General features: G+C 50.6%; 1 protein-coding gene across 1 annotated transcript; it reads right to left on the bottom strand.

The window, feature by feature from the left end:
- Nucleotides 1–18,349: 18,349 nt before the first annotated feature.
- BTBD16 (BTB domain containing 16) lies at nucleotides 18,350–62,410 on the bottom strand. The gene is made up of 17 exons (XM_034987310.1): nucleotides 62,387–62,410; nucleotides 60,240–60,298; nucleotides 59,968–60,084; nucleotides 58,340–58,519; nucleotides 54,347–54,420; nucleotides 52,051–52,194; nucleotides 48,716–48,805; nucleotides 47,610–47,724; nucleotides 43,577–43,646; nucleotides 42,169–42,299; nucleotides 34,939–35,058; nucleotides 25,902–25,993; nucleotides 24,972–25,054; nucleotides 23,358–23,435; nucleotides 21,930–22,028; nucleotides 20,372–20,560; nucleotides 18,350–19,342 (listed from the first exon to the last, which is right to left on the bottom strand). Exons 1-17 carry the CDS (start codon nucleotides 62,408–62,410, stop codon nucleotides 19,274–19,276), a joined length of 1,734 nt encoding a protein of 577 aa, XP_034843201.1. The 3' UTR covers nucleotides 18,350–19,273.
- Between the last annotated feature and the right edge of the window lie 2,197 nt (nucleotides 62,411–64,607).

Here is a 64,607-nt window from a genome sequence, read left to right as displayed (position 1 = left end):
ACTTGGCCTGTTCTCACAACCCCGGGAGTGAGGGGTTAGAGCATCTCATTACAGTCAGGTGGTGGAGAAAGTCGAGCTCTCCACTTAGCCTTTTCGGGCTCGAGCAGAGATGGGGCTGCAATTTTCTCTGTGATGTTTGGCTAAAGTGGGTGGTCATTGTTCTGTTTTGCTAGGCTGGCCCCCTCGCCTGGCTCTTTGGGTGGACAGCACAGGCTTCTCTTGGGCCTTTTTTGGTCTGTACCCATTGGGGTTTCTGAGTTGCCAGCATCTCTGGTACACAGACTACTATGTGAGGCAAAAAAACCCCAAAAAACAAAAAAACAGGAGCACCTGGCTGCCTCAGTTGGTAGAGCATGCAACTCTCAACCTCGGGGTTCCAAGTTTGAGCCCCATGGTGGGTGTAGAGATCACTTAAAAATAAAATCTTCAAAAAAATAAATAAGGGGCACCTGGATGGCTCAGTCAGTTAAGCGTCTGCCTTCAGCTTGGGTCTTGGTCCCAGGGTCCAGGGAGAGTCCAGCATTGGGCTCCTTGCCCAGCAGGGAGCCCGCTTCTTTCTCCCTCTACCTGACACTTCCTCTGCTTGTGCTCTTGCTCTCTCTCTGTTAAATAAATAAATAAAATCTTAAAAAAATTTCTCATCTTGCTATGACTTCCAGTGTGTCAGCATTCTCTGCTGATCAGCAACAGAAGGAAGCGTATTCCTGCCTCTAACTCAGAGACCTCTTACTGGCCTTTAAACGCCATGAAGCCTGCTGGGTCCTGAGTAGAAATGGAAGACAGTTGATTCTCAAAACTAACACCTTTCACGTGCTAAAACCATCTGGTATTGACAAGCATTTGCCCAGGTTGGCCCCCTTCCCCAGATTGAAAATCCCTTACCCCTTTAACTTTGACTCACAGGTTTGAGTGCCTAATCCCCTTTGCAGGGCTCCTCAGAACCCTTGAGCGGTGGAACCCCAGGGCAGAACACAAAGCTCTGTTCTGTAATCCTTGAGGGATGTGGGGAAAATGATGCCGGCGTCTTGTCTGAGAGGTGCACGTTGGAGCATCAAGGTCCCTCCTTGATCAAATGAGATGCTGTACATACTCTTGGACTTTTTTTTAAAGATTGTATTTATTTGAGAGAGATGGCAGGGGGGGCGGGGAGGTGCAAAGCAGGGGGAGTGGCAGGCTCCCCGCTGAGCAAGGAGCCCGATGTGGGACTTGATTCCAGGACCCTGAGATCATGACCTGAGCCGAAGGCAGACGTTTCACAGACTGAGCCACCCAGGCGCCTACTCTTGGACATTTTTATAGATCTTGGTAATAGAAATAGTCAAGCCAGGAGCATGCATAGAAAGGAAGAGGATGCAGCCCTCCCTGCCTTGTCCTGCGGGGGAGGTCCATCCATCCCTCACTCTCTGCAGGCCAAACCGGCCTCCACCAGCAACCCCCAACAGTCTCTGGGGATGGGAGAGCTCCTGCCACAGTCTGGGGTCACTGGTTCTGGCAGCCCCTGGGCACCTCATGATGGAGGAGGCAGATGGGTCAGTCCATAGCCATGGGATCTGACTGTCACTGTGGCAAATGAACTCGTAGAAGGAGTCCCGGAAGGTGTTCAATCTGCCCTTGACCTCGGGTTCTAAGACATGTTCCATCAAATCCGCAGGTGCCAGGTTTGTGAGGGATTTTCCAGCATATGCAACTCCTCCGGACCTCTGTGCTTGGGCACAGGGCCTCAGTTTGGGTCCAGATCGCCACCCCCGACTAGCAGAGGCTCCCTCCTCTCGCCTGTGTTCTCTTCTTGAATCCTCTCCCAAGTCTCTGACTTCTTCTCAACCTCCCTCCCTCTCCCCAGTCCTGCCTCCAGAGCTGGTTTGGGTCACTCTCCACTCCATTGGATTCCAGGGTGCAGGGCATGATGGGGAGGGGCCCTCACAAAGACCTACACTTGGGGTGATAAACCTAACATTCAGACCTTTCCAGCCCTGGAGGTGAAGCTGTGGCCAACACATCTCCTAGGCATTATTATGCAAAAGGAGGTCTTGTCCCCTGCCTGCCTTCAGGCCCTAAAACAAAAAGCCCCTACTTAGGATCTTGACCTCCAGCGACATCCCTTGCATACTTTTATTCCACAAGTATTTATTGTCAGTCACTCTTCTAGATGCTGGGGATCTATCAGTGAAAAGACAAAGATCCAGTTCTAGTTCTTTCGAAGTTATGTCCCACCTAGGTGGGGTAGGTAGGGGTGGGGTGGGAGGAACAGAAAATGAACAATGGACATAATAAATGAGTAAATTATATGGTACATGGAAAATGACAAAGTCACTCCAAGTGAAAGGAATTAGTGATGCCAAGGAGGGGAGGGTGTGGTCAGGGTTGGCCTCCTGGAGCAGGTGATGTGTGTGCACACAGCTGGAGCAGGTGAATGAATCAGTGAGCTGTGCAGATAATCGCAGGAGCGGCACCCAGGCCCGGTTGCTGGTGGGAAGAGCCTCCAAGAGCCCTTGAGGTGGCATATTTGAAACTTCAGGTGCTAAAAAGACAGCATCTGGACCTATGAGCCTTGGAAAACGATTAAAACCAAAAAATCTATTAGCTCTAAAATAAGAAAACGACAATATGGTTTAATCAAATATCCACATACAATGTAACGTGTTGTCAACTTACTTAGTCGTGAAATTGAGAGTTTGAATTTCATGACATTGAAAAATAACAGACTCTATTTCTTTCACTTCACGAAAAGTTTCCAGATACACATGATTTACTAAGAAATTATAGGCAAGTATTATACATTAAATAATAATATTACATAGCCAAATAATTTCAAAGGTAAAATTATAAGAGCCCTTTTGGAATCTATAGGAAAATTCTCTTTAACGTGGAATGGGCTGAGTTTTCATGTTTGATGGGACAGGGAGTGGAACCTCTGAAAGCGAGATTGAGCCCAAGATGATCCTATAATAGTCCTGCCCGTCCGCCTCGCATGTTAGTACCAGCCCACAAAAGCAGGTCACGTTTCAGGCTAGCCCGAGTTAGTTGTGGGACAAAACGCAGTGCCCACCCACTCCATGCAGAACTGACTGGTTCCAGTGCATTGATAGCCTCTCTGAGCTGAAGAGGTGTTGATGTCCCAATTTCCTGGCATAAAACTTTCATTTCCATTTGGAATCTCATTTTCTGATGGCCTTCCCTTGTCATTTCTGGGCTGAGTCAGTACATCTCCGATCCTGAAGATACTTAAGCAAGATGATGGGGGAGGAAGAAAAGTATCACGGGCTCTTCCTCCCACCCCGGCAACATACTGGAATTCACAGGATTGGTCAACTGGGAAGAATCTTCCTGGGCATTTAGCAAAAGAGACCTCCTGTGTGCCTGCCACTGTGCTAGGCACCATAGTCTAAGGAGATATAAGACCACCTGCTCTTGAGCCAGGATGCTTCCAAGTTCAGTTAGGACTGGGCTTGATTAGAATATCTGGTGCTTTGGAATAAACCACAAGTCCTCCAGAAGAAAGGGGTGGTGGGAAGCCCCTGGAGTGGACAACAGAGATGTCATTGGCCCCCACCTCCCCAGTCCACCTGACCCAGGGAGAAAATCCCCTATTCAGAGACTATTTCAGCGCTCAGCCCTCCCTGTCTCTCCAACAGGGAGCCTCACCATCACCTGCCGCTTGTTAGAAATGCAAATTCTCTGTTCTCACCTCGAATTCCTTGAGTCCCACTGTTGGGGTGGGAGCCCAGCAGTCTGGGTTACAAGCAGCGCTCGGGGTGAATCTGGCAGGGGCGCACCAGAGCTTGAGAACCACAGCTCCAAATGAGGTCATCTGTGTAACTTCGTCCTTGTTCTTTTTTTTTTTTTTTAAAGATTTTATTTATTTATCTGAGACAGAGAGAATGAGAGAGACAGAGAGCACATGAGAGGGGGGAGGGTCAGAGGGAGAAGCAGACTCCCTGCTGAGCAGGGAGCCCGATGAGGGACTCGATCCCGGGACTCCAGGATCATGACCTGAGCCGAAGGCAGTCGCTTAACCAACTGAGCCACCCAGGCGCCCACTTCGTCCTTGTTCTAACATCACAGTGTCATGCACAGGTTACCTTGGACTCTGGGGAGCCCTGCGCCGGGGAATCTTTTCCCAAAAAGTCATAATTAACCCCTTTAATGGATCTGGAAGGTGACACGATGCAGTGGGTAAAGGTGCCTGAAACCAGACGGTCAGCTCTGTCATTCACCAACTGTACCTCCTGGGCAGGGCACTCTGGCTCCTTCAAGCCAGATCCTTGATCTGTAAAATGACCATCATAACAATGGAAAGAACCTCGTAGGGTAATGGGGATAAGCCCTTGAGAGCTCTTAGCACTGTGCCTACCACAGAGTAAGCACTTGAGCCATCCTAACGACCACTAACCATTTTGCAAATTCAGGTTTATACCCACTGGGTCTTCTTATAAGAGTGGTCGTGACTTGAAGCATTCATCCCAACAGAATCGTAGAGCAAATGTGGCTTGAAGACTCCTTGATTTGAGCCAGTTCCCCTGTAGGACAGGGGAGTAGACAGGGCCCAGCCTCACAGTCTCTGAACCATACCCCCCTCCAGTTCCCCTCAAAGCATGAGTGGCTGCTTCCCCCCTTTCTCGTCAGTCCTGGACAAGCAAACCAAACGAAGCCACCTCTGTCTCCTGCCAGAGAGATGGTGGCTTTGGGGATCCTCCAGTTGATGGAGTAAGTCCTCTTTCCCCTATAACAGGCCTGAGTGAATAATAAACCATCAGGGCTGCTTTCCTATTGCCTTTGTCTACTGAGAAAATCTCTGGCTATAGATTCATATACTAAAGAATAAAGAAGGGATGCTTGGGTGGCTCAGTCAGTTAAGCATCTGCCTTTGGCTCGGGTCACGATCCCGGGGTCCTGGGATCGAGCCCCACATGGGGCTCCCTGCTTGGTGGGAAGCCTGCTTCTCCCTCTCCCTCTGCCCCTCCCCCCCCCGGCTTGTGCTCTCTCTGACAAATAAATAAATACGTAAATCTTAAAAAAAAGGAAAGAATAAAGAACACTTTCAGGATTCTTACCTCAACCAAGCTGATCATTCTTCTGTACTGTGTACTCTAAGCGGGTTCCGCGGCCTGGTACAGCACACACACATTTATTCTCCACCTTCACTGGGATATGTGCAGAAAGTGAGAGTCAGCATTTACAAGTGTGTATAGCATTTTGATGTTGTAACATACAAATGCATAGTGGTGGAGGTTGTATTTTGTAAGTCTTTGTTTTTCTAGTCATTCATTTTTTATCATATTTTATAGAAGCATCAGTCTGAGGTGGAGGGGGGACAAAAATGCAGCTGGTTCCACCACGGGTAACATTACCTCTGAAGGCCTTGGAGAGATGCAGGGATCAAGAACATTTGGGATTTTGAGGACTGGCTGTTGACTTCCAGAAGGAGATGACCCTGCTTAAACAAAGATTTTCTCTGGCCACCCCCGCCCCCCAACCCCCTCATGCACGGTATTACAAATTTTGAAATTCTAGAATGACTCAGGACATCCTGCTCTGAGAAAGGTGTCAGGGGTGGGGGGAGGGGTACGCTTACCACAAGGCTAAGACTCTTCTGGGAGATTTTCCTCAACACCGGGGGACCAGGAAGAACTTTCCAAAGGCTCCTTGACACTTGGCCAGAGGAGCCAGGCTTAAGAAGGGAGCACAGGCCGTGCAGAGGTGAGGGCAGAAAGATGCAATCTGTTAGTGATGCTATGAACCAGGGCCAGGAGGGAGAAGGTAGGAGGAGAAAGACTCCAGAGGAGCAGCACTTCTTGCTGCTTCTTCACTCTCCCACCCTTGTCTCTCCAGCACCCTCAGAGGAGAGTAAACAGAAAGGTGGCAGGAGAACCAGGTCCTCTTCCAGAGCTTTCCACTGACCCTCACTCAGGCCATCCTGATGGAAAATCACTTCATGGGCTTCCTGTGCCTTTTCACTTGGCTAGCTCCTGAGATTTTCCAGACCAGTGAGCAGTGAAGTTAGGTGTACAGCAGGAAGAAAACAGGCAGCAGAGAGCACCTGGATGGGTTCAGGGGAGCCCCCCCGAGGGGGTGACTGGGAGCTGAGACCCGAGTGATAAGCAGAGACCATCTATGTGGGGATCTGGGGAGCCCTGGTCCAGGCAGAGGAACAGAACGTACAAAGACTCAGAGTGGGGAAAGTGTTTAAGCAGCGGCAGAAAGCCTAACGTGATGGGGCATGTGGAGAGAGTGAGGGCATAATATGAGGTCCCCGAGTAGGCAAAAGTGGGAACCCCAGGATTCTGTCCATCAAGGGGAAGAGTCGAGATTGAATTCATTGTATTCAGTTGCTGCATAAAATACAGCATGCCCAGTTAAATGTGAATTTCAGATTCGTTTTGGGACATGCTTATATTTTTAAAAATTATGCATGGTTTATCAGGAATTCCGATTTAACCAGGCACCTTGCATATTTGTTGCTCAATCTATTTCCAAGTCCTATTTAGGATGCATTGAGGGCTTTAAAGCAATGGCGGGATGATCTGGTCTGATTTGTACTCTGTTTGGGGTTGTTGGGCCTGCCGTGTAGATTGTGGGCTATGGTGGGGCTGGAGGAGAGGTAGGATTGCAGATCAGGAGAGAGAAGAGGTGCGTGCCCAGGCTGGTCCGCCGAGGAGCACAGCCAAGCAGGTGAGTATTCTCTCACAATGGATGAGGCCCGAGGCCCATCCACTCAGGATCTGTTGACTGAATCCTCAGGCAGAAGGAATCCCACTGGTCGGTCCAGCCGCCAGCTCACAGAGCCCTTGCCTTGCACGGCAGTGACGCTGGGCTGACAAAACTCCGAGACACCCAGAGCATGGGAAGCCCCGGGACACCCAGCATCTGCCTGGTTGTCACACTGACGGCTCTCCAGGTGGACTCAGAATACATGTGACGGAGAGGAGGAGGAGTTCCCAGAGTCATACTTGAGTTCCAGTGAATTCGCCACGTTCCCAACTGTGAGGGGTGGTCACACCTGGGCAAGGAGTGGAGGGGGTGCTCTGAAATAGGTCAGCGGGTTATCTGGGGAACAGCTGTCCTGGAGGGGAGCTTCGGTGGGTGCCCACAGGCAGGCCTGCCAGGAGCCTGAGGGTCCCAGGGCCTCATCAGTGGGTGGGCACCTCACACATGAGTCCCAATGCCAGTGGTTCCCAACGCCCAATTCCCCACAACGGCTCACTGCATTATTTCTTTGGGGTAGTTTCAGGGGGAAAGTGAGGTCTTTGGCTTGAATCTCTTAGTGACACCAGCTGCCTACGAAGTTCCAAGAGTGGTGTTTCTCCACCGTCCAGGTCAAGGCTGAGGCGGGCCAGTAGTCCTGAGATGCAGCCTTGGGTGCCAGAACATTCCAGGCGGTGTCTTGGACTACAGCCATGCCATGCTGCCTGTAGAAATGGGCTCAATGCGGGGCACCTGGGTGGCTCAGATGGTTAAGCGTCTGCCTTCGGCTCAGGTCATGGTCCCAGGGTCCTGGGATCGAGCCCCACATCGGGCTCCCTGCTCGGCGGGAGGCTTGCTTCTCCCTCTCCCGCTCCCCCTGCTTGTGTTCCCTCTCTCGCTGTGTCTCTCTCTGTCAAATAAGTAAATAAAATCTTAAAAAAAAAAAAAAAAGAAATGGGCTCAGTGCTCCCTACTCCCTCCATGTCCTGCCTTGTCACCGGACCCCAAAGCAGCTCAGTTTCCCCCCATGACACTGTTAGAGTCCCTTGGAAAAGAGTTCCTTCGGCTCTGTCCAGAGTCTCTCCCCACGGGACTGGGGCTTAAATCTGGGTGACCTGGCAGGCTGAGCAGCAGACCTCACTCGGGCCGCACGGCTACTCACCCCGCCTCTGCAGGCACTTCCCCTCCCTGCAAGGAGACACCTGCGGGCGGCCACCTTGCTGGCTCATCAGGCACACCCTCCGTGCTTGGCCTCACCTGGTTCCGGCTACCTGACAGCCAATCTGTCTGCGTGCACAGGGTTTTAGATTTACAGGCCACCCCGTATTAGTGCTGCTCTAACACATGACGAACCAAATGGCCTAAAACACGCATCTCTTCTCTTAGAGTTCTGGAAGCCAGGAGGCTAGTCTCACTGGGCTCGAGTCAAGCTGTTGGCGGGGCCAATTCCTTCTGGCGGCCCTGGTCGACAATCTGTCCCTTGCCTCCTGGAGCTTCCAAAGACCGTTAGCATTCCGTGGCTCATGGTCACATGACTCCAGTCTCTGTATAGTCGCATCCCCTCTGCCTTTCTGACCTGCTGCCTCCCTCTTGTAAGGCCCCCTGTGATGATCCTGGGCCTGCTCAGAGAACCCAGGATGATTCTCCTCAACTCAAAATCCTTAATTTCATCACACCTGCCTTCACACCCTTTTGCCACATAAGGGAACATTCACAGCTTCCGGGGCATGGGACATGGGCGTGTTTGGGGATCATTATTCGGCCTCCCACCCATCCCCACTCCTCACTTCATCTCATGGTCACAGTGGCTTTGTGAGGGCGAGACACAGAGGCTCAGAGAGTTTAGGTGATTTGCTGAAAATCACACAGCTAGAAAACTGTAGGGAAGGGGAGGGAAATCCAGGTCTCCATGATTCTGACTGAATGTAACAGATTATATAATAAAGTCAGAGGAGAACAAGGTATCCACAGTGTGAAAAAGGTTCTGCTTTTCTCTCCCCGATTCCTATGCCCCAACATGCCCCAACAAAGCAAGCCTTTGTTCCAACTTCTTTCTTTCAAGGGCTAAGAGTTGGGTGTCTGTCTGAGCACAAAAGGGACACCTGCAGACTGTCCTAGTTCAAGGAGTGACCCACATTAGAAGAAAGAGCTAAGCAGGCCACAGCTGGGTCCCAGCCTGGATGGCAGTTCAAGGGTTGTTAGCACAGCATGCCCACGTATGGTTTGGTAAATGATTTTCTCAATTAACCCATGAGTCAATAAACTTCCTATTATTTAAGGAGATGCCCCACATCCTAGGGACCTTCAGCCTTGATTCAACAGCCAGGAAAAAAGAAAAGAAATGGAGCAGAAAAAAGACTCTAGAGTAATATCATTTTGTTTTAAATAAGGCATTGTTGATTCAGTATTGAGCTTGTGTCGGAGGGGACAGCAGGCATTATTCACTCCCTGGGTATCTCAAGGGCACATAAAGGAACAGTCACACCTGCCTGAAATGAAATGTGCGCGGGCCACAGTGGGACGTCCACAGTAAGACATCAGTGACTCATGCAGGGCTTGTTGGGGAAGCCAAGCAGCTGGCCATGCTGCTCAGTGATGCAGAGATTAAAGAGAAGTTAATCACTGTGTTCGAGACTCACTGAGCCTTTTCTGGCATGCTGGGTCAACACATGACTCCTCGGCTGCCAGCCGCCGTCCCATCCCCCTGGCATGACGCCTGGCTTCATGCTGGCTTTTCATGATGCACCTGAATGTTCCTTCTCTGTACGGGAGTCCAGGAGTAAATCAGGCCCCTTTGTTGGGGTGAGAAATGGGTCAAGGGAAGGTGTCTCTGGGTGGCCAAGAAACCAGGAAATCCTGTTCAGTGAAATCAAGGTTAAAGCTACCTTTGCTCTAACTCACATGGACTCTGAGAGTGGACTGACCGGCCTCTCAAATGCGTTAGCAGGTGGCTGGGGACGTGACTGGGACATAGAGAAGCAGAAAGGCTCATCACTGCTGGTGGGAAGTATATTGTGACATCCATCTTTAGAGAGCATTTTAACAATATCAGACTGAAGTTGCATATGCCTTTGGACCCATCAATTTCATCTCAAAATACAAATAAAATATGCATATTTTAATGGAATCATAGATACTTTTAGAAAATGTTTTGTTGGGGCGCCTGGGTGGCTCAGTCGTTAAGCGTCTGCCTTCGGCTCAGGTCATGATCCCCGGGTCCTGGGATGGAGCCCCACATCGGGCTCCCTGCTCCGCGGGGCGCCTGCTTCTCCCTCTCCCGCTCTCCCTGCTTATGTTTCCTCTCTCGCTGTGTCTCTCTCTGTCAAATAAATAAATAAAATCTTTAAAAAAAAAAAAAGAAAACATTTTGTTTTTCTATTTAATAGTGATTCTGGAAATCTTGCCACTAGCATACCTCAATAATAAATTTTTTTAAAGATTTATTTATTTATTTGAGAGAGAGAGCACGTGAGCAGTGGGGAGGGGCAGAGGAAGAGGGAGAGAGAATCCTCAAGCAGACTCCCTGCTGAGCACAGAGCCTGATGTAGGGCTCGATCCCACAACACCGAGATCATGACCAGAGCCAAAATCAAGACTTAGACGCTTAACCAACTGAGCCACCCATGCACCCCTCAATAATATCTTTTTGATGATTGTATAGTATACATATGTACCATATTCTATCTAATCCCTGCTGTTGGATAATCTAAGATCATGCCAATGTTTTTTGTTTTTTGTTTTTTAAAGATTTTATTTATTTATTTGACACAGCGAGAGAGGGAACACAAGTAGGGGGAGTGGGAGAGGGAGAAGCAGGCTTCCCGCAGAGCAGGGAGCCCGATGCGGGGCTCGATCCCAGGACCCTGGGATCATGACCTGAGCCGAAGGCAGTCGCTTAACCATCTGAGCCACCCAGGTGCCCCATGCCAATGTTTTATATCATAAACAATGCTTCAAGGAACACCTTTGTAACTAAATTGTTGGTTATTTTTTTTATTTTTGTTTTTATTGGTATAAATACCTAAAGTGGATTTGTTTCATCAAAAGGGCATGTAGTTCAGTATCTTTTGTGGGGTGATAAAGTGCCCCCAAAACTTAGTGGCTAAGACAACAATTATTTCTTGTGGTTCTGAGGATTGGCTGGAGAAATCCTTTGCAGTGTGATCCCCCCCTGGGGTCATTCACTGGAGGGCCCACTGGGCTGGAAGGTTCTAGATGGCCTCGTTCACATGTCTGGCAATTGGTGTTGCCAGTGGGCCACGGTCCTCGGTTCTCTTCCATTTGGTCTCTGAGCCTCCAGCAGGCTAGTCAGGGCTGCTACACGTCCTGGTCTCAGGGTTCCCACACGGAAAGAGTGGGAGTTGCAAGGCCCCTTGTGCCTAGACTTCCGAACACACACGATGTTCCTTCTGCCATATTCTGTTGGCCAAAGCCAGCCCCGGAGCCAGCCCAGATCCAAGAGGGTAGAGAAATAGACACCATCTCCCGATGGATAGAGCAGCAAGGCCAAGAGTCATGAACAGAGAGGTGGGATCTCCTAGGGCCACTATGATGATGACCTACCACAGCAGTTTACATCCTAGGCCTTTTCAAATACATTGCCATATTGTCCTCAGGAAGGCAGTTCCAATTTATACCGCCGCCCTCCGCGGTCCTTTGGGGATAGTTATTTTTAGACAAACTAGTGCACCTGCGCACCCACTTCTAGAAGCGCACATACAATACGCGATAGCAGAAGAGCTTTCTGTCCCCCGAGTGGCCACAGTCACACCCCTGGGTGGTGCCAGGGTCCTGACACATGGTCGACGTTCACACGGGGCAATGAAGGGATGGTCGTTCCCTTTGGACAGAGCAGCGGTGAGCTCCACTTTTCTGCCCGGCTGTCACCCCTGCCCACGCCCCCTCACCTCTCCTCGGGGTCACCGCCGAAGCCTCTTAAGTGTGCTCAGTCCTGCTCTGCCCCCACCCCCACTCCTTTTGCCATATATCATCCAGAATGACTTTTTTTTTCACAACGCCAAGTTCATCAGGTCAGGGCCAGGCTGAAGAACTCTTCAATGCTTCTGGCTGCTCTCTAGAAAAAGACCAAACTCCCTCCTGTGGCTTCCAGGTCCTTCTGGGGTCCGACTTACCCTCCGCTCCAGCCATTTCTGCTGTTTACTCCGCTGGCTCTGGCCACTTGGCCTTCTTCTGTGTCTTCTAGACATGGTTGCACATGTCATCGGGGCTGGAGGCTTTTCCCAAACCCCCAAATCCTCCTCTTTTCATTTTTCATGGCTTTATTGAGATAGATCGTGTATCACAAAATTCACCCACTTACGTGCAGTGTTCAGGGATTTTTAGCATATTCAGAGCTGTGCAACCAACACCATCAGTCCACAGTAGAACATTCTCATTGCCCCGAACAGAAATCCTGTGCCCCTTAGCCGTCGCTCCTATCTCCCCAGTCTCCTCCTCCCCCCCAGCCCTAAGCACCCACTCATCTACTTTCTGTCTCTCCTCCGATTTCTCTGCCCAAACTATTTTAACTCCACTCCTACTTCTGCTCTCAGCCTAAGTGTCACCTCCCTGGGGAGAGTCCTTCCTGGGCCTCACTCCCCCGCCTGGGGTCTTGGTCAGCTTTCTCTGCTTTATTCTTTCAAAGAACTGGGCTCCCTCTCCTCAGGGCTCTCAGGCATCCATCAACACCTGTCTCTCCTACTCTGTAGGCCCCATAAGGGTAGGGCCTGTGTTGTTCACCTTTGAAACCCTAACCCAAGGCAACAGCCACTAGAAGTCTGTGGAATGAAAGAATGAGTCAGAGAATGAAAGTACAAAGGGCACATGACTCATTCGGAGTCAGGAAGTAGGGCCATGGATGTCTTTTGTCCTCTATCCACTCAGCCCCATATGCTAGCTCCCAGCAACATGTGGCCACAGAGCGCTTGAAATTCGATGAAGAAATTCAGTTGTTAATTTTATTTCATTTTAACGTATTTAAATTTAAATAACCATCAGTGCTGGTAGAAGAAGCGGGGTAACAATGTATCCCACCACACAGAGCTGAGTTTGCTGTCCTGGCATTAGAAACTTCATTCTCCTAGCATGCCTTCTCTCTGCTCTCAGAGAGGTGGCCTTCACCCAGTAGTCTGCCAATGTTTGGGGTGGCCTCGGGCTGAGCCTCAGGCACAGCTGGCTATGGATGCCACACTTCGGGGGCCCTGGGGAGAGACTGAGAGCCTCCGTACCTGGAGGGGTTTCCAGAATCCGGAAGGACCCAGACCCAGCTCAGGGCCTGCTGTCACTCCACTCCTACTTGCACTTATGGCCATTTAAATTTAAATACATTAAAAGGAAATAAAATTAAAAATTCAATTTCTTAGTCCCACTGGCTACAATTCAAGTACTCAGAGGCCACACATGGTGAGTGGCTACCATATTGGACAGGGCGGATCCAGGACATTTCCATCATTGCAGAAAGTTCAGTGGGCAGCGCTGCCCCCGAGGATTCCCTCACAGAGGTTTCTCCCTTTCTGCCTCCTTCAGGGGAGGCTGCCTTCCCTGCCCCAGCTCTTCAGGCCTCAGGGTCTGCAGACCAACCTCTACTACATCCTACACCAAGAGCCTGTGGGCAGATGGAGCTTGGCACTTGCCCCACCCAGTCCCGGGGGAGCCTACCCCCCCCCAACCCCAGCAGCCCCCAGCACTTCCCCTTGCCAGCCTAGGCTTGCAAGAGCAAAAACTTCCTCTCTCCTCTCTGGTCCCACAGACACACCAGCCTCCAGGATGCAAAACCCTCTAAAGCGGAGAGAGGAAAAAAATACCTCTTACTCTTTCTAATCCCTTCTCATTCCGATGAGCCTATGGAAAAGTAAGACAGTTCATTTCTTCCCCAGACGCTCCTTCTGCTTCACAGGCTCAGCCATCCATTTCCGTTCTCCTCCACTCATGGAATCAGAGGACTCAAAGATTGCCGCTGGGAAGATCCACCAAGAGCACCTAGTTTAACCTTTTCATTTTGTATAAGGGAAATCGGGCCCGGAGAAGGAAAGAAACTTGCCCAAGATCACACAGTGTTCATCTTAACCTTCACCGAGTACTAAAGGACTCCAAGCCATGAGGGAAAAGGAGGAATAAATTGTATTAAGCTCCCGCTATGCGTTAGGTGCTTTATAAATCACACATCAATTCATTTAACACTTAACCACAGGGTTTCTTGGGACACCTGGGTGGCTCAGTCAGTTAAGGGTCTGCCTTCGGCTCAGGTCATGATCCCAGGGTCCTGGGATGGAGCCCCGCATTGGGCTCTCCACTCAGCGGGGAGCCTGCTTCTCCCTCTGCCTGCCGCTCCCCCTGCTTGTGCGCTCTCTGACAAATAAATAAAATCCTAAACAACGAAGCAAGCAAACAAACAAAACCACAAGATTTCTTGCCAAATTTAGATTAGGCTCTGAGGCTCAGAAAGGTTAGGTGACTTGCCTAAGGCTACGTAGCAAGTAAAGGGCAGAGCCAGTACCCAAACTCTCGTGTTCGACTTCAAGACCTCAAGGAGTTGCTGCGCACAGAGGGACTCCTGTCCACCCCTCCTGGAGGGAAGGTCTGGGGAGGTGAGCCAGTTGATGGGTGATAAGAGGAGCAAAGAGAGGTGGTCATGGGTGTGGCACACAGGTTATGCTGACCAGCACTCGTGGTCACTGCTTTGGCCATTGTGACTGTAGGCTTTAAAATTCTAGTCTAAGAAGTTCTCACAAAGAGAAGAGCTTGTAAGATCATCTTAAGAATTTTTTTGTCTCAAGACTCACGCTTCCCAAGTTCAGAGATGTTATGATGTGAGCACTGTAGACGTTCAAGGGACCTGTGCCTCACCCAGGATGTACGAAAGTTCACTTTCAACTACCAAGCGAGGAAGACTCTGCAAGATAAAGTTTTTGGTTGCAAATTTCTGCCCCGAAAAGTCTGGTTCCTGTTTTTTTTTTTTGAGGCAGACCTCGCCCCCTAGTGGAAAGGGGTGGGCTCTGGATTTCGGCAAACAGTTCCTGCATGCCAGGACGCCTCCCTAAGGTTCTGCTCCTTTCCTATTGCAGGAAAAGTGGCTGTAAAAACAAAATCAGCCAGTGTGGTGAAATAGATTCACAGGTTTGGTGGTGGTGTTGGACTTTTTTTCCGCCAGGTAAAGAAGGCAGTCGGGTGTGTGTGGTACAGAGGGGTACCCTGCGGTGGGATCGACATCTTCAGGTTGGAGTCTCTGGGGGCAGTGGCAGACGTCCTGCATCAGGGTCTTCCAGGACACCTGTTAAAGTGCAGGTCCCTGGGGAGGGGGGGCTAGACCGCACCGTCTGCCTCCAGCAGGTGGGGCCCCGGAACCTGCTCTTGCACCAGCTCCCAGGGGATCCGGGTGAGGATTCAATCCAAGAGCCCCGGACCTGGAGACCTGCCTGCTCCCAGCTGTTTCAGCTCGCCCTGAGGAACCGGGGACCCATAAATGCCTTAATCCCTGGGGCTCAGCTTCCACTCCACCAGATGTGGAAAATACACCTGATTCATGAAGGGCTACAAGAATTCATTGAGAAGGTGGGAGTCAAGTGCCTCATGGGTCAGAGGTGCTTAGTAAGCGTCTTCCAACAAGAACAGTCACTCCAGCTCACCGGGCCTCAGTTTCCCCCACTGTACAACGAGCAAGTAGAAATGACATCAAAGGGCCTCTCTCACTAACACCGCAAGAGCTCCTTCCTCTTGCCTTCTTGTCTTTCTGTTGCTGCTTCTGGAGGCAGGAGATGCAGCCCTGCCCTTCAGAGCCTTACCCGATCACTTTGCACGTTGCCTTCCTCCCACCTCCCTGGCTTTTGGACCCCTCACAGCTTTACTATTCAGGTAGTAAATGCCTCAGGGAGGCATTTTTTTGGCACTGACGTGTTGCAAGTTTCTCCCACTCCTGCCAACCCCAGGATCACGAGTTTGCCTGTTCTACAGGGCTAAGCTAGAACTGTTGCTTCGCTTGGAAGGTGGGCAATCATTCCTGTCTCAGAGCCTCCAAACAGCTTCTTCTCTCCTGGACAACTGTAGACTTGCTTTTCAGAGGTTTCTAGTTCTTATCTTCTCCGTTATCCCACAGGACTGTGGAAAAATGCCAGGAGGCTGCTCTTTGTTTAGAGCCAGTAACATCACGCCCACACCCGGCTGCACGGCGGCCAGCGGCCCGTAGAGGGGCTGTCCCATGCAGCAGTGGCCGGTGGCCCATAGAGGGACTGTCCCATGCAGCGGTGGCCGGTGCCTCACGGTCCCAAGAGGGAGGCGGAGGCACTGGTTTAGGCCCTTTTTATAGATAAGCAATGCTCACTGAGGGTAAGCGACAGGTGACTTTTCTAACTTAGCACAATTAGTTTGGAGGCGAGGCAAATAACATCATCTTCTTCCCCAAATACTATGCTCCTCTGTTAAAGAAACCATTCTTTTATTTTTATTTTTTTTAATTTTTTTTAAAAGATTTTATTTATTTATTTGAGAGAGAGAGAGCACATGAGGGGGGGAGGGTCAGAGGGAGAAGCAGACTCCCTGCTGAGCAGGGAGCCCAATGCAGGACTCGATCCTGGGACTCCAGGATCATGACCTGAGCCGAAGGCAGTCGCTTAACCAACTGAGCCACCCAGGCACCCTAAAGAAACCATCCTTGAGGGGAAAAAAAATCAGATTCTAAGAAAGATGTGCTGCATCATCCCATTTTGAGTGGCAAAAAAACTCTAAGTGCCCCAAAAAGAATTCCAAGAGGTTGTCTGCCAGACTTCTGAGTGATGGGAGTCCCAGTGGCATTTTTTTTTTCTTTGTGTTGTCTTATTTTTTTTCTTTGACAAGCCTACGTTATTAGAAACATTTCGTGTTTTAAAAAATGAAAAATGAAACTATCATGCGTATTTGGAAAAAAACCATAACTCCCTATGGAAACATAAATGAATCTCTTAAACAAGATATTGAACATAAGAATGCAGGCATGGAAGAGTATGAGCTGTAGGATGCTGTCTATTCAATATTCAAACTAAATGGCCAAACTAATTAATGGTGACAGTCGTGATAGTGTTTACTTTTGAGGGGTGGTGACTGGCAGGGGGGTGTCTGGGGTGTGAACCGTGCTCTTTCCGTTTTTGATCTGGGGGCTGGTCATATGTGCATGTTCACCTTATGGTAATCCATCAACCTGCATCATAGATTTTAAGTGGTTTTATTTTATTTATTAAAATATTATTTATCTCACGGGGCACCTGGGTGGCTCAGTCAGTTAAGTGGCTTCCTTCAGCTCAGATCATGATCCCAGGGTCCTGGGATGGAGCCCCACATTGGGCTCCCTGCTCAGCGAGGAGCCTGCTTCTCTCTCTCCCTCTGCTGCTCCCCCTCCTTGTGCTCTCGCTCTCTCTCAGATAAATAAATAAAATATTTAAAAAATATTATTTATCTGAATTCCTGAGGATTTTGATGCAAGGTGAGTGCCTCCCTTGCCTCACCCTTGCCCCAGCTCTGCAGGGATGGGAAGAATAATCGAGGCAGTACTTTCCAACACTCTACCCCCCTGGGCCACACTGACCAACTTATCAAAACCCTTTATATCAAGGATTTGTCTGGAAAGCACAGGGGACTCCAGGGATTTCAAACAGTATAAATACGATACAGAGAACTGATTATGGGGATGAAGGAAGAACTAAGAAGGCAAACAGGAGAATGGGAAAACCCCAACTGAAGCCTGCACTGCCCCTCAGACTGAAGGGACACAGACCCAGAAGCAGGGCCATTTGGTGGCATTGGGACCATGGCAGGAGGTTGCCAGGCAGAAGCCATGAAGGAGACACAGCAGTTGCTGAAAATGTCAGCTTCTCCCAGTCTCTTGTCCTTCAAGTCCCCACTACCTCTTCCCATGGGCTGGACCTGGTCAGAAGCAAGCAGGTGAGAAAGATGGGATAGGACTTGCAGAAGAGAAGTGGGGATGCATGTGGGAATGAATGCACTGGATCCTCTCCAAATCTTCCACTGGGCTGCCTTCCCATCTTCCCACCAGCCAATCTCCCTCCCAGGTCACCCTGCACGGGGCATTGGTCCTTTGCTGGGAAGGGTTTCCCTCGGCCCATGTCTGATTCTAAGGTGATCATTAGACTAAATTTACCCACCTTGTTGTATGCACAGCATCAAGGATGTTCCATCACTTTTCCAGAGACACTGGATAACCCACTGCACTGGACACACCTTGAGATGACCCCTTGTATAATCCTCTTCCCTTGAGTGTGGGTGCAACATGTGACTCACTTCTAGTCCAGAAAATATGGCTAAGGTGATGGGATGTCACTCCCAAGGTTACCTTACGTCATACAAGACTCTGTCTTAGCAGACTAGCACGAGAGAGACTCTCCTGCTGGTCTTGAAGGACAAACAGCCATGCTTCAAAGTGTCTATATATAGAGAGATGCCTGGCAGGGGACTGTGGGGGCCGCTGGGGCCTGGATGGCCTTCTCCCAACAGCCAGCAAGCAGCCAGGCCCTCAGTTATGCAGCTGCAAGAAAATGAATCTGCCAACCTCATGAGCTTGGACACAGGTTCTCCCCAGTCATGTCTTCAGATGAGAACACAGCCCCACTGCCCCTAGACTGTAAAGTTGGGAGACCCTGAACAAGGGACCCAGCAAAGCTACCTGGACTCCTGACCTGGAACAATTGTGAAATAATAAATGTGTGTTGTTTTAAGCCACTGAATTTATGGTACTTTGTTACCCTGCAATAGAAAACTAATGCACAAAGTGGGAAGAAAGGCTCTCTAACTCACTTTCTCCAAACCACTGAGCTCCATTTAAAAAGGTAGATGATCAATAAGTCACTCTGTACCTTGTAACTGCTCCCTTCCCTTCCTGCTTCTTGTTCTGGCTGCACTAAAACTGAGGGACAGAGGTCAGGTGTGTCCTGTGCAGCAGGTAGAGATGCATCATGAAAAGGAGAGCGCTTGGTGCTCCCAGTTGGAGTATGTTGTCATTGCTGATGCTCCCATTACAGTGCTCCTATACAGGCAACAAATTAGGGCTGGCCTCCAGGTGCTCTGAGGTCAAGGATGGCGAATGGAACTCAGGTTTGGTATTTTCCATCCACAAATGATACAAATATGGTGCTCCGGCTTGAACATCTCCCCAGAACTCCTGTGTTCAATCTTAACCCCCAAAGGTGATGGTATTAGGAGGTAGGGCCTTTGGGAGGTGATTAGGTCACAAGGGCACCACTCTAACCCTTACAAAGTGTCCCCAGAGAGCCCCCTTGTCCCTTCCACCATGTGAGGACTGAGCGAGAAGATGGCCGTCTATGAACCAGGAAGCGAGTCTTCTCCAGACCCTACCCTTAATATGCCAGCATCTTGATCTTGGACGCCCAGCCTCCAGAATTGTGAGCGATAAACGTTTGTTGTTTATAAGCCCCCCAGCGTGTGGTACTCTGTGACAGCAACCTGACTGAGACGTGGGCAAAGTTCTACTAAGACCACGGCCAACTAGGAAAGTCAGCTGAATGCTCGAGTGGTCCCTTCAATGTCATTTTATTTTCTTTTATGCAGACTGGTGGAAGAAAAGAAATCCCGTAGATTCTTCTGGAAATTGTCAAGATATTGGGAAGATGAATGAAAAACTTGCATAGATTGGGATGCCCACAGTTTGGACTTTCAAGGCCTAAAAGATGAAACAAAACAAAGCAAATGGGGCTTTTAGGATGAACACAATTGCCCTCTTGAGAAGGGGAGAGAGAGGCCTTCACAGTTGTGTAAGGTGGTCATTCCCAACTGTGGCTGCGCATTGGAACCACCTAGGGAAGGTCTTTGAAACAAACTCTAAAAAAGTTAAGTATAACATAAATACAATAAAGTACACACTTCTTAAGGGTCCGGCTTGGTGACTTTTCATGAGTGAGTCCTCCTGGCTGACCATAATAAAGAACGTTTCAGGCACCTCAGAAATCCTCTTCATATTCTCTCCCGGCCAATATCCTGGCTTCCCTGCACCCACCTCCACAACGGAAATTGCTATTCTGGTTTCTGACATCACAGAGAATAGCTTGGGAAGCTTTAAACAATGCCGATGCCTGGGCCCCTCCGCGAAATATCTGGTCTCAGGAGCTGGGTGGCGCTCAGGCCTGCAGGCCATGCAAAGGGCCAAGTGTTCTGGTGTGCAGTCAGGCTTGGGAACGACTCCCTGGCTTAAAGCTGAGTCCCATTCCCTACACGGCAGCAAGGGAGGCCCCCGGACGTCCTGGAACTCACAGGTTCCTTCTAGGACTACGAACAGGCTCTCTGGCAATCTTTGGATTTCACCTGTCAGGAGCCAGGCCAGGTAGGGGATCCACCTGGATGCTGGCGCGGCCACTGAGGCAGGTGGGCCAGGCCACGGATCTTGGTGCACATCCCAGGAGATGTGCAGGCAACAGCGGGGATGGTAGTGGCAGATACACTCCACCAAATCTCCCCTCCTCCAATACAGTACCCTTTGACATTTATAAAATGGATCTGGTGTTATAGTGAGAGTTTTCAATGTCCTCAGCTTTTCATTCAATATCTCTCTCTAGCATGGTGTGAAGCTGTGATTATCTTTTAAAAAGTGAGCAAGGGTCCCCTGGAGATGTAAAGTCAGGGATCCCCAACAAGGGGTGCAGGAGAAAAAGAGCACAAAGGACATTAAGGAGAAAAGTCAAAGACAGACACTCACATGGCTTTTGCAGGATGGCTTGACGAACCCAAACTTCTGGGTGATCTGGTTGGTCCTGAACTCCTGCCACTTGCCGTCCACCAGGGTCTGGGCTCTGATCTCGTACCTCACCAAGCGCTCCGCTCTCAGGCTAACGGGGCCATGCTCACAGAGCAAGGACGGGAACCCCGAGTCAGTGTGCCTTACTCTCTGCAAAGAGGGTGATCCGCCTTAGGTGAAACTGAAAGTGGGGTGACCCAGAGTTAGCAACACCTGGTTCGTTGACTCTCCCGTATGATGTGTGCGGAGAGCAAGAGGGTATTCCCCCAGGGCCCCATTTCCTAACAGCTGCTACTGCTGAATCAGCTCGCCACGGAGCCCTCACCATACAAAACCACTGGCTCACAGACTGGGATTTGGTGAACCCAGAAAAATGCTTTTAGGTCAAGCTGCATTGAATTGGAAGTTCTTCACTATTGCTTGGCCCGAATTTAAAAACCAACATAGTATTCACATGAGCATTTCAATGGGCGTTGTTATAGGATTCATCTCTTCCATCCAGTAAAATCCATTATGTAGGGAAGTGCCTGAGTCACTGAAGACCAAGAACTGACGCAAGGAAGAGATGTGACTCACTCAAGGGCACGTAATGAGGTGGTGGCAAAGCTGGGGCTAAAACTCTCGTTTTCTTCACTTATGCATTTATCCACTCGTGATCCAAACATACATCCCCTGCATGCCGGGTACTATGATTAGTGGTGATAAGAAAAAGATGAATGAGATATGGTTTCTCAAGGAGCTTGATGTCTTAGAGACTTATAAAGCAAATCCTAAGTGGAACACAGTGGTCCCTGGTCACAGTTGTCATGGTCAATGTCATCATCATCACAGAGCGCTTTTTGTGTCAGGCCCTGTTCTATGGCCTTTGCGCAAATTAACCCAGTAATACTGCCCACAGCCAAGTGAGGTAGGTCCTATTACCTTCTCCATCTTAAAGCTCAGGACGCTGGACGTAGGGAAGGAGGTTCATCGGCTTGCCAAGGTCACGCAGCTCACCACACAGCTTGACTTCAGCTCTCTGCTCTTAAACACAGTGCTCTTCCAAAAGTCTAGCAAGAGCACCAAGGCAAAGCCATCTGCCCTCCTGACTTCGCCAGTGTCCTGTCCACCGCCCTACTCTGCCTCTTTCAACAATTCCAGTCCCTCTTCCCTTGTGGGCACTACGCGTTACCTCCATTGAAGAGTGGCCATCAGTAAAGGATCACCCACCACATATGAACTGAAGATGAACTGAGTCCCAAATGTGGAGTCAGAGTCTAGAATTTAACCCCAGCTTTGTCAATAGAGGCCATACGAACATGAAGACGTGCAATTTGGAGATCTTCATCTGTAAACAGGCCAACAACAGCAACCTCCCAAGGTTGTACAAGTCAAATGACAATCACATTATATGAGCATGATTAGCACCAGGCTTACAACACGTTCCATGTTCATTATTAATGAATGATTAATCAATTATTATTGATTTAGTATGAATTGACTCTATCTGAGACACAGCTTTCCTGGGCTCTGTCCTTACCTGCATGTAAAAACTATAAGAGGTACTATCATGTTTGATCCCCTTTATCTCAAAGAAGAATCCATATATGGCAATCATTTCTGAATGCGTTGTATACTCCTAAATTGGGAAGGATAAACAACAAAGTGACAGAGAAAAGAATCTTCAGTGTTCAACGGCAAGAGGACACAGTAAAACAAATTCTAGCTAAGACAAAAGTGACTAATTTGACAGCTGATTTAAAACACAACAGCAATTTTAGCCTAGGAAGAGCCAAATTGTAGTGACTTCACAAATCACCCAGGTTAGCACTCAGTGACACATTAACTGCTCTGTGCATCCTTTAGTGGGGAGAAGAACGAGTTAGGCATGTTCTTAGATGTTCAGGGGCTTGCGGACCTTTGGAACAAAGCATTTGCTCTAATTTGATGGGTCTAAAAGACACTCCATACTCATGGTATTGCGAGGTGTCCTGACCCCTGCGGTCGGCGGTCTGTCTACTTAGGCAGGTCTCTGCAAGCAAGGGGGGAGACCCAGCCCATCCAGGCCTGACCCAGAGGGGAGTCTCTGATGATAGATTCAGAGCCCCAAGTCCCTGAAACACAAATTCTTTTGAGATCACTACTGGGGTGGCTTTTAAAAATGTCGGAGAATAGCAATTTCTTGGAGAACTGTGCCTTTTCAGGGAACCCAAGAAGAATGCAACCACTGGCCCTGCATACTCCCCTGGCGACTGAGCCTTGCAGCCAAGCTCCCTGACCCCCTGCTGCTTGGATTTGGGGGACCCATCAAAATATCCACCCAGAATAGGTTCCCCCCCACAGGGCACCTGGGTGGCTCAGTCGTTAAGCGTCTGTCTGCCTTTGGCTCAGGTAATGATCCCAGGGTCCTGGGATCCAGCCCCACTATCAGGCTCCCTGCTCCACGGGAAGCCTGCTTCTCCCTCTCCCACTCCCCCTGCTCGTGTTCCCTCTCTCGCTGTCTCTTTCTCTGTCAAATAAATAAATAAAATCTTAAAAAAAAATAGGTTCCTCCTTGTAACCGTAAACACAGGGTTGGAGTGGAATCTCTCATCGAGCAGTTGGCAAGTCTTGATGTTTGTGGGGAAGAGAACAACCAGTTCATCCCAGTTTGCCCAAGCCTTTCTTGGTTTTAGAACAGAAAGCCCTGCATCCCAGGGAAACTCCTCCATCCCTGTAAAACTAGGACAGTTGGTCCCCCTCAAGGAGAAATTTTGGATGTGCACACCATGTCAATGAACAGTCTGTCCCAGGCCCCTGTCTTGTGAATTTCATTTCCTAGGATGTGGTGAACATGCAGAAGGAGACACGACAATTTCCTTTTCTGCCCTGGCCTTGCTAAGAGAGGTAAGAAGCGATTATACAAAGGTCCTTAACCAAGTGTGAAAGGGGACAATCCTTCCCCTCGCTTGGGCCCAGTGGTCTGTACCTGGTTAAAGAGCAGTCCGAATCTCATAGCTTGGGTGGTAAAATCTTTCACATGGACCATGTCGCCCCCACTCTCCAGCTGAAAGAGAAGCACACAAGCTCACCTGGATACATCTCTCACCATCTGTACATCGGTTCACTGATCCCACAACCCCAAACCTGCTTGAAAAAGAGTTCTGTCTCTGGATCCCACACTCAGCCACTAATCCAGGCTGTAGTATTTGTTGAAGCCTACTATGTGTGGTACTGTGCTCAGTGCTTTGAGAGGATGCAAAGGTGAGAATGAGACACATGCCTGAGCAGTCTCACCAGGGAAATAAAATGTGTACATGAATAGCCTGATCACGATGCAGAGAATGATGATGGCCATAAAGTCACAAGCATGATCCCACATGGCAGGCTCAGGACACTGGCAGCAAGGGGCTAAAGAAAGGAGGTGGGCTGGGTCAGAAGAACAGAAATGGTTGGGGGGGGACTTCCTGAGGTGTCCAGCCCCAAGGATGGTCTCCGCCTCAACTTTGCTCTTAGAGCATAGATGTGAGTTACGTCCCACAGAGGCTCGGTTCCATGGAGTCATTGTCTGCTGGGCAGCGACACTGGGCACTGTGGTTTGCACATTACAATAGGTATTTGTTGGGCTGAATTGAATTTTAACCAGTGACTCATAAATCCTCAGAACTCAAACACTGCCCTACTTCATCCCTAGAAATGCACGATTAGAAACACAAGAAGTACAGCAGTTCGCATAGACAATTCACAAAGGGAGAAATGCCACATGGGAAAAATATTCATTAAATAGTAAATCTAGTAATAAAAGAAATGCATATTGAAAAACGAGATTTCATTGTTCACTTCTCAATTAACAGAAGTGATCCGAAATAAAAACACCCTACATCGCTGAGCATGTACAAAGTGAAGCAAGCTCATTCATTACTGGGGGAAGAGTAACTTGGTCCTAAATGTTTAATATGTATCAAGAACAAAAATGAATGTTCCTTTTTGGGCCAGTATTTTCTATTCTTAAGAATCTCCTATAAGAAAACAATTCTAAGTATGGTAAAATAAACTGTCACGTGCAAATATGTTTATCATACAGTCACTTATAATCGTTAACAATTAGGAACACCACGAATTGTCTACACTAAAGGAAAGGCAAAGAAGCATTGTTTATAGCAGATGCTCTTGGTGGAAGAGTTTGCAGCCAATAAAACACAATGAGATCTTAGCAGTGGTTGTCTCTGGGTGATGGGTCTGAGGGTAGGTCTTTTCTTTTTTTCAATTTCTCTGCATTTTAAAAATTTCCAATAACAAGCACCCATTACATGTGTGTTTTGGGGGCTTGGTCAGAGGGCGGTGTGGCCAGTGCTCCCGGACTCCATCTCAGGCTCCCGGGTCAATAGTGTGCAATGCGCCCGGCACCTGGGTTCCTCCTAACCCGGCCTCCTCCCCCTCTGGCCCTCCAGGCTTGGCTTTCCCCACTGCCCTGGAGGAGGAGCCAGAAACATCCCGACCTCAAAGGCCCAGGGGTTTCAAATGCAAAACACATCTCCAGAAAAAGCCAAGTCAGAAAAGCAATAAATTTCAATAATTGTTCCTTGCTGAGCTGGCCACTCACTGCGTGGTAATGGTTGGCTGTAACCCGGATCAGCCAGGACTCTGGGAAGAAATTAATGTGCCTTAACTCCTCCAGATTTTTGCCTTGGAAGAAACACAAAGAGAACATTTTTATAGCTGTATTCAGCACAGACCGGCAGAAGGCTAATTTATGGAGAGAAAAAGGAGGGAGCTGAGGGTTGAGGATTGGAGGGTCTAACCAGGGCCCCAGGGATCATAAGGTGCGTGGAGCCCAAATGGGACGGCACCGAGCACTTTCCCCCAAAGTGTTTATAGCCCCCCGGCCGAAATCCTGCCCAAGAAGGGTGGGTTGGGGTCTGATCGTGGGTGTATTTGGGGTGTCTAGAAGCAACTTGGACAAAACTACCTGGGGTCCAACAACTATCCCCGGGTTTTAGAGTTACGCATTATGTCTGGATAATATCCTTTCATTTGCAAAGGTCTCCCTGGGGGGCCACCTGGCCAGCCCCAAACACACTCCCCAGTAGCTTCCTCCTCTTTCCAACTCACAGAGGCCTCTGCCAGGCCCAGTGCATGAGGCTGAGGAAGCCAGGTCTGGAGCACAGACCCACAGGCTTCGCCCCAACGGCCGAGTGCTTGACCTGGAGGGGATGCTCCTCGAAGAGGGGGGTGCATGGCTAGATGACACTCACACAGCCCTTGGCAGGTGCACAGGCTTTCAGGATCCACAGGGCCCTTCATCCACTACCGTATTTCACGAAGCTCTGACTATCCCCCACTTTACAGACAAGGACACTGAGACCAGACAGGTTCGTGACTTTCCCAAAGTCACACAACTTGGAAGTAACAATGCCATCGCTCAGCCTATTCCTTTAAAAATGCCTACTGGGTCTTTCCCAAGAGTTGCTGGGGGAGGGGGGGCAGGTCCCCAACAGCCTTCCCAGGGGGCAGTCCCTTGGGCGGGGCTTACCTCTAATGATGCCGTGCAGACGCAGGCAAAGGAAGAGCGGCACCAAGCTCTGTCCTGTGTCCTGATCCAGAAAGGAACACTTCTTGGGGAAGCTTAGCAGAGGTGCAAAGAGGAACAAGAGATTCATAAAACTGCTTTCTAGAATTGGCGAGGGGTAGTGAAAGTCATGTCAAAGAGCCTCGTGGTTTCACTAGCCAGGGGTAGATGGGGCTTGGTTCTCTCTGGACCCGTGAGGGGTGTGGAAGCAGAGGGCCGCTGAGGCAGCCCGGGCGAAGGTTGACCCCAGAGGTTATAATGAGACACTGGTTCTAGCCCCCTTGCCGTCCACCACGGAGCCGAGCAACACGGCAGGTGCATGGAGCGTACTTATGAAGTGACTGACGGTAATGAGTTACTTTATAGAGGATTCTGAGATACATTTTCTCACTTGGGTCTCACAAACGTCTTGTGGGCCAGACAGGGCAGGTGTCATCGGCTCCATTTTACAGATGAAAAACAAAGGCTCAGTGAGGACTTGAACCCAGGACTTTGGATTCCTCCTCTCCACAGGCTGCCCTTTCAATAGTGGCCAATGTAGGCCCTTCAAAGGTGCTTTCTGGTAGGATTAAAATGAAGGAATGTGGGTAACAAGTTCTAGTAGCTGTTTCCCAATCACACCTTCAGCGGTTACTGCCCATATTAACGCCAGTTAATTTCCACACGTGGCTGAGGTCAGGGCTGGGTTGAGATCAGATTCCTTTTGAGAACACACAGACATGTAGACACATACCCACCACTCTTGTTTTGAAACAACTTGTTTCATTAAAGTGTCACTTTTCACCAATGGGGACTACGGGGGTAATTTTTCCAAGTCCCTTTGGAAACGCAAAGTCATTCCCTCAAGGCAAATCCGTATGAGACCAGCCAAGGGCTCTCGTAGATTATTTTTCCATGAATCAAGAGTGATGTCCGAATCACACCCTGTCTCAGCCAGACTGAATGCACCTCTGGCCCTGCGTCCTGCCTCTGCTGGGGGTGCCCGCCAGCCTGCTGAGGACCATTTGCTTTCAAATGGGAATTCTTGGGACTCTCCGTGTGAGCAGTCCCAGGAGATAGTTTAGGGATGGTGAGGCGTTGTGGGAGGGGAGAGGGACACCACGACAAATGAGTTGATTCAATCCAATGATTATTAATTAGAATCCACTGGGTGCCAGTCTCCGGGAGTGGACAGATCAGGCATAAAGGAAGGAAGGCTGATACTTTCAGGAATGCAATGTCCTATTGATCTTGGAATCAGCCCTCCACTACCCGGAGCAGGTGGAGCTGGGCTAGTGTGGGCCATGCCGGGGCCCCAAGAACACGATATCTTAGTCTCCTTCCCTGCCTCTCTCTCACCATTTAACGAAGGAACAAGCTAGGCGCCATCACGCAGGGTGCAGGCGTCAAGGAGGGAATGCTCTGGGGAATGAGCCAGAATCCTCGGCAAGGGCCCCCACAGCCCAGCACTGCCGAGAAAGGAGCACCTGCTGGAGCTGTAGGTTATAGACAGTTTCAGCTCAGAAGGGAAAGGACAGTAAGAGGACAGCACTTCTCCTGCGACTCGGAAGCCCCCAGGCACCAACTCTGCAGCTTGGTGGGAAGGCTGCTGGGAGAGGAAACCAAGGCCCCTGAGTCTCCCTGGGATTGCTGCTCAGACCCGACAGCCCATCAGCCAGGAGCTCTCTGGACAGACCGCCTCTCTCCGAGGATTTGGGGAAGAGCTCTGTTGAGACACGTGATTGAACTTTAAGATCCCTCTGGGTCACAGGGACGTGGCAATGGTGGCAGCTGACTTGCGAGGTCACGAATCTGCTCATCCATTGTCCAGCCACGCCTCGGCAAGCTTAGCCCTGGAGTCAGGACACAGCAGGTTCCAGTCCCGGGCCGGCTGGCCATCAGTCACGTGACTGAGCCTCCCTGAGCTCTAATCTCCTTCCTGTCACGTGGGGACAACGGCCACGTGTGCCTCCATGGGTAGCTGGGAAGAGTAAAGGTGATGGTGCTGGGCACAGTACACCAGCAAGGACTCCCCACCTCGTGATGACTGCCACAGTCCTCTCGTCCCTGGGAAAGGGATCTGGACTCAAGCCAGCTAAGTGCATGGCGTTCATGATCACTGCCACACTCTAAATGGTCCAAGCCAGGGGCCACCTCAGAGGAAGAAAGTGGTGGCCTCCGCTACTGATTTTCTAAAATCTGACAGCATAAGCATCAGAGGGCTGTGGTCCAACAGCTGGAACCAGTCAGTACAGCCCCGCCCCTGGAGCCCCGTGAGGTCGACTGTCACCGAGCCAGGACTCTCCCCAGACCTCCTGAGAACAGCCCCGTGCGTTTTCCCCTCCCCTGGTTCCTCTCCACTGTCTGGAGGCAAAGGCACCTACTATCTCGGGCTCAACCATGAGTGCATTCACCCCACTTGACACAAAGTGAGAGGAAGCTGACCTAATTGGGGGCATCTGTGCATGGGTCTGCCGGCGGGACTGGATGCTGGCATGGCTTCGCCTGGAGCTCAATGCTGTGTGTGCCAAGATCTCTCTGGGAACACCGACTGCTCTGGGGCAAGCTTCAGGCCATGGTGTCTGCCTCTTCAAGTTCTTCAAGAAACCCTTGGGTCACGAGCCCTTCGGGAAGGACAGTTCATAGGCCTTGAGACTGCAGGACACACCCAGGTTGGCTCTGGGCCCTGCTTTCAAGGGCCCGGGGACAAATCCCCCACAGACTTCCTGAAAGGCAGTGCCCAGGACGAGTGTCCCTCTGACTGGGACAGGTTGTGATCGTAAAGCTGCTCTTCACAGCCTTCTCACTTCCCCCATCCCGTCACATGTTGGTTATTTACCCTTCCTGTGAGCGTCTGACTCAGGGCCCCATTGCCCCAGGACTTCAGATTTTAGCCTTAAAATACACACTTCAGAATTCTGACACATGACACTCCACGGATGAGCCTTGAGGACTTTATATTGAGAGAAATAAGCCCAACACAAAAGAATGAATACCATGCGGTTTGACTACACGAGGTCCCTAGGGTAGTGGGATTCACAGAGAAGCAGAGCGGTGGGTCCTGGGGCAGGGGGATGGCTAGCCCTTAATTACTGAATGGATACAGGGTTTCTGTTTGGAAAGAATAAAACATTCTGGAGATGGAAGGAGGGGTTGGTTGCACAACAGCGTGAGGTATTTTTTTACTGCCACTGAACTGAACACATAAAAATGGTCAAAATGGTCAATTTTATGTTCTGCATATTTTACCACAATAAAAAAGGAGGAGGATCAAAACATCATTTCTATGAACAATACATGAAATAATAGTTTATATTTTAAGGGGAAGTTTGAAAAAAAACAGTTGCACACTTTGGGGCAAAAACTCATGATGAGAATGGAACACGGCTTTTTTCAAAACGTAACTCGGTATAGACCTGGGCACCTTCAGCCAGCCAGGAGCCAGGACCCGGGCCGCCGTCTGCTAACGTACCTCTTATTTACCGAATGTATTGTCTGTCTCTGCTTCTGAGGTGGTAAATGCCACAGAGATGGGGCTCAGCATCTGTTTTGTTTGCTCACCTACTCTCAGCTCCTCTTGCAAGGCCTGGCGCTCAGTGGTCTTGCAATATGTTGAGTGAATGAAAGGGGTGAGGAGCTGGCCCCACCAACTTGGCAGCCTCCATCCTGCCCTCCCTTCCCTCCACTTGCCCACAGTGTCTCTTCGAGGAACGCCAGCTATCCCCGTCCCCAGCGCACGCATGTGCACACAGACCAGGCTATTGCAAGCTGATTTTCCTGGGCTTTATGGGGTCCCACCTGCTGTTGTTGCCTGCTTATTTGCCAGGCCAACTCCTGTCAGATATTCACTGAGACCCTGTTCGATGTCTTGACAACCCCAAGTTGGTCTTGACCTTTGCCCAAAGGCAGAACTGGTTCTAGAAATCCCGTGTAATGGTCATCTTCTCTGCCCTTTGTAAGGATCTCCTGCATCAGACGCTTTACAACCCTTGGGCTCCTACCGCGTCTCTACTCTTATTGAAGAAGACACGCTGGGGCTACCCAGTTTGGGTGGAAAGCCAAGAAGCCACAGGAGGGAAGTGAAAACTTGGCAAAGCATAGGGATCAATAATATTTAGGGACTTTGAAAACAAAGGAGATTCAGCTTCCAGAAAGCCAAACTCTAGGGGAGCAGGGACAGTGTGGTCAGAGCAAGAGAAAAATAAAAAAGGCAAGAAACACCGAAGTCCGGTCATGAGAAGCCCTGTTGTCCCCAAATACATCCACCTCCCTGCACAGGGCTTGGCTATCTGAGACAGAACCATTTAATGGCTCCCATGTTGTTTCAAAATGAATGTTCTGGTTAAGAGATCAGAGTTGTCACACCAGGCGTGCCCAGTTTCATGATGACTCTGTGGCCACATCTGCAAATGCCACTTATTAATCACAATAGACACATGGCTTCTGGCTGCCCTGTCACACAGTGTCACAAAGCATGTCCCTGGAGACATCAGCAGGCTCAGGCGTCAGGGATGTGGGATGTGGTGGGGTTGGCTCCCCTCACAGGGCATGGGGGGAGCATAGTGTTGGGTTTGTCAGGCCAGTGCCCACTCACACGGTCAGCATGTGCTCTTGTTCTCTCTGCAAAGAGAGAAGCTCAGAGGAGGAATCTGTCCAGTAGGCAGGTGAGATCTGGGAGGGCTTCCTGGAGGAGTCCTTGGCCCGTGCTGTAAAGATTGGGTCAGATTGGGATAGGGCCGAGGAAGGAGGGGAGACTCAGCTGCAGTGCTCACGGACATCTGGGAGTTGGGATCATGTGGAAATTGGCTTTACTGGCGGGGTTCAGTGACCTCCTTCTGGAGAGGTTGTAAGCCCACTGCTGGGACCCATCCTCATGTGGGTCCCATTTAGTGATTAATCAATCTGTTAAGGATTAGAATTACAGGTCTATTCATGACTTTCCCTCAACCCAGAGAATCTCAAAATAGAAGATCAGGGAGACCCAGGTCAGCCCCTACTCCACCACCACGTTGCTGAAGGACCTGAGCACGCCCCTTGCCTTCCCCGGCCATCTGTCCCTGGACGGAGTTTACGGATGCTCTGTTGAGTGAAAGGGAAGGCAGACCTTAAAACATGTGTACTGTAAGATTCTATTTATACAAAGTTCAAAAGCAGCCAAGACATCTTGAAAGGAAAGGAAGCCGGGATGTTGTTTGCCTTTTTCTGGGAACGGTGGGGACTGAGATAAGACCCTTTCGGTGGCTGGCCGGGTCTGTCTCTGGGGCCGGGTGCCGCGCACACAGCTGTGTGTGCTTTGTGGAAATCCACTTCAGCTTTGGGAACTTGCCAGTGTGTATTTTATACTTTGATTAAAAATGTGCTTTTAAAAAAGTGAAAAGGGGGCACCTGAGTGGCTCAGTTGGTTAAGCGTCTGCCTTCGGCTCGGGTCATGGTCCCAGGGTCCTGGGATCAAGCCCCGCATCGGGCTCCCTGCTCAGCGGGAAGCCTGCTTCTCCCTCCCCCACTCCCCCTGCTTGTGTTCCCACTCTCGCTGTGTGTCTCTGTCAAATAAATAAATAAATAAAATCTTTAAAAAAATAAAAAATAAAAATAAAGTGAAAAGTTTCCCTGCCTCTGGCTTTACTCCAACTGAGGACACTTTACAGCTTTCCTGGACTTCTCAGACTGCTAACTGGAAAGAAAAGGTGACTTTTCCTCTGTGGACAGAGGCAACAGCTTTGTTTACCTTTTTGTTTTGTTTTGTTTTTCCTACAAGGAAATGTTAAATTTAATTCTGGCCAGCCCATTTGTTTTTCTAAATTAGCCATTGCCAGAAAATAGACTGTGGGTGCTGAGGGGTGTGTTTGTGTGTGTGTGTGTGTATGTGTATGAGTGTTCCCTTCCTATACTTAGCATTGAAAATAAGTTGGAAGATGTTCATACACATCTAGCTAGGCAGAGAAACTTCCTCTTCATCTTTCCATCAGTGCCCCTGGCATAGAGTGCGTGTTCAGTAATTATGTGTTGAATGAATAAAAAATTGAAAAATCAATTAATAAAAGAAAATGGGAGAATAAGAAAGGCCTGGACCTGTGTCTTTATTTGCAGGCACTATTCAAATACCTGGCCTCCTGGCTTGTTTTCTGGACATTGCTAAGACAGATCAGAAAAGGGGCATCTGGTCTATTTTTACACAATTACTGCTCTAAGCCCTCTGATTTGGAGGCTGGGCCAACTGACCCGAGACCCTGCCCTGCTGCAGGTCAGCCCCGGGGATCCTCAGGACAGGATGGCCAATATGGAGCAAGGGCACCACCACCACCCACTGCCATGTCTGGGGTAGACCCACCAAGACGTAATTTCTCCCTGAGCCTAAAGAAAGCCTTGGAAGCCTTCCTTGTCTAGAACACCAAATGGGCACCCGCCCTCAGTCATCTGCCCGGGAGCCCTGTTACTTCTAGTTGCTACAGACAAGGCATTCTCTGAATTTTGCATCAGCATACGAAGACCCGCTTCTGTGAGGGGAACCGAGTTATACAAGAACGACTAATGCGAACTTATCATTCAGTAAGCCCTTCCGTGCATAGCACAGTGCCGGGAAGCTAGGAGTGAAGTCAAGGCCCACACGCCCTTCCTTCAAGCTGCTCATGATGTTCCTGGGGAGGCAGGATGTAGGTGCACACCACGTGGTTGTAGGGACTGGTTACAGAGGCTTTCCGGCGAGGCCCCGCCATGGACAGACGGGCAGAGGGGGGCAGAGCGGGCTGGGGTCAGGTAAGCAGAAGCAGCGAGTGCTGATAACCGAGGTTAAGGAGTCTGGGGCCTCCGGGAACACGCACTGGGGAGGTGCAGGCCATTGACGAGGGAGAACCTTAAAGGTGCCACTGTTCTGGGGCAGAAGAACTGGGATGGGAGGAGAACCACCCACAATCCTAAAAATGGGCTCATGGTCCTCAAGGTTGGGGGTGGGCCTAGGAGGCTGCTGGGGAAGGGCACCGAGGCCCAGACGGTCTGTCTCTTCTGCCAGGGTGGAGGGGCATGAAGCTTGCTGGAGGGGAGCTGGAGGGAAGGCAGGCCCGCGGGCCGCTGGGAGTCTCTCCTGCACTGAGGTTGGAGAACACGGGCCCAGGTAGGAGGTATGGACACCAAGTGGAAACTCACAAGCGGTTTCCAACCAGGAACAAGGTGGCATCGGGGGCTTGGGAAAGGCCATGGAGGGGAATGTGGGCTCAAAATGGAACCAGGATAGATGGGAGAGAAATGGAAAAGCTAATGATGGCAGGGAGGAGCCTCAGGACCCCAGCTCAGGAAAACTGAGGATACCCCACTCTCAGCAGAGGGGGCTACCCACCTGAGAGCCTCATTCCCACTGTTTCTCCCACATTAAAAACACAGTTTCCACATCCCAGCTCATTTCCTACCTCCTGGTTCTAAGACGTTTCCAGTACGAATGCTAACTTGGAGCCAAATAGCAAGTTTTCCTGGTGCGTGTGATTCATAGGAAAAAGTCTCTTGGGCTATTAAAAGAGGGGGGGGGGCGGTTTAAGCATTTGTGTTCAAAGCAAATTATATAGAAACTAAGCAAAGTGCATGTCATTCTGGCACTGAATACTGCTTTCCCCAAATAATGAGGCAGGAAAAATGAGCTCTGTAGTTAACATGGTGCGCAGATGTTCCAGAAAAGGATTAAATGCTTCAGAACAATGCAAATGAAACCTGGCTTAAACAGGTCAATCCACTGATAAATATGTGGAAGATGTGTTTATCTGCGAAACTCACATGTGCATGAGAAACGGAGCCTCTTGGCTTCCTTGAACACACCTTATCGTGCCTGGAAGCCCCATTCCTGCTGAGGTTGGGGGAAGGTGCCTCAACCTGACAACAAAGGTCATGCCTGACTTCCTCCAGGCAGATCCTCTGAGGACCGCCTGGGACTGTCTTTGGTGACAGGGCCACCACACTCCACAGCCAGCCTGCGTGATGGGAGCATATTTACAAAGTATTAATTGAGCCCAGAGAGCCCGTAAACTACCAATTTCACCCTCCCCCCAACCCTGCTCCCTGCCCTCAAGCTGCCACAGCTGTGGAGCTAATGGGGGGCACTCTTGATTGAACAGATAGAAAACTCTCACAGCAGAGAGTGGACCAGGGAGGGGAGGATGCCCTGCAAGTCCTCAGCTAACAATAACACTGAACCTAGAGGCAGCCTCAGAATCTTTCTGAACACGGCGTCCAGGGAGCTATTACTGAACCAGCTGGAGCGGGCACAAGAGAGGAATCCTATCGGCCGTTCTAGGAACCGGCAGCGAAGTGTCTTAGGATTCAGCAGGCCTGAGTTCAAGTCAGACCCCATCACTTGCATAATCTCTGACAGATAGTTCATCTCCACCTTGAGTTTCTTCATCTGTAAAATGGGAATGAAACCAGCCCCAGAGTCTTATGAGATTACAAATAGAAAATGTTTATCAGAATTACTGCACTTAGTATGCATAATTAAATGGTGTCCATTAAACTGAAATTATTATTTTTCACTGAACTTTTGAGATCTAGAATTTCTAGAATTCATAAGTTTAGAGGATATAAGAAACCGAGCTAATTCCATGAAACCTTTGTGCATTCAAATGCTTTTCCATTTGTTTAGAACATTCAGAATGTCATATGCTACCGTGAAACATAAGTGAGTACGACCTGGTCTCATTTAGATACATTTTAAACATGATGTTTTGAAGGTCAGTGTGGTTTGGTAATAATAAATTTTGCTGAATAAAAGGAGTACTTTGTGCATCATGTCTCTTACTGGACAGAACAAGTGGACAGAAGCACATGGTTATCTCAAATGATAACACCTACATATTCTTCACGTTTTCAAGTAATCCAGTGTCTCCAAGGTATCCCATAATTTTAAGTCCCATAAAGAAAATTGCATTCTGTGCACTCTGGATGGTGCTATGAAAAATCACATCATTGATGCTTTTCCTCCAGGATGTTATGAGTAAAAAACCAATGTATGTGCATTTCATCAATCCGCACTAAGTTATATTACCTGTTAAAAAATGCCAGCACAGTTTCATGCACCGGAACCGTCTGGACTTTGTGGTTCAGCTGCAAGAAGACCCACAAAAGTAGCGTTTTCAGAAGATGAAACTCGTTAAAAGTGAACAACCTGGCCAAAATAAAAGAGAAGAAATTTTAGGAATAGCAACAACTCCCGCCATTTTTAAGAAAAAACAAAAAGTTAAGAGTTTAGGAATGAGGCAACACCACCCCTGAGTCTGTAGGTCACTTCAGACAGATGTGAAATGATGTTCTCAAGGTCATGGGAGCCGGTGAACGGCGGAGCTGGGATGTGACCCTCAGCAGCCTGACCCCCACCCGCTGCACTGCCAAAGAAACGGGCAGCTTTAATGAGACAGGTGTGCCCGAGATGTTCTCATCTGTTTTCATTTAATTCCATACAACAATCCTGCAAAGTTGGGATATACTCCTTAGTCTTACAGATACATAAATTCAGACTGACCCTACGTTTATTTAAAATTTTAATATTTTGTTCGTCGTGGTTTTTTGCATTAATTTTGATTTTAAAACATTGCACCGCAATATACTTATCTCAGCAGCTGAGGTCTTTTGGTGCCCCTCTTAAATTTTGCACCTGAGGTAAATGCCTCAATCCTCACCTCCTAGTCCCAGCTGGGACTGAGGGCAAAACACCTTAGTAAGTCCGCAGGATTCTGGGGGCAGAGCTGGGCATGGGTCAGTGCAGCCCCAGGCTGGCTATGGAGCCTCCTGCAGGCTGCTCGGTGGCCCCACAGCCCCAGCTCCCTCATCCGTAGATAGTGGTGAAGGAAGATGCTAGAAACTACGTGAGCGGCACAGATTCCTGTCCCTGCTCTAACAAACTGCCATGAACCAAGTGGCTTAAAACAACACACATTTATTATCTTATAGTTCTGGAGGTCAGAAGAACAAAACGGATCTCACTGGGCTAGGATCAAGGTATGGACCGCGTTCTTTCTGGAGGCTCTACGGAGAATCATTTCTTTGCTTTTTTCGGCTTCTAGAGGCTACTCACATCCCGCGGCTTGTGGCTCCTTGCTCCAACCTCAGGCCAGCAGCACAGCACCTTCCAATTACTTTCAGGCTCTTGACTTTCCTGCCTCTGTCTTCCAGGTGCAAGGATCCTTGGGATTATTATTGGGCCCATCTGGGTGATCCAGCACACCCTCCCCAGCTCAAGGTCATCCACCTGCGACCTTCTTGCCCTTTTGCCGTGCAGCCTAACATAGTCACAGGCTCTGGTTGGGACGTCATTATTGAGCTGACGGCACACACACGGGTCATTAGCGCAGTGCCCGGCACGGAGGCGCATGCTAGCGAACGGCAGGTCTGCCTCCTAAGGGCAGGGCTGGGTCCTGGCTGCAGAGCCCACGCTCCGCCACAGAAGGTGTGAGACTTCTTATCTAGGAACGAGTGGTGGGAAAGAGCAAGTGTCACCCCCCCCAACGTCAACTCTGTAAAGTGAGGAGGTCTCCCAAAGAGCTTCTCTAAAGCCTCCAACAACTTGACTATCTAACGGGTCATTTCAACATGTCTTAAACCGCTGGATGTTTCCCATCTTGAGCATGGGGACGGCACGCTGGCTTCCAACCTCTCATAGCCGCTGTACCCACCACTTTGAGTGGTCTTGGTGGGTGGGACCCAAGCTAAGTGGTGACTCTAAAGGGAAGTGGAAATGTCACCCACCCACCTTTCACACTATTTCTGGCCACAGGAGAACGTCTTTTTGCTCTTATTTGTTTTTAGGCCACCTACAGATGCATGGGCTTTGATGCTGGCTAGACAGGACCAAATTTGTCACTGTCTGGGCCATGATGGTGAGAATGATGGGGGATGTCACAGAGCCACTTAGGATATGATGTGCCCACACAGAACTCCACCAGGACACCAACCAGCTCTGGCTGGGGAGCTACGTGACTCCTGGTGCAAAATCCAAGCCCCAGGTCCCCAAGCCCCGAGGAGCAGGCAGCAACATGGGAGGAGTCACTGGGGCTCCATGAATCAGGGTCCTGGTTTTACTTTTATTATGATGAGTAACTGTTCAAATAAAGCCCCCTGTCTTTAAAGATTTATTTATTTATTTGAGAGAAAGAGAGAGAGCGTGTGCATGCATAGTGGGGGAAGGGCAGAGGGAGAGGAAGAGAGAATCTTTTTTTTTTTTTTTAAAGATTTTATTTATTTATTTGACAGAGAGAGACACAGCGAGAGAGGGAACACAAGCAGGGGGAGTGCGAGAGGGAGAAGCAGGCCTCCCGCTGCCGAGCAGGGAGCCCGATGCGGGGCTCGATCCCAGGACCCTGAGATCACGACCTGAGCCGAAAACAAGAGTTGGATTCTAAACTGACTGAGCCACGGAGGTGCCCCAAGCCCTCTGTCTTTAGGCTAAGTACCGGTACCCTAAAATACTGGTTCCTGCTGAGGACATTCAAACATATTTTCATTTACTTAGGAGCTCTGACGGCCTCACAGAACCCACAGAGATCCTGAACTTCCCTCCCACACAGGTGAACATCTGGACTGTTCTATCTGCGTTTACTGGTGCTCACTAGTAGCCGTTGGGAGGTAACTGGTATTTGTTCTTTAAGAGAAAAATGTTAACAAGACAGTTTATCTTTTTTTTTTTTAGAAAATTATACATAAGTAATAAAGGCCCCCGTTTGAGTACAGACTACAGAGAAAGCCGTATCACTGCAGACAAGAAAGCATGACCAAGGGTGCCTACGGCAGTCTGATGGCCCCAACAAAAAATGAAGCAAAATAAAACAAAAGGCCATTAGGAAGGGAATGAAAAATTGCTATCTGTTCATTCACTGGAACCCTGTACAACATCAAATTTAAAATGCTAATTAGATATGTAAGTATCAACATGGAGAGAACACATCACATTATGTCAGTAAATAAAGTAAGCTGCAGAACATTGCAGTCACTATGAGAACACTGATTTGAAGTTTAAGCTTTTACGAAACGATATTACACATTATTTATGGACACGCATATATGTAGTAAGAATATAACCACATCGATTGGGCTCATGCAGGCCCACAACAATGGTCTGATTGTCTTTAGGGAGGGAGGGAGGCCAAGAGGATGCTGCAGAGGGAGCATGGTTGATTTCTGCTTTATTGGTAATGTTCTCTTTCTTATGACAAAATGTCATTGTTCATTTTGGGAGGTGGGTCCAATTGTGCTTTCTATTCTCCTCCTACCTTTAAATTTTTTTTACAATAAAAACTAACCATCAATATCCTTATTGATCTTGATTATCAATAGGGAAAAATGAGTCCTCGTGCAGAGCACAGCAGTGGCCTGGGCCGGTAAACACCAGGGGCTTTGAGGTCACTCAGACCTGTGTTCAAATCCCAACTCTCATGCTACACGCAGGGAATCTGAGCCGATCCTTTCATTTCCCAAAACCTCCATTCCACACGTGAAAACACAGGTAACAGTACCCACCTCACTGGGAGGCTGGAGGAGTTAGGCTGATAACCCACTCAAAGTATCCTGTATACCACAAGTGCTCAATAGTTGGTAGATGGCGTTGCCATTAGCCAGAGAAGCATCAGCTTGAGGAACTGTTATGTTTGAGAGCCATGCCCCACGGTGCTCCAGATGTGGGACAGGCCTGCCGTGGAGGACAGGGTTGGCTTCTCCTGGGAACTCCTGAGCCCTCAAGCCAGACAGTGTCATGGGCAGGAAGCCAGGGAGAAGTGGGCAGAGCCTGGGTTGTAGGGCAGTTACCTGTGCAGATAGGAACTGGATAGCTGATGGAGTTTTCCACTTCTCCTAAGTCTACCAGGAGCTTGGCTTCCAGAAAAGCAGAACTTGGAAAGCAGCTTTCATAGTATTAGAGTTCACGGACCAGGGTAACCTAGTGGTAACCTCTAAAGAGAAACTTAACTGGCAACCCAAGGCCCAGGCAAAGAAAGAAAAACCCAGAGGCCCCGGAGGTCAGGAAAATTGTATTTTATGCGACGCTGCTTATGAAACGCAAAGGAAGATGAGGTCAAAGGGCTTCAGAAAGGGAAGGTGAATGGCCCAGAAGCTGAAGCATCTGCTGAGATGGACGTTGTTCCCATGAGGCTTAGAGACCCAAACACCATGACCACAAGCTGGGGGACGGGCCACTCTCTACACTAAGTGGGCCCGGGGGATGTGCCATCCCTGACCCCTCATGGGCTGGTACTGCCACCCAGCTGCTCTGGGGCCATGTGACTTGCCAGGACAACCCCGTCTTAGCAGAGTTCTGGTTGCTGGGCAGCGTGGCCTCCAGAGCAAATGAAGAGACGGTGCAGCGTGGAGGGTGGGAGGCTGGACTTTGGAGCCTGAGCCCTGGGCTTGAGCCCAGCCCTGCCTTTTATTATCCCTCTTATCTTAGGGACAGTAACTGTACCTATCACACAGGGCTGTGGGGGTTTGGAAGGGACAGTGCACAGAGCAAGGCACATACCCCAAAGTGCTCAATAAACATGAACGCATCCAAAGGTTTGTTCTTAATCAGCTGCGGTGCAAGGTGCCAGATCCACCAGCCGATGAGTGTGCCCAGGTGAGGAGCCCGAGCCTGGGTAAATGTCTCACAACCCTACCAGGCGCCGGGTATGGCTGAGCCCCATCTTCCAGCACCTTCTGTTCCCCACCTCCCTCCAGCTTCAAAGCAGGTGGCCGCTGGACATCACCAGGGCGGCTGAGGAGAATCTGCCTCCGGGGACGTGAACTTGAGGTCTGGGCGCAGTCGGCCCGGTGTCTCCAAGGCACACAAGCTGATGATGTGCTCGAGGTCACGCAGGGCTCTTCCCTCCTACTGCTGGGACGGCTCTGGACTGGCGTAGACATCTCCTGGGGAGGGGCCGGAGGAGCAGGACCCCATTCCCACATCAGTCATGTCTCCCCAAGTTTGTGCGTCTAGACGCTTGACGTGGAATGTACTTGACCTCTTTCCCTGGCTTGTGAACGTTTTGTAAGGCCCATTCCATCACCGGGGTTCTGGCTGTGGTCAGAAAAATTTTTCCCTTTTCTTGGTTAAATGCTACCAGGGTGCGACAGCTCAGTCTTTCCAAGGGAGGGACAGCATTAGGAAAAGTCTAAGGGATGCCATGTTTATCTTTTCTTCAACGGTTGCGTAACCTTTGCTCTGCTGGAGGGTGGGGGAGGGCACATGTGGGGAAAAGCAGCAGGGAGTGGGGCAGAACGACACCAGGAGCCCACCCAGGGCCCCTCGGGGTGCTCCCGGGCTGGGGTTCCCGAGGTCCACCTGATAATACAGTCTCCCTCAACACCAGAACTCTGTTCTAGCAACCTCCTTTCTCTTTAAGTGTGAGGGCATTGCAAGCCACTCAGTAAATTCAAACCAACAGTGGAATGAATCCGTCCAGATCTAATTTCTGAAATCAGAATGCCTTCCATCCCATAAGCATGAGTAAACATTTCATCTCTAATATACAGCTAAAATATTTAGAATTTACTTCTCGCTTTTGAAATTCACCCTGAGGGGATACAATCTTGGTAACTTGGCAATGGGTATCAAGAGCCTTTTAAAGAGGCCCAAAGAGGGGCACCTGGGTGGTTCAGTCGCTAAGCATCTGCCTTCGGCTCAGGTCATGATCCCGGGGTCCTGGGATCGAGCCCCACATCGGGCTCCCTGCTCAGTGGGAAGCCTGCTTCTCCCTCTCCCCCTACTTGTGTTCCTTCTCTCGCTGTGTCTCTCTCTGTCAAATAAATAAATAAAATCTTTAAAAAAATAAATAAAGAGGCCCAAAGAGTCCTGACGAGTAAATGCAATCTGTCACCCTAAAGCAGACCCTGCGCTGGATGAAAGAATGTCATAAAGGAGAGCACCGGGCCCACGATGTTAGGTATTCACATCAGTGCTGCATTGCTTGCAGTTGATAACTGCATTGTGACCACATTAAAAAGTTCTTTTTCTCAGCAAATAAACACTGAAGCATTTAGGAGAAAGGGTACCTGATGCATGCACCTTGCCCCCAGAGGCTTCAGAAACAAGATGTGTGTACGTAGCTACACACAGATGCAGATGATCGAGCAAACAGCAGAGATTGAAAAAAACAGGGTAAAGGGCATATAAATATTCTTTGTACCATTCCTATAATTTTTATTTAAGTTTGAAATTGTTTTCAAGTGATACTTTTCACTTGTGACAAAAACAGAAAGTCCTTGCACTTCTAGAAATTTAATGTGGGAAAATAATCTGAGATAAAGACATATTTGTCGAAGAATGTCACCAAGGCGCTATATTTATATTGGTAAAACACTAGAAATAACCTAAAAGTTCAGGCACTGGGGACATTTCCATGAATTACTCGAATGACCAGAACGAGCCAGCCAGGAGCCAGGCATTTCAGACAGGAGGGAGAGCATACCCATGGGTGGCAGGTGCTCAGCAGGGCTGGAATCTAACGTAGCCCCATGGATGCCTCGTGGCTGGTGAGATGGAGGGGCAGATGGGCACACCAAAGCCCCTTCGGCTACAGACGCTCTTGATGGGGGTCAAGAGCAGACACAAGACCCTGAGTTAGAGGTCTCTGCAGTGGTCCAGACAACAGTTGATGGAGGTCTGGCCTCTGGCTGGTGCCCAAGAAGAGAAGCCCATAGAGATGGGTTGGGTCTGGAAGTGTTACTGATGCACTAGGGGTGAGGGCCAAGTGGTGTGCGGAAGGACTCCCAAGGTTTTAGCTTGAGCAGCTGGTGGAGGAACACAGGGTGGGGCCCCAAGGGTTGGGTGTTAGCTTGAGTTGTCAGGTCAAACAGAGGTCTGGGTCAGAGCTGTTTGGGAGAGGAGTCAGGGCTAAAGCTAGGAACTGATTTAGGGTGAGAGGTTTTATTTTCTGTCTTCTGATTTTCTCTGTTTCCCATTTTCCACAGTGAATGTATATTAATGTTGTCGGGATGTTTTTTTTTAATTACATAGGCAATTACTGAATTATTTACCATACGGGTAACGAGACAGCAGGCACCCAGAGGGTTAGGGAAGTCCATCCCCATCCCCACCCCTGCTACTCCACGTTTTGGCCCCCACCTGGGGCTGGCTGTCCAGGATGGTGGCGAGTTTGGGATGGAGCAGGTGCTGAACCCTGGGCCTGGCCATCAGAGGCATGGGTGCGCCCCACTGGAGCACCTCCCTCCCAGGACCAGCCCTGCTGCCCCAGGCCCACTCCAGGCTCAACTCCTGGTCCCACACACAGCACCCCTGGGGACCAGCTCTGACCTGGGGGACCGCAGCACTTTGTGGAGCAGCTCCTGTGGGATTTTCCGGAGGTGGATCTGTGTCCCCACCAGAGGGACCAAGTTCATTTCCAGCCACTTCTCGCAGGCGGTGGTGAGCGGCTCTTCCTTGTACTGAGAAGGAGAAGAAAAGCCAATGGATAAAAAAGATCCCTGGCCTCTCGGCGCCCTCTGCTGGCCTGTGGCTATTCTACAAGTGGGCTCCCAGGAGTGTCCAGCCGCAGACGCGCTCAAACCTTCTCTTCCAAATACATAAACTGCAGCAGATAACGTTTTTGGAGTGTCTGCTCTGCTCCCGGCCCTGCACTAGGTTGATTTAAGTTAATCCTCACCACGATCCTATGTGGTCGGTTCCTTATTATCCCTATTTTACTGATGGAGAAACTGAGGCCCCAAGATTGTTGCTTTTGCCAACCGTCATGCAAGCAGCAAATGGCGGAGCTGGGAGCAAACCCCGGTGGTCTGACCACAGGGTTGCACACTGAAATCACTGGGCTAAAGTCAGTCACTGATCATGGAACGGCCTGCAGCGTGTACCCCACAGGGAGGCTGGTAGGGGCATGTACCCTAACATCAAAGTCCAACGAAAATGAGAAAGTTCTCCCAGGGCCAGGGACCTCGACAGGGTCTTAGTACACCTTACAGGTCCTCGGGGTGACAGTCCTTCCAAGGCCAAAGAGTGGCCGAGAAATGCTGACCGGAATGCAGAGATGCTGCCCAAAGGGTGACGTTCTAGTTCCTGATGGCGTGAAGGTGAGGGCACCGCACTGTCTTTGACAAAAGACGCAGTGAGTACCTTCTTAGAGGCCATCACGAGGGCACTGTGATGTGCCGATTGTTCGCGAACTGAACGTGACGCTCAGATGTGCCTGTTTCCTGGTCAATGGTGGCCTCACAGAGGAAGGCTGGGACCAGAGGGCCTGGGGTTCGAGCCCAGCACCGCCACTCAGAAGCTGCCACCCTGCTCAGGTTGCTCCCCTCCTTGGGTCTCAGTGTTCTCCTCTGATAATGTGACCCTTAAGATGATATCATTTATTGCCCATACAGACACAGTGACTGGCCTGGGCAGGCAGACACACACAGTTTCACCCGACTCCAACAAGAATGTCCTGGAAGATTGTTATTTTGGTGAGAAAGGCTGTGCTTTTATTTGCCCCCCTAATTTTAAGGCTTTTTTTCCCCTCAATTTAAAAAAAATTTGGTTTTAAAATGTCCTTTTAAAATAAAATTATTTTTAAAATTGTTTTCTTGGCAAAATGAAATATCGGTACCCATAAGTGGGTGCTTTCAGAGAGATTTTTTTTGGAGTTGGGCCTGGTGGGTAAAATCCCAGAGCCTGAGGTGCTTTGAAGGTCCCCAGGTGTGATGTGCTCTATCCAGGTTACCCTCACCTTGCAGCCGGCCAGGTAGAAGCTCTTGATGGTGCTTGGCGTGAGTCCGTTCATCATCATGACCACACACCTGCAGAGAGAGAAGTGTGGTTCCTGGAGGGCCCCAGGCTGCTTTCAGCAAAGCTGGCAACCCCAGAGGTTTGCGTCAACTCCAGGATGGTGACAGGGGTGGGAACCGAGGTGCAAAAGGGGGTGTGTGGAAGGTGCTGGTCCCGCCGCCCACCAGGCACGGTGTTCTTCATGTGCTGGCTTTTGCCAGCGAGACACTCGAGCAGAATTAGCTGGGTTTGGGGTTGGGGTACAGAAATTGGTGCTCCAGGAGGCTGACGTGCTCACATGTGCTCCCCCTTTCTCCCTGTCAGGCTCATTGGCCAGGCTTCCCCAGATCAGGGGACACGAGGCAAGCCTGAAGCACACACATACATGCACGCTCGCAGCGAGCCTGATCCCAGCTCTGCCAGTGCAGTGATTCATGCACGAAACCAAGGAACAGGACCCGCTGGAACCTGCACGCACACACCGCACCCCCCGAAGATGGGCGGCCTTGGCGGTGTGGGATCCAGACCTAAGCAGCCATCGGGGTGATTTTGCACCTTGCTGGGAGCTCAGGCAAGATGACCTTTGAGGGGGCGCCTGGGTGGCTCAGTTGGTTGGGCGACTGCCTTCGGCTCAGGTCATGATCCTGGAGTCCCTGGATCGAGTCCCGCATCAGGCTCCCTGCTCAGCAGGGGGTCTGCTTCTCCCTCTGACCCTCCTCCCTCTCATGCTCTCTGTCTCTCATTCTGTCTCAAATAAATAAATAAAATCTAAAAAAAAAAAAAAAAAAATGACCTTTGAGGTCTCGTCCAGCACCTGGATTTGTGATGCTATCAGGGTGACCCAGGGCATTTCTGTTCCGCTACACACACATACTCACACACACGCATGAATCCCCCCAAACACACACACACACACACACACACACACACACACACACACTGGGGCTTGTTGCTGCCACACCCCTGCCAACTGTACCATCAGCCCCTCAAAGGCAGGTAAAAGTCAGCCCAGCTGCGTGCCAGGCCCACCTGGATCTGACCTGTAATACCCGCCACAACTCTCTGGAGAATCTTGTGCAAGGCCCCTCTGCCCCAGGCAGGCCACGGTTTGCTCATCCATGCAATGACGGCTCATTATCTCCAAAGCCCTTGCTCCTCTGACCTTTAAACCAAGTCATGGGGTGGAGCAAGGAAAATGAAGGACCTGTCATTCTTGGCTCAGCCACAGATCGCCCAGGGCTGGGGCTCCACGAGGAAGCTGGGACTTCAAATCTGGGCCCGAGGTAGGGGCGCTGGGACGGACAGACAGAGGCTGCAGACCCTGCTCCAAGGGGAGGCTCACCTTCCAGCTTTCGGGTCAGAGCTATCAGAGCACAGGAAATAGCTGCCCAGGAATGTCCTGAGCAAGGAAGCTGTGATTTAGGCATTATTTTTACTGCTGCGCTGAGCTGCAGATGGGTGGTGCATGCAATGCAATGGGGTGTGGCAAATCTCAGCAAAAGCCAGACCTTCAGCCCCAGTGTAGTTAGCCCCAGACCCTGCATGACCTGGCTCTGCCTACACCAGCTGGTCTCCCACCTCCCACGGTCACCCGCCCTGCAGTCAGGCCAAGCCAACGTGCTGGGACACCTTTTCAAGACTCTGGTCCCCTCAGTTGTCACATCTAGGCCTCTGAGAGCCTGCATCCCTCAGTTCCCATGGCATCTGCATCCCCGATAAGGCTTCTTGATACTCCTGATCGAGTGTCTGGCCTGAGTCATTTCAGGTACCCCAAGAATGAGATATTGGCTCAAAACCATCTTCAGGGTTGTACCTGTGTGGATTCTACAGAAAGTGAGCTGAAACCAGCACGAGCCTCAGGAGTGATCCTGCCCCGCCCTTTACAGAGAAGCCGATGTCCTCTTCTGACTTGGTTCATTCATTCATTCATTTCCTCAAAAAAAGATCCTGAGGCAGAGAGTGGAGCAAGCCACAGGCGGACCATCGCTGCCCGGAGTCCCCTCTCTGTGTGGAATCCCATCAGGTACTAGGAAATCGAAGAGCTGGAATATACCACCTCGGGGTTCGGACGTGAGTGCAGTAGGCACACATCCCTGGAGAAGCCCGAGGGAAGGCACAAAATATTCTAGAAAAACTGAATCCCATCAACGATTTTCCATTTGGTTCATTTACCCTTTCCTAAATGTTACTGGAATGAAGCAATATTATAGGATACAGAAAAGGGGAATTCTAAGAACTGTTCCGGTTAATCACAGGGACCTGTTTACTTGAAATTAATCATACATAACACAAAATGTTCCACTTGGGATCCCCATCCTTTGTTCCACTTTACTCATTTCCTGTGCCCTGGAGACTGTAGGGCAGGAAGCGCCAGAGAGCAGGGACTCTGTCCCTCCGGTCCTCACTGTTCCCGGTGTCCTGGAGGCATCGTTCTTAAAGGAGCAGGTAAGTGATTGAAGGTGTGATGGAATAAACTGGCAGGTGACTGGCCCCCAGCAAACCCGGCCTCACCAAATGCCGCTGGAGGGGAGCAGGAAGGCTCTGACCCATGAGCAAGCAGGTGACACCACCATTTCACCTGAGAAACGGACAGTGTTAGGGGTCCAGGTTCTGGGGCCCCTCGACTTCCTGCAAGTTCTGGCTGATCTCCCGTGGCCTTGAGCAAGTTACCCACCTCACGAGGCCTCCGTTTTCTCTTCTGTGAAGTGGACATAGTCACGTACCACCTCCTAGGGCTGCAGGGAGGCTGAATGAGGTCACCCTTGCCAAGAGCTGAGGACAGTGGCTGACTACGGCAGATGCTCCATCTCAGAGTACATCCCCTCACCCCCAACAAAGTCCTGTGAAGTAGGGCAAATGTAAAGAGCCCCATTTCACAGCTGAGACCACTGAGGCACATAAGAACAAGGAACAGCTTACCACAGGGCAGAGCACAGCCCCTGCTGCTCACACCCTTGGTTGCTTTTGGCTCTGCAGAAAGTCTAATGAATGGGGAGCTTTGGAGCACCCAGGTGGCTCAGTCGGTTGAGCGTCCAACTCTTGATTTCAGCTCTGGTCATGGTCTCGGGGTCGTGGGGTCGAGCCCTGAGTCAGGCTCCGTGCTCAGCACAGCGTCTGCTTGGGATTCTCTCTCCCTCTCCCTGTGCTCGCCCCTAATCAATCAAATCTTAAAAAAACCAAAAAACAAAAAAAACAGAAAAGGAAAAACTGGGAGCCTCTGAATCTCCACCCCCAGAGCTGCATTTCACCCTCACACCTTCAGCACCTACACGTTCTCTCGGTGCCCATGGACCCAGGCAACCGTTGGCAGGTTGAGCAAGCTTTCACATTCGATGCCAATCCACTGTAAACGCCTCCTGGTTCCCCCATCTCGGCCCCGCCCCTTGACGGGCAGCCCAGGTGGGCCAGTGGGTCTGAACACCCAGGAGAAAGCCTGAGCCCCAAAATGGGCAGCCGGATTGGTGGGCAATTTGGGCTTGGATTGTTGCATTTGTCTTTCTTCTGGAAGATCTACGATGACCGTGTGTAACATTTGTAAGAATAAAAGTATTACATACAAAGAAAAACAAGTGGGAGAAGTAAATCCGGACAGTGAAGAGTCAGCTTGTCTTCAAAGGGCCAGCTGAGATGTGTGCGCCCGAAATAAGAGGCTTGTTAGTTACAAGTGAAGGCCGGCGAAACTGACAAGCAAGCATGGTTTGCGCACCCCTGCGAGGTCACCCCGCACACCCATAGAGTATCTCGCAGGCAGAGAACCCATTTGCATTGCATGCCGTGAGTCAGGACTGACTGGCTGGAAGGAGCATGTTGCTGGGGCCGTGGCTCAGTTGTGAGCTCACCACGTGTGAATTAGTGCCTCAGTTCCTCTGCGGACTCACAGCTGTGCTCTGTGCAGAGAAACCCACAAAAGAGAAACGTTCTACGGATGGGCCAGGAGGGCCCCCTTCTCCCTTGCCCAGGGCTGGCCCGGGCCCGCACCCTGCCATGCTTCTTACCTTTGAAACAGGCTGTTGAACTGGAGGATGTGTGCAGAAGCCAACAAGCCCAGCACGTCATCCATGTCTACCTCCACCTCGCTCAGGTAGAGGCTCTTCAGGGCCGTGGCGAAGGCTGGGGGAGCCGTAGCCGAGAGAGAAAGCTGTCAGCTTGCGGCTCTGCACCCTGCGTCCCTTACTGGCGGGTGCCCTCCCTGCTGGATGCTCAAGTGTCCCCAGCTAGGTAGGCAAAGGTGCCCTTAGAGGACCTGAGCGCAGATCCAGCCCGGCTTCCACCCTCCCCAAAGGAGTCGAGGAGGGAGCCCAAGAAAATCCAGCTTCTGCTGAAAGAATGCTGCTCTAAGCCCATCCTGGCGTCTGTGCCTCAGGGGTCCTCCGTGAACCTGGGCTCCGCGTGCTGCCCAAATACGTGCAGAATGCCGTGTGCGTGTGGGTGTGCTTTCTCCTCTGGAGAGGACGTTTAGCTTACAGCAGATTTTCCTCAGAGCCTCCAAAAAGGTTAAGGGGTCTTCAAAAAGGCTAAGGACTCCTGGCAAGAGCCAGGATGATGTCATGTCGAAGAACTGAGCTCCCGTGACCGGGAGCAGAGGGACTGGGCTTATTCTAAGTTAGTCTACCTGATCCCAATCAGCACTGCAGCCCGGCCCGGTGCTCTCTGAGGACAACCGGCCTGCCCAGGGCCTCCGCGGATGGTGTCCTGACCTGCAGATCCGCAGACCATGACGGCATGCAGCTGCAACACGTGCCGCATTAAGACAGAAGTCTGTCTCTGGTTCCAGGTGGCCAGGCTGGGGCAGGAGAGGGTGAGCCCAGCGAGGGAGGGGCGTGTGCGGTGCTGCCCGGGGAGGGCGGGCCACAGGGCTTCCCTGTCATCGGGTCTGTCTGACCCAGTGCCTGCTACTTTCTTCCCCCTTGGCATCCTCCACACCTCTTTCCAGGGGATGAGCACCTCTCTCTAGCACCTTCTCTGCTCCGCTCAGCTATTTCTAATAAGGAAGGACTGAACACCGTGTGCCACTTGTTTGTTGTTCTATTGTTTGTTTTTAAATCTGGGAGGGCTGTTGGTTCAATGGCATTGTCGGCATAAGAAGACAGGTGTACATTACCAACTTTAGTGACCAGGGGGTCATTGATCTTCAAGGAAATGATCATCTTCTTTATGGGGGGTCTTTCCTTGACATTCCCACGCAACTGAGCTGGTAAAGGAAACAGATGGGTATGTCAGGACCCGATTGTTGCGGTGAATTGTGTAGGATACAGCGTGCGGTCCCCTGGCCCTTTGTACAGCCTTGACCTTGGCATTCACTGCTCCATGTTTTGTTTCTGTTTGCTTGTTTAGGGGATGCATTTTTGAAATGATTATTTAGAAATAGCTGAAGACTCCTAAGAAGTTGCAAAAACAGTTCAGAGCTCTCGTGCCCTCCTCGGCCACCTTCCCCACTCATCTCACTCAGCCACTACGGCTGCCAAAACTGGGAAACGGATGCTCTCAGTGCATGAGATATTTTTTACTGGGCCCTGCCCCGCTCCCTCTCTCTCCCCACCTCCTTCCTCTCTCTCTTTAGGCTGTGAGCAGTTTGAGGGCAAGGAGTGGGCTTCTGTTATCTCTGCATCCCCAGCCCAGACCTGGCACAAGATGGGACAACAGTGACCACCTGCTAAAGGACGAGCATGGGATGGAGGCAGTCGCCTAGCGGCTGTTGGAACTTTGCCCCACCAAGGGCTCCCAGCAGGCAGGAAGGGCAGCCTGATTCACCACCCACCTCCCCCAGCCACTCACACTTATTCTAAAATGGGAGTTACAACACCTACGGCTCTCAGGTCTCCAGTGGCATCCCAAGCCCTTGGCAACAAAGCCAAAGCGCCCCCCCAGTGGCCCCAAGACCACTAGTCTCTGGCTCACTGGACCCCAAAACTGCCTCCTCGTGGCTTATTCCATAGAAGAGCCACGGGGCTCCAGCCCTCCCCGTCAGAGATCCTGACTCCGTACGTAAGGCGGCACCCCACCCCTACCTTCCCCCCAAGTGGCTTGATTTTTCCTCCCAGACCCACTATTAATTACCACCACCTGTTACCACATCTGGTGTCTGTCGGGCTGGCACACTGGATGGTTTCCTCACCACTCCCTCCCCAGTCTTGCAAACACTGGTCCTCAGTAAATGTCGGCCGAATTAACAGAATGAGGGGATTCTGTCAGCAGAATCCCAAGCCTACTGAGCTCAAGGTTCTACGTAATGAAAAACGACACGAGTCGGGATCCAAAAAAGGATGTCACACTGCGAGCCACAAAGACCACAGAGAAAAGGGGGAGAACAAAGATCCGTTCTCCTCGGGCAAGCAAGGCTGTTGAGCCTTTCCTCACCATGCTCAAGGCCCCTGGTCCGTTCACCCTCTCATTTGGCAAGTATTTATTGAGCACCTGCTGAGTGTCAGGCCCTGTTCTCTGCTCTGACTCCTTTTCCTCCAGGATTTCAGGACTTCCTCCTGCCTGCACGAGGCGCTCTGTCGCTCACCCATGCTAGGGCCACAGACAAGGCACTCTGGAGGTGGCAGTTTCTCTCATGACGGGTCATGCTATTCCTTGTGCTTTATCATCATTTTGGGTTGGCTTGTCCATCCCCCAACTCCCTGACACCAAGTTCCTAGCACAGTGCCTAGGGTAAGTTAAGCGCTCAACATTTGTTGAGGAAAGAAATGAATATTATCTGCTAGGTCAGAGTCAGTGGGAGGCAGAACTTCAACATTGCCTCTGTTTTACTGAAAACCTCAAAATCGAACAGGAAAGTAGTAATTCAGTCATGTGCTTCTGAGGTACTCTGAAACCAAGTGGTTCCTTTTTAGTAAGAGAGTACCGTATCCTTTTGGGGGTTCCTCCTAGAGAATAAATGGGTCCTGCTGAAGTACAGCTCATCCTGGACTCTTGGAGGAAGGAAAATGAGCAGCTGGGAGAGCCGTGCGTGGCCAGGACAGGGACGCTCGCGGGGGGGCTGTCTCCGCACAGCACCCACCACTCCAGGACAGGAGCGCACAAAGCAGTAGTCGTGAGACCATCCAAACTATCACTGTGGGGCACGTCCTGCTTCGGCAGGAGCACGAAGGCTGGTGGCCGTGTCCACTGAACACCATGGGCACACGATCCCTAGGACCGGGCACAGACCCTGAAAGTTGTGACAGTCTGGGCCGCGGTGAGGGGGAGGGGCTCTCATCTCAGCGCCTATCCAGATACCCCCCAGGCAGGCCCAGCCTCCAGCAGGGGGCTTGGAGCAGAGTGGCTGTCTTAGCCGGGCCCAATCTTTTCAGTGAGACCCTTCTAGAATGTCAAAGACCAAAGTATTAACAGTAACTCCGTTTTCTTTTTCCAAATTCTCTTGCTTTTCAGTGCATTCATGTCTGGATCTCCATGGCTTTTCCTTGGGTGCCCGGGGAGTGTTCTGACCTAGGCGCAGGGGACACAGAAGGAGACGCTCAATCCCACTCTCAAAGACACTGGGACAAACGCTTGGAAGGAGCAAAGAAGATTGTCACGTGAGTGTGAGGGTCGTCCCAGTGCTGGGGAATGCCGCAGCCTGCTCTCAGCTCCCAGCTCAGCAGCTCAGTGGGGAAGGGCTGAGTCAGAAGGCTTGTGGCTGGGCTGAATCCGGCCGGCAGCCAGGCCCTCTCTCCAGGCTCAGGGTGGGGCAGCAGCTGGGGGGCTGGCCAGCCTGTCTGGCTTTGGAATAACAGAGCTTTGCTGCCACATCCTGGAAATGGAGTCCCAACCCGCCTGCTCAGCTGGTTGGCTTTGGAGACCTTGAATTTTCCATGGCACCTGCTTAGGAGTCATCTTGAAATGATGCCAATCTATATTACCCAAAGAAGGCAGTCTGTCTGGAGAGGAACTTAAGGAACAGAGAGGGGAGCCTGGGGATTACTAGGGTTGAAAAAGGAGAAAAAGAAAGAAAGAAGTGGCCCGAATAGTTTATGGAATGACATGAAGTTACGAAAAGAGAGAGCAAAGGAAACATAACATCGACATACACATGAAAACTCTAACCAGCCAGATGTCAGAACTATGCCTTCCTTCCAGAAAGCCCATCAAAAGACTCAACACAACCGTTCGCTCTTCTCAAAGAAGTAGGTAGTAGGTAGAGTCTCCATTTCAGCTGGCTGGGCAGGATTGGGTTGTTATGAGAATAATAAATGACATTTCCTGAGCGCCCAGGCATATGCTCTAGAACCTCACAGCTATTTACCTTCTCTAGGCTTCAAAGCAATATAGTGAGAACAATTATTCCCATGTTATAGCTGCAGACCGAGGTTAATGTGATGAGGTCACACCATGGGCCCTGCTCTTATCTGCCGGAGTGACCCTGGTCTCCAAACAGATGACCTAACGCCAAGCTGGGGACCCTCAAACCAGAGGGCATTTGGGGCTCTATGCTGGGTGCCAGTAAGAAAATACCTCGCAGAAGCCTCTCCAGTTCCTTTGTGGGGCTTGTGGTGCCCTGGGCCAGTGCCATCAGGTAGAGCTTGGCCAAGGTCTTGGACTGGAAAAGCTGGGGCTGGTGGAGTTCCCATTTGGAGCCGAGACATGTAAGAATCACGTCTAAGGAGAGAATGCCGTGATGAGTAGGCAGTTTCATGGCGCCCCTTCCAAGAGACATGTCAACCCCTCCCGCCTTCCATTCCAGCGCAGTCACAGAGCAGATGGGTAGGGGCCGGGGCGGGGGGGGGGCTTCACTGGGCTGTTCCAGGAACAAAACAATGAAGACTCAGGGCACTAAGTGGCCCCCAGGGGATACAATGAGCAGCCTCACAAGGTAATAAAGAAAGAGATAAGTATCAGAGAGCAGCTGACCCACAGCTGTAGGACTTTAGAGGCATATGAGCTGCCCTCCAGTTGGGGAATTAGAAAGGCTTCATGGGGAAGGGACACTGGCTGGGACACTCTTGGGGGCCTCACCGTGCCTTCCCGTTACAGCATTTCTCATCCTTGGCACCGTTTGTATTGGGGGCCACATAATTCTCTCTCGTGGGGGGCTGTCCTGTGCCTTGTAGGTTACTTAGCAACATCCCTGGCCTCTACCCACTGGATGCCAGTGGCACCCTCCCCACTAAGTTGTGACAACCCCAAATGTCTCCGAGCATCGCCAAGTCTCCCCTGGGAAGGGGTCTTGCTACCCAGTCCCCTGTTGAAGCTATTGGGCATTGGTGCTTAGTTATCGGCCACCTGAAAGGTGACACCAAAGTGCAGCTCAAAGGCCCATCACCAGGAGGCAGAGTCCTTGTGAGCCTCACTTTCCTTGAGGGAGTGGGGATCCCCAAAAAACCCAGCTCACAGGTGTGAAGCAGGATTACAAAGTAAAGGAGCTTTTTTGCAAACTGTAAGGGGCTTTATGCAAAGGGCTTTATCTCATCCTTGGATGGCATAGATGATTAAAAAGAGAGAGCCTTTGACAGGAGGGCAGATGGAGGATCCAAGGATACCTGGCCACATGAGGCGTGAGAGGCTGTGGGCAGGGGGCCTCTGCAGGCTGGACTCCTGTCAGCGCAGAGCTGGGGGAAGAGGATGGTGCTCGGCCATCCCCCCAAACCCTTAACCTCAGTGCTGGGTAGGACCTTAAGAGCCAGGAGCCGCATCGACTTGTTAAGGGCCTTGCCATTATTTTGACTGAGTGAGCTCGGGCACCTTTTTCCTCTCCTGTTAGTAACACTGTGTTTCACCAACCATATGATGCTGTTTCATGCTGGGTTCAGAATGTGGGCTCGCATCTCAAATCTCGGGGCACCTCTGGTTGTGCTGGGCTAGAAAGAATCCCTCCCGTTAAGGTGATTTTAGGCAGGAGCAGACTTGTGGAGAAAGCGTGTCCCCTCCCCGGACACCCGCATCTGCATTCACACGGACACATGCATGGGAGACATCACACCCAATCCCAGAAGTCTTCTCCCTGAGCCACAAGATGACCTCAGACTATTTCGCGGGGCCTCCAGTCAACCAGAACCCACAGGTGAGAAGAAATCAATTAGCCCCCGCTGGGGAAGGAGGCTGGCTCTGACCTCGGGCAGCTTATCTAAAAAAAATCTCCTTTAAGGGGGCGCCTGGGCGGGTCAGTCAGTTGAGCAGCTGACTCTTGATTTCGGCTCAGGGCATGATCCCAGGGTCCTGAGATCAAGCCCTGTGTTGGGCTCTGCATTCAGCAGGAAGCTTGAGGATTCTCTCCCTTTACCCCTTCCCTCTCCCTCTCTAAAATAAATAAATAAATCTTAAAAAAAAAAAAAAAAATCTCCTTTAAGGAGCTGGCCTGTCCAGGCCTGGTGAGGTTCAATGAGCCTTTTCCCAGCAGGACAGACTTAGCCTGGTTCTTTATTCTAAATCAGAAAAGTCCTCTTGGACAAGTGCAGATGTGATGTCCAACTCATGACTGGTTAGAGCTAAAAGGGACAGAGAAGAGCTGTCCATGCTTGCTTCTGTTTAGTCTTCCAATCCAAACCCTATTTATTTACATCAGCATGTCTGTCTTCCCTGGGACCGATTAGCATATAAACATGTGTTTGTCAAGCCTGGTTTCATTCATCAGCCCATGGTGTATCTGACAAATATTTACAGTGCCTATTTAATGTTACGTAGTGTGCAGCAGGCAGAAACTGGGACTTACAGACCAGTGAGCTGGCCTAGCATCTGGTTTCCTTCTGTAGAAACCACAGCTGGCCCTGACTGCTGTGACATTTGACTGAATCCATTGGTGACAAGCACTCACCTGCCTCCCCAGTTTGGATGGTCTTGTTCTTCAAGTTTCCCGAGAAAATTTTCTGGATTTGTGAAATACACAACCTCAAGGGAAAACACAAACAAAAAATTCAAGAGTTAACCCTGATGTTTTTCTCCAACCGCAACAAGAATCATTCCAGTGTAAGTGTCCCTAAGGCATCCATTCATCTAGCTTATCATATCTTGCCCCTTGGGAGTCTCCTTAGGTTACCATTTGTCTGCCGGTTTGATTAAACTGTAAGCTTTGTCTGGTGGCTGGCTCGAAACATGGATTCTTGTTTTCAGTTTGTGGGTAGGCTTTACCAGGAAGGTAGCTGAGGTTATATCCGGTTGCCTGAGTGACTCCTGTCTTAGTGAGTGTCTAAGACAATGTCTAGCATATAGTAAGTACTCCATAAACATCTGCTAGAGAAAGGAAGAGAGGGTTCTGGGCATTTTTGGGAAGTGACTCACCAATACTTCCGTTTAGGGATTATGCATGTCACAGTCCCAATGTGTCCAAAAACTAAACTCAGATTTTATCCCAAACCAACCGTGCTCTTTCTCCAGCAAATGGCACCACCAGCCTCCAGTTGCCCAGGCCAGCATGCGGACTATTGTCACATCTGATCACTTGCCTAGATCTGACAAATATCAGATGTCCCTTTCCCCTTACTGCTGTGAGCTGCATCCAAGCCATTATTATCTCCCTGAAATCATGGCCAGCCTCCAGTCTCCAGGAAGCTCCCCTCACATGCACATCGGACACCGCAGCCTGAGAACCATGTGAAACACAGATCTGCTCTTGTCTCTCTCCTGCCGAGAACCCTTCAGGGTCTCCCCAGGGTTCTTGGGGGAAGCCCACACTCCTCAGCATGGTTCGGCCCTCTACAGTCCCTGCTCCAGCCCTTCTCAACAGCCTGAACCCGCCATCTCTCGCTTTCATTCTCTTGGACCCACAGCACCCTCGGCCCTGAGTGCTCTCCTCCTGACCTCTTCACTTGATGAGCTCCTACTCATCCTCCTAGATAAGTTCAGCTGTTGCTTTCTCTGGGGAGACTGAGCAAGTGGTCCTTCCACTGACCGCCCTGTAATTACCCCCATCGGAACTCCTTCTATTGTGTCTTGTGGTCGCCTGTTCACTCATGTGTCCTCTACTCCAGACTGCATTCCACAAAGACAAATTTGGCATTTGTTGCTGGAACCCTAGCATGGGCACCCTGCAAGTGCTCAATAAATATCCATTCAATGACTGAATGATGACAAAGATATCTTTTCATGAACATTATATTCGTCCCGTTGAGCACGGACATGAAAAAAAGTTTGAGTCACATATTCACAGCTTGAAGACAGTCATCCCAAGAAAGCCAACTGGCCAAAGGACACTTGATGACCACATCTGGTCAGTGTCACTTTTGCCATGCTGTTTTCCAAGGGTTCCAAGAACCCTCGTGGCCAGGGTACATAGAGGGGGGGCTTGGGTGGGGGAACCCATGTCCAGAATAACACTGACCACATGCTGCCCTTTCCAAGTGGAGAGGGTGGCTACTAGTGACTCAGCCCCAGGAAGCGAGAGCTTGAGGTATTTATCCAACGGGAGTAGTGGACCTGACCCAAGCCAGCCTCAGTCCTTCTGGTGGCTTGGGTCACATGTCTAGTAAGAGCTGGCCAAGGTCAGGGGTTCAGACTGTGATCTCAAAATGGAGCAATGAACTTTGGAAACTATGGGCAATGCCCATGAGCTCAACTACCCTCACAAACATCACTGTCATCAGCTGAGCCAGACAACAGAAGTAACCACATTGACTTCTCCTGGTGTCATGGGTCCTTGCCAAGATATACCATCTATCATGTGGGCTCTGCAGATTCCAAGGGCCAGGTTTATTTTAGGACCATTGGAAAAGTTAATGGAATAAATGGCATCTATGAATTGTCCTCTTCACTCTGTGGGACTAGACGGCCTGGGATAATGCAGCACATGGGAAAACTGGGAGCATGCTATTAGGCTGGGGACTCGATCTCCCCAGTCATGACCCATGACAGAGAAACAAGAGGGGAAAGGGGGTAAAATTCTCTATGTGTCTCATGGATGGAAGGACTTCCTGCAACAAACCATCAAAGGGCTTTTGGCTTAATACTGGCAAAACTCCAATTTGATGTCCTGCCCCTTGACTTTGAGTTTGGCCATGTGGCTTGCCTTGATGTTAACGGATGTGATGTGGCTGAAAGTTTGGAAAGTACTTGTGCCCCTGGGCTTGCCTCTTGTCCTCTGCCATCGCCAGCACAAGACCATACCCAGGTGAGTCCACCATCTCAGGAGGAGGATGAGAAGAGCTGAGCCTGGATCAGCTGACCACCAGGTGCAAGAGTGATCAGCCTTCCCAGAGTGCATCCTTGCCCCAGCCGGCCTCTGGACCCACCGCGTCCTAGCATCACCAAGTAGAGAGGCACCCTGCGTCACTTGTGTGTTGTAGGCAAGGTGCTTGCCATGTTGCAGGCAACGTGCATTGCCTCGGGGGAAGGTGGTAAAAGGCAGAATGAAAAATGGAGTTGTTGGCTGTCACAGCAGAGGGCTGGCGCACCCCAAAATGATATCACCAGGACCAATAACTAAAACTGTTGTTCAGGCGAATAAAAGCTCCATTTACAGATCATCTAGGGTGTTTGCTAGACACAGTGCTAAGCATTTTCAAGGTACGGTCTGATTTAATCCTCAAGATAACTTCTAGAAAGATGCTCTTATCACCATTTCACAGGTGAGGAGACTGAGGCTCAGAGAGGTTAAGCCACTGGCTAAAGGTCACAGAGCTAGTAAATGGAGGAGAAGGAATTCTAACCCTGTCTGACAGGCTACTTTCAATAGCCCTGACAACTGCCACCATCCTTGGGCTTCTGTGCTCCCCCCCTCAGGCCACCACCGCCAGCTTAGCTCAGCAATTGCACAGGCCGAGTCCTGGAGACATCTGCTCCTACTACCCAGGCACCCTCATCAGCTTTCCAGGTCAGTTTGCTTGTATCCCCAGGCCCCGCTCCAGTGCCGGCCTCCCCAGCCTGGTCCTACCACACCACTAAGGAACAGCATGCGTTTTAACCCTAAGACTTCTTCAAGGCCCTAACCAGACAAAATATAAAATAAATAGACAATAGAAAATTAATTCAAGATAGTTTAAGGCTAATGCCCCAAATTTTTCTAAGCTGGGGTCATCCGAGAATTTAGGTGCCAACCGCAGATGGATTTCATTTATCTACAAGTGTGTGTAAGAGAGTCACCTGGGAGGGGGTGGGGGATTGGAGCAGGGCTGGCCAGGGGGTCTAGAAAGGAAAGACGGGGCTACTGGCTCAGCAAACTGGGAGTGAACAGCCCTTCTGCGCCGGGTGCTGCCCACGGGCACAGGCCATGCTCAGGTAGATTCTCCAGCACGCTCACGAGGTAGGCACCGCCAGTCCAGGGGGGCAGTGGCATCGAGTCAAGTCCAAGGCACCCGGGAAGCGAATTCTTCCTTCTGCAATGGGGTCCAGCCCCATGTCCCAGGAGAGGCCAGAGAGAACTTGCCACAGGGAGAAGTAATGCTCCTTATAAGCCAGCTGTTAGAATTCCTTGGGAAAGAAGGAGGAACCAGCTTCTCACACATGGGGAGCCAAATGACTGGGGGAAATATGAATTTGAGAGATAGGGTTGGACTCTAAGCCAGGATTAGCTAAGTTTTCTTTGTCAACAAATCAGTTGATAAACATAACAGAATCTTGTTAGGGTCCAAAGTTCCCAGTATAAAGGAAAAATCGAGAAAAAAAAAAAGGGTCAGTCTCTCTCTACATTTTTATCACTCACAGACATCCTCAGGGGAAGTGGTCACGCCGAGGCTGTCCATCCCTGAAGGTCGGTCCCAACAGCAGCCCAGATGAGCCCATCCGCCCAGGTAGAGCGGCCCAACCACGGGGTCCTTCCCAGAAATGGGGTTCCCCCCCCGGGGCATTCCCGGCCGTGGGCCTTTGATCGCCCTACCTGTCTGGGTTCTTCAAAGCTTCTTCAAAGTCCACGTTCAAAGCCTTGCACATCTGGGAAAGTCCCAGCAGGTCCCCAGAGAAAGGCTCTCTGGGAAAACGCCACCGGTTGGTTGAGCCAACCATTCGGCGTTCCAGCCGAGCTCTGTGCTGTTTGGGAAGCAAAAGAAGGGAGAAAATCCTTTTTTAACCTCAGCCAAATGCCAGGTTTTCCAAAGTGTACAACAGAGAGAAAAGCAAGACACATTCTGAAACGCTGGTTGATGTTCAAACATGGTGAGTATTTCTCAGGAGCCATTCTCCGAAGGCCAATATCGTACTCAGCAGACAGAGGAGTTCAAGGAACAAAGTAATTTGGAGCTTAGGATCTAGGACAGAAGGTGCCAGAGGCCAAAGGTCAGGAAGAAAGATTGTTTCTTTGCGGGTGGTTCTGAAGAACCCACGAGCAGGGACAGGATATTTCAAGAGACTCTTCATTACGTGCTTATCCTCACTTGGGCTTCAGAGAGATACCAACCTGAGAGATCCTGGGTAGGGACTGCTTTTCTCTCTATTGTGGTGAAATACACAAAATGTAACATTCACCATTTTATCCATTTCATCGCATACAATTGAGTGGCATTTGGTACATTTACAAAGTTGCACAGCGATCACCACCATCCAGTTCAGAGCATTTTCATTCCCCCAACAGGAAACCTCATACCCATCAGGCCATCACTCCTAATACCCCTCCCCCCAGCTCCTGACAACCAGCAATCTGCTTCCTGCTTCTAAGGATTTACTATTCCGGATATTTATGTAAATGGAATCAGACAACATGTGGGCTTTTAGGCTTGGCTTCTTTCCCTTGGCATGTTTTCCATGTTCCTCCCTGTGGTAGCAGGTATCAGAACTTCATTCCCTGTTAGGGCTGAATAATATTCCACCATGTGGGGAGACCATGTTTTTTTTTTTTTTTTTTTAAAGATTTTATTTATTTATTTGACAGAGACACAGCGAGAGAGGGAACACAAGCAGGGGGAGTGGGAGAGGGAGAAGCAGGCTTCCCGTGGAGCAGGGAGCCCGATGCGGGGCTCGATCCCAGGACCCTGGGATCATGACCTGAACCGAAGGCAGACGCTTAATGACTGAGCCACCCAGGCGCCCCGAGACCATGTTTTTTAATCTGTTCATCAGTTGATAGACACCTGTGTCTTTTCCACCTCTCGGTGATTATGAAAAATGCTGCTGTGAACCTTTGTGTACAAGTTTCCATTTGAACACCTGTTTTCCATTCTTTTGGGTCTATACCCAGGAATGGACAGCTGGGCCACTGGGCAGGGACTTTTGCTTAGATATTTTCCTGAGGTCGTAGGGCTTTAGCAGTTTCCTTAAGGGAGCAGTAGAATATTCAGCATGGATGTAAGCCTCAGACGTGGTGGGTCAAGGAAAGCTAGCCAGGGAAAGTGTACCATGACAGACCCACAGGAATGGGTGCGGTTGTTCCTAAGCCAGGCCAGTCACCAGCAGGGTGGTGGGGAGACCAGGGGCCAGGGAATGGAGAATTCAAGGTCAAATCTTGTTATCGCCACTAACAGGTTGTATGGCCTTGGGCAAGTCATTTAACCTTTTGAGCCTTTCGGTCCTCACCTGATGATGGCGAAGGCGATGATGTTAAAATGGTAAGAGGAAGTTTGGGAACCACGCTTTAGTGCCTGGAATATGGCGGGCGATCGAACACTGTGGAATGTGAATCTAGATGCAGTCCTGTGAGTGGTGGGCTCTGACAGCAGGGTCAGCCAATAAAGCTGGGGGTCGTGAGTGGTGCACGACCCGTGCCCTGTGCAAACGTGGTGACAGAGCTGTAAGCAGGTGCTCCTGCTGCCCGCACTGCCTGGCCGCCTGTAAACTGCTTTACTCACCGGATGCAGCATTTTCCTGGACGGTACTGGTGATTATGAAAAGAGGGGGGAAGAAACACCTGGAAGACAAAAGGGGCAAGGTTTACATTTTCAGAAACTCTCCAGAGGGGCTCTTCAAAACAGCAGATTGGCCTGAAGAGTCTCTCTTTTGCTGCCATAAACAGTAACAATGAGTAAACTTCCAGGGTGGGTTATTCATCAAATCTAGAGACTCTCTTCTCTGCTCTTGGGCTGGAAATGTGGCTCAGAGCCAAATGGGAGATAACCCACCATTCCTGGCCCCTTTATCAAGGGACGGGAACCGGAGGAGGTCCGTAAGTAGGCTGGTCAGGCCATTTGGTCCTTGCGGGGCCCCCCACCCCCGGCTTCCAGGCCCACCCGCCTCCCCGCCCGGAGCCCCCGCAGCCCCTGCCTACCTAGTCCAGCCAGCGCACGTCACAGGGGTGCCCTCCGTCTCCAGAGGGGATGAAAACACCAGCCGTACGTACGTCTCGAAGTGTCCTCGTGGCCACGGTGCGTTCACAGGAGAGACTTGAACAGAAGCACTCTTGTGGCCTCGGTCTCTGAATGACAGGATCGCTGTGGGCTGCTCGCCTTCTGACTCTGAACCCTGAGAGCGCTCATGACATCTGGGGCTCACCCTTTTCTTCTTAGGGGCCAAGGTGCTTCGGCAGGGGAGCTTGCCCTTGGTTTCCCGATTGTGGGCACCACGGCAACATCGGGAAAAGGTTCTGAGCACTTCCTGTTCCGGGCCTGTCTCAGCACAGCTGGGGACTTTGGGCTCCGTGGGGGACCCGTGTCAGCCCTGTTGCCCTGTGGCGCCACGTCTCCTCACGGCACCTGGGGTAACCTGGAAGAGCCGCTAAGAGGGGCTCAGGGAGTGTCCAGCCTCAAGTCCTCAGGCCCCCTTTGTCAAATGAGAAGATTGCGCTGGAAGGTTCTCAGATCCCTGCCAGGCTTGGCATTCTGGGGGTGTTCTATTTCTGGCTCAGCCGTTTAGAAATGTTTTGACAAAAATACATAAATAAGAATTGGAGAGTTTGGGGGCACGTGGGTGGCTCAGCCGTTAAGTGTCTGCCTTCGGCTCAGGTCATGATCCCAGGGTCCTGGGATCGAGTCCTGCATCGGGTTTCCTGCTCGGCGGGAAGCCTGCTTCTCCCTCTCCCACTCCCCCTGCTTGTGTTCCCTCTCTCGCTGTGTCTCTCTCTGTTAAATAAATAAATAAAATCTGAAAAAAAAAATAAAAAAGAATTGGAGAGTTTTACGTTATTAAAACTATGCCTGGGGATTTATTTTGTGGATAGGTGATTTTTAATCAGCTCCCTCTGGGAATGAAGATCTGACTAAAAGTCAAGAGCTTTCATGCCGGGGGCCATGGTGGAACCTTCCAGGGGCTCAGTGACCTGGTCTGCAAAGCCCAGACCCCAAACTAGGAGGTGGAGATCTGGAGACATATCTATCATGCCCGGAATCTTGGTCCATCAAAGTCTTGGACCTCCACCCCCGGACTCACGGAAATCCCAGCCACAGTAAGAACAGCCAGGAGTCGGTGCAGCTCATGAGACCCAGGACAGGCTTCCCCCAGGCTCTTCATGTGCGGCCTTTCCTGAATCATATAAACTACAAAGTGAAACAGGAAGGTAAGTGCTCTGCCTACTTGTAACCGAGTCCTAGAAACTATAACACACTCCATAGAGAAGAGGCATCTCTAAATGTCCCTCCTTCCTCACCCTCTGATCTGTGATTCTACCTTTCCTAACACCTACACTCCGCTGGGAGGAGTTTCTGTGGGGGGTGCTCTATGGTGGCCTGCCCATCCCCACCTCCCCACGGGACCCAACAACCGGATTCAGCCCTTAGGAAGTGCTCAACAGACGTCTCTTGACTTGGATCATTGGATGTACCCACCCCTACCCACCTCTCTGCACATGGATGAACATGTGTGTGTGTGTCTCTGTGTGTGTGTGCCTACACACGTGTTCATGTATGCATGTGTGTATCTCTTTCTTGTGGGTCACAATCCCATCTCAACAGATGGACAGATTCCCGCTTTGCTGCTCTCCTCCCTCCACTCCAAACTTTTCTCAGCTACCTGTCCCTGGAATGTGGGTCCCCATGGAAGGTTTCAATGAAAGAGTTTGAAATACCTTGTCCTGGACCACCTTGTCCATCATGGGCAAGCCCAGGAACACCCTCCAGGCACCAGGTCTGGGGCACAGCGGAGAGCTTGCCCTTGGGCGCTCTCTAGTGGCCACTCGTGGGAAGCATCCCAGGGTGCCATACTCCCTAGTGTCCCTAAGCAGGACCTTGGCCTTGTCTGTGTCTATCACTCCCTATAGGGTCTGGCCTTCAGCTCATCCCCCAAACCCTCTGTACATACATCCCCCATAGAGCAAGAGAGCCAACACAAATAAATGGAAATGGCTCCCAGCTCGTTTCCCTAACGGCCTTTTCCTGGTGGTGCCCAGTGTGTGGGGATATATGCCCCACGGGCTCAGACAAGCCAGACATCCCAAGAGCAAAGGCCTTCTTCAGTGGCTCAGACACCAAACTCCATTGAGCACAGCTCTCAGCCAGAACCACCTTGTACCAAAATCTCCCGTGCCAGTTACAGGGGGATTCTGGTGGGATGTCCATCTTCTTGAACATCCCAGGGATGAGTTGCTTCCCAGCTTCCCAGAGAGCCCATTTCAGCCCAGAAAGCAGGGTACACAGGAAAGAACCCCCATTTCTGACCCTGGTTTTGGCACTGACTAGCTGTGTGTGACCCTGGACATGACCTTCACCTCCCTGAATGGAAAGTAGACCCAGAGACACGGGGCCCTGGCATGTGGGAGGGTCTTGACCTCAGAACCTGAGTGCTGGCTCTAAGGACCCTCATTTTAAAAGACTCGGGGCCCAGAACACTGTGTGTATGTAGCAGGAGGCTCCTGTGAGTGTCCAAATCAGGATTGCCTGGCTCCCGGGGGGTGGGGGGCTGTCTGTGCACCAGGGTCTAGGCTCTTGCTGGGGGGTGGGGTGCAGCCTGTAGATGAGGCCTCTGGCTGAGGAAGTGCATGAGCCAGAAGACCGGAAGGGGCTTCCACCAAGAAGCAGAGGGTGGGTCCTGCCCTTGAACTGCATCCTATATGGCCAGGAATGGGGTAGTCTCAGTGCTAAGTGAGGAGCCCTGGCCTGGGACTTGGGTCGGACCCTGGTCCGTCTTGCTATGTGAGCTCGGGGCAGCCTTCTCTCGGCTCTGGGCTTCAGTTTCTCATCTGCACAACAGAGCTCTTACAAAACAACTCCTCAGCTCTGTCCCTGCTCATCCCATTATCCCCAGACTCCCAGGCTGGTACAACCAGGACTGGGGGAGGGGTGGGGTGATGACAAACCACACTGGCCTAGGGCTTGTCCCATCCACACCTTTAAACAAAGTTGGAGCGTCAAGTTTGTGCTGGGGGTTGGGGATAAAATGGGAGCTCAGTGGAGGATGAGTACCACCTGTGTGCTGTTTTAATCCTCATCGCACCTGGAACGTTATTTACGTAGCAATTGCTTTATCGATGAAATAACATTTTGGTATGCTGGTTTATTTCTAATACATATTAAATTAACTGCATAACTATTTTAAAAAGTCCTTTGTGAGCCGCCCCTGAAAATCATCTTTTGTGTACATGCACTTTGCTTTTGGAAGTTTATCTCTGCCCTTAGGAGGCTCGCACGGTCCAGGGGGATGGCCAAGTCAGGAGTGGAGCTCAGTCAGCTCCAGGAATTCACAGGAGGGGCAACCAACTACAGTAAGCATGTATTCTGCTGCTTTGACGTCTTCAGGTCGTGCTGACCTGGGAGGGACTGTCTGTCCCGCTCAGCATTAGCCAGTTCCTAGGGCTAGTAAAGCACCTGCCTATTAGCGAGCTTTCATTTGCAAACCAGCCAAACCCAGAGCCCATATCCCCATCACTTCTTTTATTGGCTTTCACACTCAGGGCCGCTGTCCCCCGGTCCTGATCACCCCAGGCCCGGGTACCAAACAACTACAGAGAGCCCCTACGGCCCAGAGCCTACTGATGCAAATGATGCAAACTAGCGGACCCTAAGCCTATTTACTCCCGTCACCTGTTCCTTCCCTCCGGAACCACAGTGAAGGCTCTTATCCACATCTTCCCCTTGCTCCCCTGTCTCCTGACCAACCTGGTGCTTCCCTATGTGACCCTGCCTGGCACGGTGTACCCTCTCCTCTGGGGAACTGTGAGTAACCAGCTGTCTTCAACGGCACTTGTCCCCTGGTCCATGGGCCTCATCATGCCTGAATAATAATAAAACCCACATTTAAAAACACTGACCCAGGCCTGGGGGTTCAGGGAAGTTTCCTTGGAGGGAGTGACA

The sequence above is a fragment of the Mirounga leonina genome, unplaced genomic scaffold (assembly GCF_011800145.1).
Source record: "Mirounga leonina isolate KUSES-001 unplaced genomic scaffold, KU_Mleo_1.0 Mir_114, whole genome shotgun sequence".
NCBI classification, from domain to species: Eukaryota; Metazoa; Chordata; class Mammalia; order Carnivora; family Phocidae; genus Mirounga; species Mirounga leonina.
This window is presented reverse-complemented; position numbering and strand designations above follow the sequence as displayed.

Coding starts and splice junctions, on each gene's coding strand:
- BTBD16 (XM_034987310.1), bottom strand. CDS start 62,410: ATGGACAAGGTGGTCCAGGACAAG. Junction 52,195..54,346: donor CATCCAAACTGGGGAGGCAG/GTGAGTGCTTGT, acceptor TTCTCTCCTTAG/ACGTGATTCTTACATGTCTC. Junction 25,055..25,901: donor TCTGCACGGCATCATTAGAG/GTAAGCCCCGCC, acceptor GTTTCTTCCAAG/GCAAAAATCTGGAGGAGTTA.